This window comes from Mytilus californianus, unplaced genomic scaffold (genome assembly GCF_021869535.1).
Source record: "Mytilus californianus isolate M0D057914Y unplaced genomic scaffold, xbMytCali1.0.p SCAF_6, whole genome shotgun sequence".
NCBI lineage: Eukaryota > Metazoa > Mollusca > Bivalvia > Mytilida > Mytilidae > Mytilus > Mytilus californianus.
The window spans coordinates 76,196,453-76,268,541 of record NW_026262712.1 but is presented as its reverse complement, the minus strand read 5'-3'; the positions used below and the strand labels follow the sequence as shown (position 1 = coordinate 76,268,541).

The 72,089-nt window shown below is 32.3% G+C and overlaps 5 protein-coding genes across 5 annotated transcripts in view; all 5 read left to right on the top strand.

The window, feature by feature from the left end:
- LOC127704819 (lysozyme 3-like) overlaps nucleotides 1–8,949 on the top strand; it is a 20,547-nt gene extending 11,598 nt beyond the window's left edge. The window contains exons 3-6 of the mRNA XM_052209043.1: nucleotides 2,926–3,010; nucleotides 3,617–3,654; nucleotides 6,178–6,289; nucleotides 8,621–8,949. Coding sequence (XP_052065003.1) covers nucleotides 2,926–3,010; nucleotides 3,617–3,654; nucleotides 6,178–6,289; nucleotides 8,621–8,826 — 441 coding nt within the window. The 3' untranslated portion in view covers nucleotides 8,827–8,949. The remainder of the gene's footprint in view (nucleotides 1–2,925; nucleotides 3,011–3,616; nucleotides 3,655–6,177; nucleotides 6,290–8,620) is intronic.
- Nucleotides 8,950–21,272: 12,323 nt separating this feature from the next.
- LOC127704827 (uncharacterized) lies at nucleotides 21,273–25,704 on the top strand. The gene is made up of 4 exons (XM_052209056.1): nucleotides 21,273–21,437; nucleotides 22,195–22,370; nucleotides 23,833–23,946; nucleotides 25,442–25,704. Exons 1-4 carry the CDS (start codon nucleotides 21,362–21,364, stop codon nucleotides 25,493–25,495), a joined length of 420 nt encoding a protein of 139 aa, XP_052065016.1. The 5' UTR covers nucleotides 21,273–21,361; the 3' UTR covers nucleotides 25,496–25,704.
- A 4,632-nt stretch (nucleotides 25,705–30,336) lies between these two features.
- LOC127704828 (gastrotropin-like) lies at nucleotides 30,337–37,620 on the top strand. The gene is made up of 4 exons (XM_052209057.1): nucleotides 30,337–30,581; nucleotides 32,078–32,253; nucleotides 33,697–33,810; nucleotides 37,359–37,620. Exons 1-4 carry the CDS (start codon nucleotides 30,506–30,508, stop codon nucleotides 37,410–37,412), a joined length of 420 nt encoding a protein of 139 aa, XP_052065017.1. The 5' UTR covers nucleotides 30,337–30,505; the 3' UTR covers nucleotides 37,413–37,620.
- Nucleotides 37,621–41,580: 3,960 nt separating this feature from the next.
- Nucleotides 41,581–49,264, top strand: LOC127704829 (gastrotropin-like). Its single transcript, XM_052209058.1, has 4 exons — nucleotides 41,581–41,794; nucleotides 46,834–47,009; nucleotides 48,325–48,438; nucleotides 49,024–49,264. Exons 1-4 carry the CDS (start codon nucleotides 41,719–41,721, stop codon nucleotides 49,075–49,077), a joined length of 420 nt encoding a protein of 139 aa, XP_052065018.1. The 5' UTR covers nucleotides 41,581–41,718; the 3' UTR covers nucleotides 49,078–49,264.
- Nucleotides 49,265–65,559: 16,295 nt separating this feature from the next.
- LOC127704831 (gastrotropin-like) lies at nucleotides 65,560–71,863 on the top strand. Its single transcript, XM_052209061.1, has 4 exons — nucleotides 65,560–65,785; nucleotides 68,783–68,958; nucleotides 69,260–69,373; nucleotides 71,371–71,863. Exons 1-4 carry the CDS (start codon nucleotides 65,710–65,712, stop codon nucleotides 71,419–71,421), a joined length of 417 nt encoding a protein of 138 aa, XP_052065021.1. The 5' UTR covers nucleotides 65,560–65,709; the 3' UTR covers nucleotides 71,422–71,863.
- The last annotated feature ends 226 nt before the right edge of the window (nucleotides 71,864–72,089 follow it).

The following is a 72,089-nucleotide window of genomic DNA, read 5'->3' as shown; positions in this document are numbered from 1 at the left end:
CCCCTTTGTTGATCATAAAATGTGTCTTTAACGATTCACAAATAAAGTTGTTTGAGTAAAAATTTTTCTGTAGATGTATGTTAATTGATTGATTAGATTATTGCCAGTTTACATAATTAGTGCATGCAGTAAATGAGCTTTTAATTATGATATAAAATTTGTGAGGCTTAACCTATTCCTTTGTAATAATGTTGTGGGTTTTACGTCCATAAGACAACGACCCACAATACGTAAAATGGGTATAATTTTGTGTTTGCATTTTGTAGATGTTTTTCCCAGCGAGTACTCGAATATCGCTATGTAAATCTAACGAGTACTCGATTAGTAAATCTTCACCGAGTTGACATCCCTAAATTATTTAAGGAATGACTGTAATATTTTTTCTGTCTATGAAGAAAAAACATCAAAAATGGGGTACACACTGAATAACCCGCGCAGCGGGTTATTTTAGAGTTTGCACCACATTTTTAATGTTATTTCGAATAGACAGAAAAAATATTACAGTCATTTCTTATAATTTAATTCTAAATACCATTTTAAACCGGAGTAAACCGTAAAAAAACGTTGATGACGTCACGGTCACATGACAAAATTATGTCTATGAGCTGATAAACAAAACAACGTCAGCCAATCAGAAGACGCGTTACATCCAAAATTAAATTATACAAGGAATGAATGTAATTTTTTTTTCTGTCTATGAAGAAATAACATAAAAAATGTGGTGCACACTGAATAACTCGCGTAGCGGGTTATTTTAAAGTGTGCACCACATTTTTTATGTTATTTCGAATAGACAGAAAAATATTACAGTCATTTCTTATAATTTAATTCTAAGTTCCATTTAAACAGTAGTAAACCATGAAAAAACGTTGAAGCGGTCACGGTCACATGACAAAATTATGTCTATGAGCTGATAACAAAAAACAACGTCAGCCAATCAGAAGACGCGTTACATCCAAAATTAAATATATATATATATATATATGTAATTACTCTAAATATCCGCACAATAATGTTAAATCTGCAAATTTGCGAAATTGTTCTTCCCTCGCCGGGATTCGAATTCATGCTTTTGGGATATCGAGACAACACCGCCTGCACTGTGTCCAGCGATCTGGACCACTCGGCCAACTAAAAATTCAGCTTTCGGTAGCCTAGTGTTACCTTTCCTCGTCAATAGAATCTAGAGTTGTAACACAGTACATGATACATAGGTATGGAATTGATTGCAGATTAGCTAAATTGTCTTTCGTAAAGGATCGTACGATGCAGTCAAAGAAATAATTATATGATATATATATATATATATATATATATATATATATATATGAAAAATTTATCAACTGTATTTAAGGAATGCAAGGCCGTAACTACCATTGAGGCAAGCGAGGCAATTGCCTCACTAAAATTTCGACACTGAATTTTTTTTTTGTGTATTTGTTTATGGTATTTAAATACGAAATATAGTCATTTGTTTTTTCTGTCTCAACCTTAATTTCTTCTATAACTTGAGTCACATCGTTCCTTTTAAATTGCTCTTAAACATCTCACCGGGTTTCTCGATTACATTAACCTAGTAACGGTAATCATCATGGATCCTATCTCTGGTTAAAACAGGCTCATGCAGAAAAACGAAAAGCGATACTGAAGGTGAGGAAGGAATAGTTCTAGTGAACTAACAGATGTTGTTTGTGATTACAACAGGTGTTAAGAGTTCGAGTATTGAATATATTTTCAATGGAACTAATCCAAAAACAATAAATAGACTGACAAATCAAGTACTTGGGCACCCGCACGGTAGCAGTCCTGCGTATTCATTTCCCCAACTTTATTCGTTCTCTTTACAGATAAACAAAATATAAATAATATGAAACCTGCATGGATTAGTTTTTATCCATGTTTCTTTTACCTTAAAATTTTTAAGAACATCCCGTCATCCAATTTTGACATTATTGAGGAACGGTAGGACCTTTTAAACGGTATTTCGTGTTTTCTAATTCGGGACTACGGAATTTCGTTTCTTTTAATATGGGATTTCGGGATCGGACCCCCTCCTACCCCCTTCATTATTCGATTCTCGATCTAAAATATCAGTGACGAGTGTTTGCTGTGAACGTTTTTTTTCTGCCCTGAGACGACTGAAAACTTGGGAAAGAGCATGCATGAGTGGCGAGAGACTGTGGGGTCTTGCCATGCTCCATGTTCATCGCGATAAGGAGGTCAGCAGACCAATTATTCTGAAACGATTTGACGAAACCGGCCATAGAAAAATTGGCAAACTCCAATTTGAATAACAATTGCTACTGAGTCGATGTTTGTTCTGTGTTCTGGCGGCAGACTCAAATTGATATTTGGATGTTTATCTGACATATAAATTTAGATAAAGTTGTTAAAAATTTGGTGTTAGTACATGTCTTAAAATATGAAAAATATATAAAAAGTGTCCAAAAATAAAAACGATGTCAAGCTCTCTGTAAATGCCCAGAATGCAGGATTTTACACCATCTATCCCAGACCCCCTGCCAAAATTTTTCGCCTCGCTTCGCTCTGCTATTAGTTCTGACTCACTAAAATAATATGCCTAGTTACGGCCTTGGAATGACTGTAATATTTTTTCTGTCTATGAAGAAATAACATAAAAAATGTGGTGCACACTGAATAACCCGCGTAGCGTGTTATTTAAAAGTTTTTACCACATTTTTTAGGTTATTTCGAATAGACAGAAAACATATTACAGTCATTCCTTATAATTTAATTCTAAAAAGGTGTAAATCATGATAAAAACGTTGATGACGTCACGGTCACATGACAAAATTAAATCTATGAGCTGATAGACAAAACACTTTCAGCCAATCAGAAGGCGTGTTACATCCAAAATTAAATTATATATCTATAAAATATATATGGATTCAACTTTTCCTATAGCTAGCGTACGTAGCTGGAAGTTTACTGCAGACGTCAACCGCATCTCATTGCAGTATATCAACACATAGTGGAACTTTTGCAACAGGTATACTTTTTGATATAGAACACATTTCTTTGTTCCATGAGTTCTTATTTTGTTACGTTTTGATTGAATACTCACTAAACTAGTTTAAGCCTGCCATAATTAAAAAAATATCGTCAATTATTATAGTTGCTACTTTTCAGATTTTTGTCTAGTCGAGAAATTATTGCTGTGTTCCGATTTATTGGCCGACTGAGTAGAATTAATTATAGGGCTACACTTAAAAATATTTTGGTTTGCCCAAACCTTACCCAAAGGTAGAGACAGTGGGTAGGTAGGTAGGCGTTTTCTTTTTTTTTTCTTCGGCAAAGAGGAATTGAAGTGTCAGATATTTTTTAGTCTTCGTGCCTATCTGATTAAAAAAAAACTTTTTCACATCAGGACAATAAAAGATTTGGAGAAGGCAGATATTTTCTGGGTAGGTAGGGTTAGGGCAAACAAACATATTCTTTTTTATGGCCTAGACTTGTCCATAAATATAAATTTGACAACCATTTACATAGTAAAAATACTGCTGAAAATATATTTTCGTGGATATTGTCATTAAATTAAGCCAATTTTATTATAGATTACAGCTGCATAAATCTATTGTTTTGTTGCTAATTTCAGGAGTAGTTTCCAAGCATTGTATGCAGTGTATTTGTGATGTAAGTATGCATAAAGCAGATGACAAATCATGCAAATGGAAATAAGAGTTATTGGCCTTTTCACGTTACTCACGATGCCATGTTGCATTTATTTCATGAATTGTGTATGTTTTGAACACATGAAATCATTTTTTCCATTTCTTTTGCAAAAGTATATTTTGCTGGTTTTCTTATTTATGAAAAGCTGTGCGAATAATTTGGTTACATCTAAATGATGTTTGGTTTTATGGATTTGTGTGATACAAAATAATTCCATTGCATCTACTATTATTACAGTTGCCTCGTACTTTTAATTCTTCCATCCTCTGTGTAAATTACGCATTAAATTATTATTTTTACAGTTTGGTATAATCAAAACATATCATAACATATCATAAGATATATATATGTGTCTCATTGGCACTCATACCACATCTTCTTATATCTAGCATAATTTCCCATTCGGTTCCTTATAAAGAGATTCAACGTGTCAAAACAAAAAACAAAAAAACAAAAAAACCGTTCACATGCTTCTTTTTTATTCCAAATATTCAAAGACTTGAAGATGAATGATAAAAAATAAATGCCCAAGAAAAAAACGTTAATTAAACACAGTGATATTCATTTTGGACGCATAAGTACGCATTGAATTCTCTGTTGTAAATACTAAACTAACCTGTGTGCATGAACTTTGAAATATTCGAATTTGTGTAATTCGCGGTTCGTAAAAGCGTGGTTCGGTTTGTAATTTGTATTTATTGTTTTTTTATGAGTAAAATAATAATTGATTGATATGATTCATTTTACATCATGCTGATGAAACATATCTTTTATCCTAAATTTTAATTGATACATGTACTTGCATCTATTGTTCCCCTTTTTAATATTGGTGTTGTTTTGTTTAATTTTTAGGCTAATATATAATTTATTTATTGTGTACAGTATCGTTTTAAATAACGATCCAATTCTCAAAAGTGCAATCAGAGAAAAATGAGGGAAGGGAATTTGAAGGCGAGTTCAAGCTCAAACAAATATCCCTTAGAACTGGCATGGCTTTCTACGGGTTGATGAGAATAAAAGGGAGCTGTTTCAGTTTCTATCGAAAAAGGTTGGCAGAAGCAGCAGTTACAGTTAGAGAGAATTTGATTTCAAACCAGGCACACATAGACAAATGAAAACTGCAACCGTGCAAACACGACAAAACTGTTACGAGAGTTATGCTTCACGTTGCAGATGCATTTAGGGATGGTTTTAAAAAGATCAGCGTTAAAACTGTGGATACAGACGTAATTGTGTAAGCTAAATCTGTATTTAAGGACACAGAAGCTGATGAGATATGGATAGCAGTTGCAACCGGGAAACATTTCCGTTACAATCCTATTCATGATATTGCACAATCTTTGGGTTCTCTTAAATATAGGCTTTTACCCATATTCCACGCCTTTACAGGTTTCGACATTGTATCTTCATTTGAAAGACGAAGAAAGAAACAGCATGGGATACATGGAATACTTTCCCCGAGGTATCAGCTGCTTTTAGACAGATGCCAGACCAACCAAGTACAATATGCCGTGATTCAATTCTACCATTGCTGGAGCGATATTTTGATTTTTTGTACCATCGGATAAGTGAATCAAACAGTGTAAATGAAGCTAGAAAAGTGCTCTTTGTACATAAAGGTAGAACAATCGAGTCTGTACCACCAAAACGAGATGCACTTTTCCAACATGCCAAACGTTCTGTGTACCAAGCTGGATTGATTTGGATACAGTGTTTGCTTTTACAGTCTGATCTTCGATCCCCAGACTTGTATGGTTGGAAAAAGCAAGACAACGGCATGTAAGAACCCGTTCTGGACAATATTGGCAGAGGCAACCCCTTCACTACAGGAGCTTGTTCACTGTGGATGCAAGAAAGGTTGTCGAGGACAATGCAAGGGTTTCAAATCCGCCCTTCCGAATACAGCTTTAAGCCAGTGTGGTGGAGATTGTGCCTGATGGACTGCAGCGAGTATAGGGTTTACCGACACAAACAAGATGAATGAACGTATTATTGCATATAACAGCTACTGTATATATTACTTTCAATTGTACTCATCTGATATAATTTGTTTGTATATATTGCAACTTCCTTTTGACTTGTTTTAACATTTTTGTTATTTCAGCCGCCATCTTTGAAAAAAACGGAAGTTGATAGTTTTTCATATTGGTTTTATATTTTTATTCGTTTAGAAGGGTCTAAAGAGATAATATACAAAGTTTCATTGTTTTACCACCTTGTGTACGGTTTCTTTGATATTTAGTTTAGGATTTTTGAAATTTTGTCCGCCATCTTGGAAAAAACCGGAAGTTGATTTTTTTCAGGTTGGCTCCATATCTTATTTTGCTTAGAATGGTGCTAGGAGCTTATATACCAAGTGTGATGCTTTTACCACATTTTGCAGAATTCTGATGAAAAATTGGACTTAGCTTCTTGACTACAACGACCTCGTAAGGAAGGACGTTGACTTTAAGAAAAATGTATATTTGTCGTATCATATTTTAGTTGGAATCCGGTTGCAGACCACTGGCTTGCAAATGGGACGTGAATTCGAATTCTTGTGGATACATGCAAATAAAACAGGTTTACTGGGAAGACTGTGGAAAACCAGGGGGAAGTAAGTTATTTTCGTTGCGCCTGCGACTTTCTGCGCGACATAAAAGTTACTATCCGGCGGTGGTGGCGATGGCGTGAACAATTTGTTGAACATTTTTTATTTCTGAAGGTAGACGACCTGGATGCTCATAAACCTTGTATGCAGATGCCTTATAATACGAAGTTTCTGTCTGTAAAATGTCCATTATCCTTGACCTCATTTTCATGATTCAGCGACTGCTTGACAAAAATGTTTTTGTCATATGTGAAATACTCACTTGTTATGAGTAAAAGAATAGCTATATTTGGTATATGAGATCCTTGAAAGGTCAACATGTTCGTCAGAAAAAGTTCACCTGACATCGACTTCATTTCATGGATCATTGACCTAGGTTAAGTTTTCATGGTCAGGTCCACATCTCAGATTCTATACCCAATAGGTCAACTATATTTGGTGTATAAAATAAGTGTAAGGAGTACATGTCCGAATAGCAGGTTTCATCTGACCTTGACCTCGTTTTCATGGTTGAATGGACAATGTTACGTTTTTTTTTTCAAGTTTGGTCTATTTCCCAGATATTATATGCAATAGGACAACTATATTTGATGTTTGGAATGATTGTAAAGTGTACATGTATGTCTGGCAGGTTTCATCTGATTTTGACCTCATTTTCGTGGTTCATTGGTCAATGTTAAGTTTTCATTTCTTTGTCCGTTCATCAGACATTGTAAGCAATATATAAACTAAATTTGGTGTATTGAAAATGAAGTAAAATGAAAAAAAAATAAAAAAATAGCGAACTCCAATGAAAATTCAAAACGGAAAGTCCCTTATTAAATGGTAAAATTTAAATCTCAACCACGTCAAACGATTTGAAAACAACTGTCATATTCCTGACTTGGTACAGGCATTTCCTTATGTAGAAAATGGTGGATTAAACCTGGTTTTATAGCTAGCTAAACCTCTCACTTGTATTACAGTCACATAAAACTCCATTATATTGACAACAATGTGTGAGCAAAACTAACAGACATTGTATGTAAAAAAGAATTGGGGTACAGCAGTCAACATTGTGTTATAATCTTAAAGACTATAAAACAAACAACTATGTCAACAAAGAAGATCAAAAGGCATAAAGACACTCTATAGACAAAGCACATAAGTAAAAAGGAAAGACAAGAATACAAAAAATTACCATAACATAATAACACAATGGCGGGATGTATAAATACCGAGCCACGCCAAAAGGATATTACCAAAATGGACCAAACAATAAAGGTTAAAAATATACAAAGACAAATAAAAAAGAACACTATAACACGTAATTTAGACGATAAACAACGTCATTTGATATAATTTACATTTCAAGACCATCATGTATTATTTGTGAAGTTGATACGGAATATTTATCAACAAGGTCTTGGAATCTTCCGATGAACTTTTTATTTTAGAAAAAGAAATAGACGTTCTTTGACATACCCTTTGATCATCAATGGAATTTTTGTAAGTTGTTCATGTTTGTCTGTCAGGGTTAATCTGACCCTGACCTCATTTTCATGGTTCATTGGTCAAGGGTTTCATTGTTTTGTTTGTTTATTATATATTTTAAGCAATAGGTCAAGTGTATGGAATGATTGTAAGGTATACATGTCTGTCTGGCAGGGTTCATCTGAACTTGATATGTTTCTCAGATACTATGACCAATATGTCACTACATTTGGTTTATTGAATGTTTGCATGTTGTACATATTGTCTGACCTTGACCTCATTTTCATAGTTCCTTGGTCAATGTTCAATTTTTGTAAGTAGGTCTGTTTCTCAGATATTATTAGCAAAAGGCTAATAGGCAAACTATATTTCGTGTACAGTATGATTGTAAAGTGTACATGTCTGTTTGTCTTTCAGGATCTGACCATCACCTCATTTACATTAATTTTTGATTATGATAAGTTTGTGTGATACTTAATGTAGTAAAACCTTCATATTACATACTTTCAACATACATTTAATCATGATAAGTAAAGCAGTTGAGACATTTCTCGTGTGCACTCTATTTTTTTTTTCTAATTACAGAATAACACCTTCTTTACATTTTAGTTTCTTCTACAAATGGCCCTTGCTCTGTGTTTTATGGTAATATGCATTTTGTATAAGTGTCATAACATTTGGTTGAGACAAACTCAAGTTAGAAAACGGAAACTAAATTTGGGACGTACGTACTGACATACGGACGGACAAGCGTAACACTTAATACCCCTCCGCCGAGGTGGGGTTATAAAACGTAACAAGAAGTTGTTTATCATGAATACCAAGACGAACATGTATACTAAACTGATTTTTTATTCCAAACAGGTTTAGAAGCATGCTCCAAAGATAAACATTGTGCTTCTCAGTGTGTCCAACACTATATGTCCAGGTACATCAATCATTATGGATGCCAACATAACTGTGAGAGTTATGCACGGATGCACAATGGAGGACCAGCTGGGTGCAAACATACTAATACATTGGGTTACTGGAACCATATTCAGAGTAAGGGATGCAGCGCAAACAGTTAACTTCTTTTCAAAAAATAAAACAGATTTATTTGAATGGTGAACTAATGTCAATGACAAGTGTTTCGAGTCACATGTACCTCTATCTTTGATGTATTTTTATTTGTCAATTTTCTAGTACGAACAAACCGGGCACATTACTTTGGAGCTTATTTAATCAAGTGTAATTGCAATGCTATGCGAAGCGATTGGTTTCATACGGTATACACGATTTCGGCCCTTGAAGGACCTTCTCAGAGACAGAATGATGGATTAATAGTGGCACACTATTTATATAGTGTCTGAAGTGTATACCGAAAGCTGAGATATAATGCAGCTTAAGAAACTTTTAAGAAATAAGCCCAGTCTTTAATTCTTAGCTCACGATATAAACGGTCTTTAAATAGTAGTGTTATACAAAATTACAAAATATTAAGCTCGTCATCTACAAACACATCAAAGTCAGTTTTTATTTTTGAATTGATTCCAATTTCCTAATAGTGAATTTCCCTTCCTTAGTGGTCTCGTACCTGCGTCAAATATTCAATATTGTTAAGGTTCCAGAGTTGATTCTGAAATAAATGGCTTGCATAAATTAAATTATGACTTCTTTGTGAGAGCACGATTACTGACTGACACAGAAACTTTTCTAAAGAGTTACATCCGTTTTGCTGTGCGATATGTATAAATACAAGGTGAGTGGCATACTAGTAATTACAATTTTTTAATCGGATGTGACGTATTTTAAACTTAATTATTAAGCAAGATATGCCAACCACTAGATGCTCCCAATATCATTCCAGATCGTTATTTTTAGTTTGTACATTCTTCACAATCCTCATGTGCTGACTGAGGTATACAATATGGTCATCCCTGAAGTCGGTAGATGGCCTGTTGTAAGTCAAAATTTTGTCTCTATTCAATATAACCTCATTTTTCATTGACAGTCGAAATACACCCCCTCCTCATCCTTTATTTTTGTTTACATCTATCGGTTGTTGCTTATTCTTTATACACCTGCGCTGGCATGTTGTAACCACTTTTGTTTTCAACTTTTCGCGGGATTTTCAATTTCACAATATCTTACATAATAATCTCTGAACATTCATATGCAGGTTAACAGTGTATGTCATATAAGAGTGACTTAAAGCCTGTACCATAGAGTGTCAATATCAACTTTATATAATGAAAGTTTGTAATTGTAAATTTCCTGTTAATAAATCTTGAACTGAACTAAAAGTAGGGTTGCAAATGCCTCAGCTTTATACTCTCAGACAAAATTGATGTTGGACGGTTAGGGCTGGTCTGTATATGCTATTTGGTTTTATACTCTCAGACTGGTCTGTATGTATGCCCTCCTTGGTTATGTAGTGATGTTAGAAGATATAGTCTGGTCTGTATAGGCCATTTCGGATTATATGGTGATGTTAGAAGATTTAGTCTGGTCCGTATAGACCCTTTTGGATTATATAGTGATGTTAGAAGATTTAGTCTGGTCTGTATAAGCCCGTTAGGGTTATATAAAGATGTTAGACGATTTAGTCTGGTCTGTATAGGCCTTTTTGTGTTATATAAATAAGTTAGACGATTTAGTCTGGTCTGTATAGGCCTTTTTGTGTTATATAAAGATGTTAGACGATTTAGACAGATATAGTTAATTCTGCCTCATATCTTGACTTACATCTTAATATTGACAATGAGGGTCGGTTGAAAACAAAACTTTACAACAAAAGAAATGATTTCAGCTTCCAATTGTGAACTTTCCATTTCTATGTAGCAACATATTCCAGCAGCGCCTGCATATGAAGTAGATATCTCCCAGTTGATACAATATTCCAGGCCTTCCGTTTCCTATAATGATTTCCTTGATAGAGGGTTGCTGCTCACAAGGAAGCTATTAAACCAAGAGTTCCAAGTGGTGAAGTTGAAATCATCCCTCGAAATTTTACCGACGACATCACGAGTTCGTTGACCGTTATGGAATATCAGTATCACAGATGACGACGGATATGTTCCACAATCTTGTCCTCCTTTTCCCCAAATGTGACCTACCGCATTAGAATTATCACCGGATTTGTACTTACATGAGCAACACGACGGGTTCCACATGTGGAGCAGGATCTGCTTACCCTTTCGGAGCACCTCAGAACACACCCGGTCTTTAGGGGGGTTCGTGTTGCTCAGTCTTTAGTTTTTGATGTTGTGTTTTGAATACAGTTGTTTGTCTTTTGGTATTTGTCTTTTTTTTGCCATGGCGTTGTCAGTTAATAATTGACTTATGAGTTTGAATATCCCTTTGGAATCTTTCGCCTCTCTTTTAACAATAACGTGATTAATAACGCTGACTTGAGGAACGTACATCTTCTTACAAAATAAGTATGTTATCCATGTAATTTTTACAATACTAGGAAGTCTCATGAATAGATCAGAAACTGTTAACCATACTTTGTGTAAATAATAAAGGCTGATAATTTGGTACGCCAAATGCGCTTTTCATTTTCATCTACATAAGACTCGTCAGTAGCGCTCGAATCAAATTTTAAGGAAATCAAATAAGAGGTTTTTAGAATGAGTGTTATTAAATTTTAAAAACAAAATGTCAGGTTGTCCACGTTATATTTGGGTAATGAAAGCTATGTTTATATGGGTCGACATATTATAGTTAAAGCAAAAGTTTCCTCAACACATTGTTTATTGTCGTTGTTCAGTATAAATCGTTGATCAAGACGTTTACACGTTGGATACACAGATTATAGACACGATACAAAACAAGTCAATAGTTTGGAAGATAAGTCAATATTTAGTCAAACATAAACATATATAAACGTTGAATTATGATATGACATTTTGATTTTTAATGAAGGCACACATGTTCCCGTGTGAATTGTATTTTTTAAAAATTTTGTTTGAAAAAGAGAAAAATGTTAAAGTAATTGGAAAAATGGAAGAAAACAACATCACAGCAATACTTTATGATTGCTTAACGTTTCAGTAGAGATAAGTAGATACAAATAATTACCGACAACACCCCCCCCCCCCCAAAAAAAAAAAAAGAAAGAGAGAGAGATAGAAAGAAAAAAAAACATGCAACAGTCCACACAACTCTACAGGAAACGAAAGATTGAGAAACATAATGCCACAAAAAAAGTGTTATCGTCAAAAACCGTTGATTTAATATGGAATCTACACTTATGGGACTCGGGAGTTAATGATTGATTTTTGGGGATCTGGGAAAGAATGCTTTTTTGGGGGATATTCGGGATTCAGCGTTTATTTTCCCAGGTGACACCACCTTCTAACCCCCATCCCCTCCCCCAAGGAATACTGACTGGAATACTAACTAAAATTGAAGGAAATGCCCACAATAAACACCAAACAATTGGTGAAGCAAACAAACAAACAAATCAAGCATCTCCACGGTTCTATTTCAGTGTTGATTGTTCATTTGCCAATGCCAAAAGTAGGCATTATTTTAAACGTTGGTCATATCTTTTTTTGGTGAAACGAAATACTTTTTTTTCTAATGGCCTATACTTTTTGTGACGGTTCTCGAAGTGCAAGTCCGGCTAATAATATAGAGCTGTTACGAGATGATATATACTCGACGCTGAGGTTGACAAATTAGACTTTAAATGTGGGTTTCGTATCAAAATACAAAAGTGATAAAAAGATTTAAATTCAACTGTGTATCAATGAAGTGTCAACGTATAGTTGTTCCATATAAAAGATGTCTCTTTGGAAACATAATCATAGACAGTTTAATTACGCATATCATTATTCCTTATGGAAAGAATATCCAATAGCATTTATTTCATGAGGAATAAACATTTATACATTCCATAATATTTCTTTTTCATTTGGAACACTTATAGGGACAAGGGTTTGCAGACAGGAAATGAATCTTGAAGGCGGATAGAAGGGAAGCAGAGAAAAAGGAGCCGGGGATGATTAAAACAAATCCCTTTAACCACTCTTGTGAATTAAAGCTATTTATAAGGGATGTCAACTCATCTACAAAATGGAAACACAAAATTTAACCAATTTTACTACGTATTGTGGGTCGTTGTCTTATGGATTACAACCCTCAACATTATTACCTAGGACTAGATAATACTCACAGGAATTCTATACCATAATTGATAGCTCCTTTACTGCATGTACTAATTATGTAAACTGGCAATAATCTAATTACTAGTTAATTAATAAAACATCTATAGAAAAATAATTACTAAAAATAAACAGTATTTGAGAATAGTATTTATACCTAGTATATTTTTTTTGTGTTTTCAAAGTCAATTGCGACTCAGCTTTTAACTACAGGGGGTTAAATAGATGTCAGAACTTTTGGACGAGTTACACACAAAACAAAACGGTCTAATTTAAAAAAATGTATATATAATGAAATCGCCTTGCGGTTGGGCGGGAGTGGAAAAGAAAGTACCGGTGTCCTAGCTATAGGTTAGCGCTCACAAACATATTTAACCACGTCACATTCTTAATGTGCCTGTCCCAAGTCAGGCCTTGCGGTCATAAAAATGTTGAGCACGATTATCGTCCTCAGAATAAAAAACCAACCAATCAAAATACTGGATTTGGTGTGTCGAGCACAATCTTGTACTTCCGAGTACTGAGTAAAGCTTTATCACCGAAAGCACCCAGGAGCCTGTTATTCAGTGATTGTCGTTTGTTCATGTCTGTCATATATAATTTTTCCGTAAATTTAATTGTTGTAAGTAGGGCCGTTAGTTTTTTCGTTTCAATTGTTACACATTTTTCATGTCGGGGTCTTTTATAGCTTCTTTACGGTATGGAGTTTTCTCATTGTTGAAGACCTTGCGGTGACCTATGATTGTTTACATTTACATCATTTGAACTCTGGTGGATAGTTGTCTCATTGTCAATCATACGACATCTTATGTTTTTAATTTATCAATCTAAAAGTGCATATATATTATATATACATGCATTACCATAAAAACAAACAAACAAAAGCGTAATAATCACAAGCAATGATATTATAAAATGACTAATATGTTCGTTCAATTTTCATTAAGACGTACTAAATTAATATAATATAAATGAACCAAGACGTATGGAGGATAACTAGTCAACATCACTCATATGATTTAAATTTGACCAAGTCCCCACATTTAAGTCCAGTTTGTATACTACATTAGTAATGGACCAAAAATATACATAAACATCTAACAAACATCATAAGAAAAAGTTTAAGGTCTTGAAAGGGGAGGGAAGGAAAATTTATAAAATTCCAAATAAAAATGTTGTTTACAAATATCGATCTGTAGATCAGCAAGAATACGTAATTGTAAGATACATTGTTTATAACAGAGGAGCTGGATGGGGTCTACAGAATAGAGAATGATGGGCAAAATGTGCAGAATAAAGGCTAAAAAAATAAAGAATAGAGAAAAATAGGCACAAAAATAAAGACTACAGAATAATGGGGTGTTAAAATATAAAGAATAGAAAATAACAGGCAAAATTTATAAAGAGTAGAGAAAAATTGCATAAAAAATTAAAGAATACAGAAATGAAGGACCCCCCCCCCCCCCCTTCCCCATTCAAACCCTCATACCTTGCGGATCTGATCGCATCTGTAATTGACTTTGCTGCGAAAACAATTTAAGACTAAAGTTATTGTCATCGACTTTAATATTTTTTTATTGTTGATAATGTCAGGTCTTTCAATGAGTCAATAAGATTATATTAATCTTCTAGAGTTGGGTTCATTTATAGCCTGGCAAAAACACTTGTAGGTTATCTATTGTTCAAGATCGTTTTATTTGTCGATAATACGTTATAGATTCACAATAAATATAAAAAAACGTGCATAAATGATTTAGTTAAGTATATATGCATGCATTGGTTCAATAATTCCAATAACATTAAAATTACAAGGAACTCGTTTCATATGACTTTAACTTCTATATTTTTGTGATAAATTTCTTTGGCATGTTTACAAAATCAAGATTTTAAGGCAATTCATGTTCTAAATATCTGATCAAATATTTATCAAGCGTTGTTTGGTATCAAATATCTATCAAGCGTTGATTGGTATCAAATATCTACCAAGCGTTGTTTGATATCAAATATCTATCAAGTGTTGTTTGGTATCAAATATATAGCAAGTGTTGTTTGGTATCAAATATCTACCAAGTGTTGTTTGGTATCAAATATCTATCAAGTGTTGTTTGGTTTCAAATATCTACCAAACGTTATTTGGTATCAAATACCTATCAAGTGTTGTTTGGTATCAACTATCTACCAAACAACTATCTACCAAGCGTTGTTTGATATCAAATATCTATCAAGTGTTGTTTGGTATCAAATATATAGCAAGTGTTGTTTGGTATCAAATATCTACCAAGTGTTGTTTGGTATCAAATATCTATCAAGTGTTGTTTGGTTTCAAATATCTACCAAACGTTATTTGGTATCAAATACCTATCAAGTGTTGTTTGGTATCAACTATCTACCAAACAACTATCTATCAAGCGTTGTTTGGTATCAAATATCTATCAAGCGTTGATTTGTATCAAATATCTACCAAACGTTGTTTGATATCAAATATCTATCAAGTGTTGTTTGGTATCAAATATATATCAAGTGTTGTTTGGTAACAAATATCTACCAAGTGTTGTTTGGTATCAAATATCTATCAAGTGTTGTTTGGTTTCAAATATCTACCAAACGTTATTTGGTATCAAATAACTATCAAGTGTTGTTTGGTATCAACTATCTACCAAGTGTTGTTTGGTATCAAATATCTATCAAGTGTTGTTTGGTATCAAATATCTACCAAGCTTTGTTTGGTATCAAATATCTATCAAGTGTTATTTGGTATCAAATATCTATCAAGTGTTGTTTGGTATCAACTATCTACCAAGCGTTGTTTGGTATCAAATATCTATCAAGTGTATTTTGGTATCAACTATCTACCAAACTTTGTTTGGTTTCAAATATCTACCAAGCTTTGTTTGGTATCAAATATCTATCAAGTGTTGTTTGGTATCAAATATCTACCAAGCGTTGTTTGGTATCAAATATCTATCAAGTGTTTTTTGGTATCAAATATCTATCAAGCTTTGTTTGGTATCATATATCTATCAAGCGTTGTTTGGTAGAGTCTTTTAAAGGAAGTAATCGATAAATATAATTTTTGATTTTTTTTTTGTCGCATGCTACTAAATTTCTTTGGCATGTTTACAAAATCAAGATTTTAAGGCAATTCATGTTCTAAATATCTGATCAAATATTTATCAAGCGTTGTTTGGTATCAAATATTTATCAAGCGTTGATTGGTATCAAATATATATCAAGTGTTGTTTGGTATCAAATATCTATCAAGTGTTGTTTGGTAACAAATATCTACCAAGTGTTGTTTGATATCAAATATCTATCAAGTGTTGTTTGGTTTCAAATATCTACCAAACGTTATTTGGTATCAAATACCTATCAAGTGTTGTTTGGTATCAACTATCTACAAAGTATTGTTTGGTATCAAATATCTATCAAGTGTTGTTTGGTATCAAATATCTACCAAGCTTTGTTTGGTATCAAATATCTATCAAGTGTTTTTTGGTATCAAATATCTATCAAGTGTTGTTTGGTATCAAATATCTACCAAGCGTTGTTTGGTATCAAATATCTATCAAGTGTATTTTGGTATCAACTATCTACCAAACTTTGTTTGGTATCAAATATCTACCAAGCTTTGTTTGGTATCAAATATCTATCAAGTGTTGTTTGGTATCAAATATCTACCAAGCGTTGTTTGGTATCAAATATCTATCAAGTGTATTTTGGTATCAAATATCTATCAAGCTTTGTTTGGTATCATATATCTATCAAGCGTTGTTTGGTAGAATCTTTTAAAGGAAGTAATCGATAAATATAATTTTTGATTTTTTTTTTGTCGCATGCTTCTGAAAATATCAAATAAACTTTTTGGGGGGTTGGGGGGGAGGGTTTGTTGCTCATTTATTATATTTCTTTGTTCTGTAACTAATTCAATCGGTTGATTGGATTATTAAACTTCCTGCACCATGCTTGAAAAAAAAATTATTTACCTACCATTGCATCATGATTCTATGTATCTAATTTCTACAAATGAGTATCAACGCATCTTGATTTTTATTCTTGGACCGATAATAATGTTGTTTAAACTCTGGTAAAGTAATTAAGTGGGTAGAAAAGATGTAAGGTAGGTGTAATAAGACAGAGAAACCAGGAGATAGGAACATTTGATTTATTTACATTTTTCCAGCTGCTTGAAAGTTTGCATTATGCATTGGTTACGCTTACAAATGTATTTAATAATCTATATGAGGAGATAGTGATAATAATATCTTTCCACCTTCCGTAGAAAGACCTTTTGATTTGTTCTAATTATCATTTTTTCATCCTTCAAATTTGTTTCTGTAAATGTCGCTTTTTTTCACAATATTTCGATAAGATATTATTATAAGTCTATGATATTAAACAGTTATTACACTTATGAAACTAATCCTAAAATGAGTTTTTATATACTTAAATATAGATAAAGTAATGCTTTGTAACTAGACTGTGTTATTAAAGTATACATGTGCAATCGAAATGTCATTTTGATTTGCCTTTCACAGAACAGATAGGGAACAAGTTTAACAATGGATAATTCAGGAAGTCTACATCAGTTTCCTCCTTTCTTTCTTTTGAAATATATAAACATATTTTGGAAGATCATTGGAATGGAGAAAAACTGTAAATTTTATTTCTGGTGTTATCTACAACAGGTTTACTGGGAAATCTTTGGAAGATAAGAAGGATTTAGTATCATTCTCCAAACTGCTTTTCGTCCGTAAAAGACATGCCTACTTCCATTTTGCATACATTGATTTTTGAACATTATTTTGATATTCAGATTAAAGGTACCAATTTTACTGCACCAGATGCGCATTAATTATCTATCAATGTATCATCAGTGATGCTCAAGGCCAAAATATTATGAAACCAAAATCTAATAGAAATGTTGAAGAGAAACAAAATATGATAGATTAGGGAATCATTTCGTCTTTTACACATAAAGATAATTTTTGAATTTCATATGCATTGAAGCAATTATGCTTCAGCCCCCATAACCTACAAGAAAATAAAAACTTAAAAAAAACTATGGCAAGAATTTTTATAGTAAATCTCATTTATCTTGTTTTGTTCAATCTTCCCTGTACTAGTTGTAATTTTCAAATATGGTTCATTGACTGCAGAAGCTGCTGAATTATATTTTATTGGATTCTCCGTGCATTGAAACCAATTAAAGATGAATATAGATGCGTTTTAAACAAAATATGTACTCGCAAAAAACTAAAATTTTCATTTTATATTAGCATTTGCCTTACACGAGACAACATATTTTGCTATCGTTTACACATAGCCAGGTCTAAAAATATATTAAGCTGTACTCAGTTCATCAGGTCAATTCAATAAAAATTTCCAAAATTAAGTTTTTGAATGGAAAATTTTAATTTTTCCCTTATAAGGTTATTCTCTTGCACTATTGACCTCAAAATAACAACGAAAGTAAACAAATTTATAACATAAACAAACGACTTAACTAGAAGAGTAAATGATATCTTACAAATCAAATATAAAATAAGTGATTATTTCCTAATCTCATTGCCATAAATACTGATCAGTAAAAATTCATCCGATAAACGATTTTGTCAAGACTAGTATTTCTAGTATTTTAAAAAGACCTTCAAGTGGGAAACTCTCGAAATCAAGATAGTCTAGACGTATCCTTATGTTATTAAATAAATATCTTTATTCATTCAGATTAAAACCTCTTAATATTAACATTACGATTTTAGTGTAGATTGATTGGCTCGACGAATACAATGTAGAATGAATATGCAGATGTCCCCAGAGATTGCCATATGGGAGGGGCCTAAAGGGTTATTTTTGTTCTTCGTGATCGGCGCATTTTCGCTATCGTGATCCGTTTTTCTGCAGATTTTTTTTTTATATTTTCGTGATCCGTGATCATGGAAATTTATTTTCTGTGAATCGTGATTGACAAAAAAATCAACTCGTGAATCGTGATGAGACCCCCCACCCCATCAAGCCCCTCATATGGAAAATGCTTCAATGCACATGATACAACATGCAGTCAAACATTTCTAACAATTTGAAATGTAAAGCGGACTAAAATTCAAAACGTCTTAATTGCATGAATGAAACAAGACTATGGATTTTAGATTAGATTGTAAAAGTCGGAAAAAATTTTAGATCCGTTTTATCGCACCGGTTTTGTTCATGATATTATTGATTGATTTGATCAACAATTGTTTAAAATGAGAATTCATGAATCGAGGATAATGGATACAGAGCACGCCCAATAAAGATTAATATTCACGAAATACTTGTTTGCTTCAAAAATTCATAGCTATTATATTGTTTTCGATGTTAATCTCCTACTTCAATTGCAAAGAGAAAACGGGATAATCTTAATTAAATAATTTCGGGGAAAGCATCCACTTAAAAATTAACGTTAACCTTCAAAGAAATATTTTATTCTAAAAGTTATGTTTTTAATTGAATGGTTAGCTATGTAAAATAAAAAGAAACTTTACATTAAGAGCTTGTTTAAAAACGTGCAATGTAATTACCGTGCGAACATAACACGTGTTTTAGAAGTAACATTCACGAGGTACGCTAAAAACTAAAAGTTTAGAAAGCCATGTATGAAACAGCGTAAAGCTTAACAAACCAAAAAGGCGAACAAGAAGCCAAAATTTTCTGAGGTTGGGAACTAAACTTTACGACAAAAGATATGATTTAATCTTTCTTATTGTGAACCTTCAATTTCTTTGTATCAACATTACTACAGCGAATGTACATGAAGTAAATATCTCCCAGTTGATAAGATATTCTAGAGCTTGTTTTTTTATAACATGATTTCCATGATAGAGGGTTCCTTCTTACAAGGAAGCCATTGAACCAATTGGTTCCTTTTGGTAAAGCTGAAGTCATCCTTTTAAAAATTTGGTGGGTCTATTGTTGCTCAGGCTTTAGTTTTCATTGAAATGTTTTGTAGACTGCTGATAAAATTATCCTCATTTTTCTTTGTAACAACAGTTTTGTCAGTTTTTCATCGACGTACGATTTTTGATTATCCTTTATCATTTGAATCATGTTTACATTGTATATCGAAGCATATCGCAAACAAGAAAACATCTGTTGTATTTGATATCATTAAATAGACATATTGTTCACAATTTTTGACCTCGTTTGATCTTAATAGATAATTGTCCATTGGCAACTGTACCAATCCTTCGTATTGGTCAATTATCTTTAAACTTATATATATATCATTAATATTAACTTGATTTGTCTTGTGTACATGTCTGTTATGTTTGCATTTTTAACCCGTCAGGGTTTTACTTTTTGCAATGAAGTTAAAATATAGACCGGAACACATGTTTAGTGAAATATTTGAAAATAATGCTACGTACTGATTTTATCTTAACGTTGATAAATAGCTGTAATGTTAGACACGTTAGTTTATTATCAAGTGCATTCAATCTATTATTACATAAATAATTAATAGCAAGGCTTGATATATATAACTGAGTCGTGAGAGTAACTTACTAATATTTGATCAATGTAATTAGCTTAAAAGGAAAACCAAACTCATTAATCCCCATTAAAACCATGGATACTAATTCAGTTTTCATAGTAAAATAGAGCAAAATGACAGAACCTTTTATACGTTAAATGATAGATACGTGTGTATCTTGAGTAACCTTGAGAGAAAAAACGTGTTGGGGGGCCTTGATAATAATAGTCCGAAAAATAATCGATACAATGTCTTGTCAATAAACAGTCTTGTCGACATATGTCGTTATCTGTTTAGTCAGAAATTATCATAACAGAAAAGTTCATAAAACAAAAACACAACAATGTTGATATAACTAAAAATATGTAAATTGGTATGTGAAGCACAATCAAAGTCTGAGAATGTACTATTTTAAGAACTGTTTAAAAAATCTTTACATATTTAAAAGACACAGCTATGTAAGCTTACGATTTTTTAAACAAACATGGTTATTGCAGTGTTTTCCCCTGCCGAATAACAAATGGCTCTACACAACATCTTCGGTTGTCTTCTTCAAGCTTTTGATTATAAGACAAATTTGTTTTATTAGTCAGATATTTATCTCTGGATGAAAGTTGAAAAACTGTACATAGGAGAAGAAATATTAAAACTTGGCTAATTAAAAACTCATAAATACTGGATTTGTTGTCGTGTCAATAAATGCGACGATGATTCATTTTTGTCGACTCCTTCCGTTTTAATATAAAAAAAAAGGGAAAAAAAGGAAATTATGAAAAATTTAAACTTTAAACTTTGTCAATAATTGGGACGATGATTCACTGTTTGGTTACATTATTTGTTTAAACTGTGGGCGTTATTTTATAGAAAAACTTGAACTATTTTTACAGAGATATATTCGATTTTTGGAGTTTGATTTAAGAGCACGTTTATTTTTTCAAATTTAAGATGGCTCAATTCATTGGGAAATGGAAAGGTGACGGTAGCACATACACAAATTATGATAAGTTCGCTAAGGAATCAGGTTAGTGGATGTTATAACTAGTAGCAAATTAAATATTTTAATTCCATCTTATGTCACAAAAAATAAATCTAACATATCATTGAAGTAATATATTTGATGCTCGGAAATGATATAGTTAAATTCAAATATTCTTTATATGAAAGCGACAAATACAATTCAATATTTGGTTCAAACACTTTAAAAAGTATGCGTGTTTTTCCTGTCATATTTATATCAAAATGGTGAAAAATGTGGCTTTTTAGAAATATAAGTTTAATGTTCTCTGGGATTTTTCGAGAATGACACATCAAGTCAACGATACGAAAACAAAAGATAATCAAAGGACCCATTTACAGTTATCAACAATACATAAGTGTATCAATCATTCCAAGTCTTTATCTGAACATCTGTCTTTATTCATTTAAATCAAATCTTTCAGAAAGACAACTGTTACTAAAAGAAAAAAAAATGAAACGCAATGCCTACTCTAAAATAAGGTCTACTGATTTTCTCAATCTATGCTTTTCCTTTTTTAAAATAACATTTCTTGGTTTCTTTAAACAGGGAATTTTACAATTGCCGCAACACTAATTTGTACCTATTAAGTACCCCCCCCCCCCCCCCCCAAAAAAAAAAAACAAAACAAAAAACAATACAAACAAACAATACAAACAAACTATTTGTAGTTTATTTGCTATGTAATAACAAGAATTTGACATGCAAGTTAGATACATGTACATTTTATGAGTTTGCGGATCAGTGTTAAATAACATTTTAGGTCTTACTGATGAACTGATCGAGAAGTTTAGAAATGCAAAGAATACTGTTGAATTCAAGCATGAAGGAGAGCATTGGATTTGCGATACATGGAGCGATGTTACACCAAGCAAATGTTATAAATTTAAGCCTTTAGAGGAGGTTGTTACAACCGGTCCAATGGGAAAAGGTGTTAAGGTATAAAATTTACACACCCATCTGTACAAATATAGAAGATTTAGTCTATTTAAAATAATTCAAACCAAGAGTTCTAAGTGATGAAGTTGAAATAATGCATTCGTAAATTTTAAGGACGCAATCACGAGATAGTTGATTGTTATAATATAACCGTTTCACACATCACGACGGATATATTCCAATTGTCCGTTACCACAATTCCATCCTCTTTTCCACGAATTTGACCTACCGAATTAGACTTATCACCGGGTTTGTTCTTACATAAGCAAAACGACGGGTGTCACATGTAGTGCAGGATCTGCTTACCCTTCTGGAGTACCTGAGATCATCCCTAGTTTTGTTTTAAAAGGATTCCTGACGTTCTTGCTTTAGTTATCATGGTTACACGTGTTGTTCTTTGTGCTTTTTATTTTTTCAATGTGTGTGTTAACGTTGTTTATACCGGTAACAGTGTCATGAAAAATGTGTTTCAATTTCAAAATTTCACATTCGGTCAATTTTCAGGGTTAGAATATTTTACATGACCGAAGGCTAAGAATTTGTTAATGTCTTAGGGTTAGATATATAAGGGTCAATTACTAATTCGATATTGCGTGATGTCTAATCACTTGATATATCTTATCAACGTAATTCATAGGAGTAACACGATGGATATCACATGTGGAGCAGGATCTGCTTACCCATCTGGAGCACCTGAGACCCCACCCGACCCCAACCATCCCCCAGTTTTTTTGGAGTATGTGTTACATAGTCTTTTTTTTATGTTATGTTTTTGTGTACTGCTGTTTGTTTTGATATTTTCTTTTTTTGCCATGACCTTGTCCGTTTATTTTCGACTTATGAGTTAGAATGTCCCTTTGATATCTTTCGCCTCTCTTTAAGTTCTTTGCTGCTTGTATATATTACTCTTACAATTGTATGGTAATTTAAAAAATAATCATACTGTTTGCGTACTTTGCTCTGTTTTCGGCTGTACGTGTATAACACTAAAATAGATTGTTCTAAATGAACTAGGCTTTTAAAAAAAGTAAAAATTTCGATCATGACTGTTGTGTGTAGAAAGTAAATAATGTCCATGAATACGACAATGATTGTTGTTTATAAAAGAACATACGTTTATTTCCTAATCAGGACACTCATGGGGCAGTTCCAGCACCGAAATTATTTATTTAAGACGATACAATGACAACATGTTTTTGCTATTAAAATATACTTATAATCATTAAATATCTTGTATGTATTAAAATATTGTTTCACTCCAGTAGAAAATAACTTATTTCGCTATTATATAAAAAAATGTGTTCGACTATGACTGTGTGTGTGTATAAACAAACAGCATATACGACCAATATATAAACAAACAGGTCAAGGGAACCAGTATTTTAGTTTATTCAAACTTATTTGCATTAAATGCACAATGTGAAATTGACAAATGGATTTAAACAGATTTTTTTTCTATCAGTTTACAGTAACCATTGATTCTGACAGTAAAATGACAATGAAAGAACAGAGTGAATTGATGGGATGGAAATCAATTACAGTTGTGAGGGAAATAAAGGGAGATAAAATGATGGCTGTAAGTATATTCCAGCATGAATTATTTGAGATAGTATTGCTGTTCGCTAAAACAATATAAAACAAAATACAAATGAAAAATCACAAAATATAGTTTTGAAATATAATATCCGGAAAAAAGGTCGCTTGAAATGATTTTAATTATTTCTTGCATGAAGTTTGGATAGCCTGCTCCCAATGCAACATTCTGGCATTAGTGGCTATGAGAAGCATGTTGTTGAAATATAATAGGCATCTAGAGTACTTATTCTGCATCATAAAAAAAATAAAACGGTTTATTTAAACATATCTGTATAGATTTGTATTGTTTTCAATACGTTTCGAACATATTTGCACCAAGTGGATATTTGTAGTTCAATTCGATGAAAATCGTAATATTTTGATAAAAAATTATCAAGAGGTTCACAAAACAAGTAGGCTAACTATGTTTTATTGGATACAACCATGTCCGGTGATCCGTCAAAACGTATCTTTTACTTTTGTAAACCAGTTTCTTTGGATATTTCAACAGGGAAATGTTTATTTGGGAAAAAAAATATAACCCAAATTAACAGGTCTATCAAGTAAAATAAAATTGTGTCCATGGTAATTTGATGGCTTCTTGGAATGGAATTTAATGTGATTGCTTTTGGTGAGTAAATGACAAAACAAAAAATGGAAGGAAAATCTGATAAACGAAGAAAAATCAATGGAATTCCAAAGGGTTGACTTTCATCGAATTCATTTTTTTTGTCACTCCGAAACGGCTCTATACAAAGCTCGATTCGTTTTGTAATAAAATAAATGAAGCCATTTCCCGCTACGAACTGTTATGAAATTTCTAGGGAAGATTTTCCGGACGGGTGTATTAACAGAACCCGACAACAATGGTAAAAAGCTAAACAAAAACAGAGAAAAACTGTCTATACGCCTTTGTCAGTTATCTTAAGGGACATATTATTATCGTAGAAATTCACGAATCTGTAAACTTAATCAGCAACAATAGGGCATATTATTTAATAAATTAATGTTTTAATGTTTCACTATGCACAATACACAATTTAAAAATAAAGATACATGTCTATACAACACGTCAAGCTCTATTTCAATTCCCTTCAAAATATAACAGAGATTTTAAAGATCTGCCATCAACACACAATTAAAAGAATAATTAGAATAAACAACAGCGAGATATTGGAAGACAAAAACTTGACAAACATATATATATATAAATGTGGCGGGGTATGAAAGTTTTTTAAGATTTAATTCGCACACCCCCATTAATACTTACCCATTTGTATCAGTGAAAGTAAAAGTGTAATAGTCAAAAATTGTTTGAAGGCTTTTAGTCCAGTGTCGCATTCGAACAGTATTGCAAAAACATTTATACAGAAAAAAGTGTACAAATACCAAAATTACAAATTTCTATTAGATATGTGTTGGAGTATTATGCCAGAGTTCTGCTTTTCTGTGAAATTACTAAACATAACAAAGTATGTAATTTTCATTTTTTGCAGACAATGATTCTTGACAGTGGAACTGAAATGACAGCTGAGATGACAAGATGTTGACATAACATCAATGTCTATGCATATCTCTGATCTTCGTATAATTATAGACGTGACTGTTCCTGTGATGACTGTGTTCTTCAATCTAGTTAAATGTCTCTATATTACCAATATATAGTCGCTTACAATATTGTAATCTATGCATTTGTACTGTATGATATGCAAACATCAATAAGATAGATAGTAAATGAATAAAAAATGAACTCAAATAGCTTATGTAATTTTTTTATACATGTTAGCTTACTTTTAGAATGATTTTGTTTAATATCTAAGCGATCAACACCAATACTAATGTCCATTTTCATATCCGGCATTGTTGAAAATACAACTGACGTTGCAATTGCAATTCTGACGTCAATCACGTTCAGCCAATGTTCTATTGGAATCAAAACATGGCTTTGCTTCCAAATCGAAAAAAGAACGTCATTTTGAATATTCAAGAAATACATCGGCCTACGGTTAATCACATTATTCGTTTGTCATACCCACTGTGTCGGTACCATTGCTGGTGGATTATCTTACTATTATTTTCTATTTTTTTTTTATCTTACTTGTATCTTCTTTTTTTTCTTAATTTTGTTGACAATGATAATTTGTTAATTAGTCTAAAGTTGTTACAATTACCTGATTTACTGTTTTTGTGTTTTGTGTTTTGTTTTTTGTTTATCTTTAATGGTTTTGGCTGTTCTAAATATACATATGTGTACTGATTGATATTTTAGTCTTAGATGTATGATTTATGTTATCAGTTGTTATTGGCTTTGAACTAGCTGTCAGTAACTGCGAGTACTCTCAGATCTGTACTTAAAGTCACTTTCTTTTTGTTGTCGGGATGTGTAAATAAAGGCAACAGTAGGATACTGCTGTTGATTAGTCATTAATCGATTAAGCGAAAACAAATCCGGGTCACAACCTAAAACCGAGGGAAACACGTCAACTATAAGAGAAAAACAACAGAACAACAGAAACACTGAACTGCTACAAAAACAAACGCCAATATACACAGAAACGGACTATTTGATAACAACTGCCATATTCCTGACTTGGTACAAGACATTTTAAAAAAAACAGGTGGGTTGAACCTGGTTTATGGCTAGCCAAACATCCCGCTTATATGGCAAATAATGTTAAAAATACCGCTAAAATGACAACATTACGTGACAGGAATACAGTACAAATAAACGCAAGAATACTCAGGAGAGAGAAATACATAAATAAATAATGTAATAGTATATAACAACATGTAAACCACAGAATAACAAAGGACACCTCCCATTAATTTACGACAGTACACAAGTACACCACAATGGAATATATAAGTACCCTTATATAGAATGTATAAGTACCCGTCCATGTCCACTCTGTGTTTTTGTTAGATGTATTTCTATTTGTATCCATCTGATGAGTGAAGCCTTTTTCGACTGATGGTTAGTTCTTTTGTTGTACTGTTACACCACTGTCCCAAGTTAGGTGGAGGGTTGGGCGCCCGCTAACATGTTTAACCCCGCCATATTCTGTATGTGCCTGTCCCAAGTCAGGAGCCTGTAATTTAGTAGTTGTCGTTTGTTTCTGTGTATCATATTTGTTTTGCGTTCATTATTTTGTTCATAAATTAGACCGTTAGTTTTCTCGTTTGAATTATTTTACATTTGTCATTTCTGAGCCTTTTATAGCTGAATATGCGGTATGGGTTTTGCTCATTGTTAAAGGCCGTACGATGACCTATAGTTGTTTATTTCTGTGTCATTTGGTGTCTTGTGGAGAGTCGTCTCATTGGCAATCATACCACATCTTCTTATTTTTGCATATACAAAATTAGTTGTACTGCTTGCATAGTATATTAGTATTTACGGCGATCCTTTTATTTTGTCATCTTGACCTTTTTACCCTACATACCAAGGTTAACTGATTTCTTGTAGAAAATTGAATCTGGTGAACAAGAAAATTCAAAAGATTAACATTCTTACCTCATTTTGTTCGACTAATCGCAATTTTAAATGAAAAACATGTCTGTTTAGCGTGGCGTCCATTTCGCTGAACAAGGATAAATTATTTATTTATATATATGTAAGGAAATGTGGTATGATTGCAAATAAAAATATCCACTAAAAATCAAAGGATGAGGATGTAAACAACTATAAGTCATCATAAGACATTCAGCCATGAACAAATCACATGCCGTATGATAAGCTATAAAATGCCCGGCGTGATAAAATGTGAACCAATTTATACGAGAATATGAATTGCAAAGGCCTTGTTTATACTAAAAACCATTCAACGAAAACAAATATGACAGAAAGATAAAAAGGCACAACATTAAAACAACTGAAAACAAATCAGTTTTATAGCGCTTGACCTATCCATTGTGCACAAATCATATAAAACCTAGCAAAAAGACAAAATAAAACCAAAGGTAACGATCGTACAGTATTCATTGTAACTAAAAGCTAGTTCAAACACAATTTAGGCTTAAGGCCCCCTCGGTTTTTGGTGGGGTTGTTATTAGCTTTTAGTTTTTTATTTAGTGTTTTGGGGTTTTGTTTGTCTTTTTGTCTTTTTTCGTATTTTGCCATTGCGTTGTCAGTTTCTCTTCGACCTGAGTTTTGAATGTCCCCCTGGTAATTCTCGCCTCTTTTTAAACTAATAAATAAACTATGTTTTCCCAGACAAAAAAGTCAACCAGTATACATCCACCGGATTTAGATTAAATATTTCATAAACAATCTGAAAAAAGCATGATCTTGTATATGGCAACATATTATAAGTAAGTTTGTTCACTTTGTTATAGTTTTTATGCTGTCAAAAGTTTTATATTGTTAGCTCTCAATAATTATAATCTCGTGCATACCTGATGAAAAGTTATTTTAGAAACAATTGCGTGAGGAAGGAACTTCATATGATGCTTATTTCCTACTTAAATGCAAAATAAAAACTATAGTAATCATGATTTATTAATTACCACCCTCACAGAAAGATTTTATTCGAATTGATATTTCTAATTCAATGATTGGCAATGTGAAATAAATGAGAATTCCCATTGACCTGTTTAAAACACGTTTTATATGGTTACCAGGCGTACATTACATGTGTTTTGGGAATAACCTTAATCAGGTATGCACCAGAAAAGTTTGTAAAGCATAATTATTTTTTTTTAAAACATTCGAGAGTTTTAGAATCAAATAGAACAGCCAAAATCTAAGTCTAAAGAAAACATTGCCTTATGGAATTGCAACGTTGGCTGCCTTTGAAAACTTAACCTTACGAAAAAAGAAACGATTTCAGCTTTCCGATTTTAAATTTCCAACTTCTTTATAGCAACACTACTAAACCACCTGCATATCGAATATGTATCTTCCATTTAATACGAAATTCTAGATCTTGCTTTAGCTTTCATAATTTCCATGATATAGGGTTGCTACTACTAGGAAGCTATTAAAGCAAGGGTTTCATAGGTAAACCTGAAGTAATTCCTTCGAAAATTTAACAGACGTCATAATTATTAGCTTGACCCTAATGGAATATCAGTGTAACATATAACTACGGACATGTTTCAATTATCGTATCCTCAATCCTGTTTTTGTCTCGAGTATGACTATGAATGAGACTTATCACCGAATCTGTAATTGTAATGAGACATGCTTATCCCTCCTAGACACATGAAACCACTCCCGGATTTTTTTAAGGTTCGTGTTGCTAAGTTTTAAATTTTCTGTGTAATATTGCAGACAGCTTTTTATTTTTTCGTCATTTCCTTTTTGGCCACGACTGTGTTTGTTTTTCTTCGACTTATGAGTTTTATGAGTTATTATTGTCCCCCTATAATTTGAATCATGACAATAACGAAGCATATCGCAAACGAGATAACATTGAATTTGATATTCAAACAGACATACAACTGTAATTGTTCGTATCTTTGACATATTAAAGTGTATAATGAACAGTTAAATAATCATTGGCAATTACCACGTCTGCTTATTATTTTTCGTACAGAAAAAAACATAAGGAAAATATTTGTTAAAGTTGCTATGTTGAGGTAAAAAAACACCAACGTTTTCCTTCTTTCCGATTTAATAGTAACGTTGATAAATTACATTAATGTATTTAAAAACAGACTAGTTTTTTTCAGTAAAGTTTCAAGTAAATTAATCTATTGTTATACATACGAGTAACATATGGATGATAAAATACTAATATTTGAACAACGTTCATTGAAAAGGAGAAACAAAGAAATACGTACCCATTAAAATTATCGATATTCATTCATTTTCAGAAAGTAAAAGAAGAGAGAATGAGAAAACCGTTTATCAATTAAATGATAAATACTTTAGTGAACACTACACACGTACATCTTGGGTAACTTTGAGACAAACATTTCAACTGTAAAAATGTTCTCTCTGAAAAACACAGCCAAAGTCTTAAAATGAACTGTTTTGAAGGTCGTGTTAAAATTATTTTTACATATTAAAAAGACACACATGTTTAAGCTTACTTTTTTAAATTTATATTTTTCACCCTGTTGTATTATAAATTTTTCAACATGAACTTTTAGGTTGATCGTAAAAAAATAATTGGGAATTATTGACATATTTGTCAACTTCTTTAGCTGTGTTATTAGTCAGATATATAACACCACATGCCAGTTGAAAGACTAAACATAGAAGAAGTAAAAAATCAAATATGGTCAATTGCAAACTAAATCTTTCAAATGCTCAATACAAGCTCGTGTCAATAAACGTGACGATGATTCAATTTTGTAGACATCTGCTCTTTTTTCCGATTAGTCAGAAAAGTTCAACATGAAAAACACAAAACTATTGATCATACTAAAATGTGAAAAATTAGAGCTTTGTTAAAATTTTGTCAATAATTTGGACGATGTTTCATTGTTTGGTTACATTATTTGTTTAAACTGTAAGCGTTGTATTAGAGAAAAGCTTGAACTTTATTTGAACAGAGATACATTCGATTTTTGGAGTTTGATTTAATAACACGTTTATTTTTTTAAATTTAAAGATGGCTCAATTCATTGGGAAATGGAAAGATGACTGTAGCACATACACAAATTATGACCAGTTCGCTAAGGAATCGGGCAAGTTACTTTTATAACATTAACAGAAAAATAAATAATTTGAATTTTCAATGCACATTCAAAAATAAAAATAAATATAGCATATCATTCATAACATAATCTAACAAATATCAAAAACTGCTTAACAAGCGTTGCAAATTTGGTACAAATCACAATTTGACTGAAACTATATTAAAACAACAACACGTTGTCTTATATTTGTATACAAATGTCAATCAATGAAAGTCTATTTGTAATTGTTTGCTTCGTTGCAGTAGCACTCTGTATTTGCCTATAGTCAGGTCTTTTTTCTGTTTGATGTATCAACATGGATGTAACATTTAAGTAATATCGATCATATCCAGTATATAATTGTGTTACATATTTTCCGAAAAATAATCACTTCAAGGTATATGTAAAAATTATGAAAACAATTAAGTTTTAATATCAAAAATCTATTTATTGTAAATCACATTGGAATGTGTACCCGTAGAATTACGGGAAACTTGTCTTTCTATACAATGATTCGAGCTTTATAAATCATTCGAAGGATTTGAAAGAACATTTTCTGCCTCATATCTTGACATACATCTAGGAATTGACAATGAACATGATTAAGGTCGGTTAAAAACAAAACTTTACGACAAATGAGACAATTTCAGCTTCCCTATTGTGAACTTTCCATTTTTATATGGCATCATTCAAACAGCAAACGCATACGGTGTATATATCTCTTTTGATACGATATTCTAGGGCTTGCATTTCCTATCAAGATTTCCATGATAGAGGGTTGCTGCTCACAAGGAAGCTATCAAACCAAGAGTTCCAAGTGGTGAAGTTGAAATCATCCCTTCATAAATTTAAAGGACGCCATCAAGAGTTGGTTGACCGTTATGGAATATCTGTTTCGCAGATAATGACGGATATATTCCAATTTTTGTAACCACAATCCCGTCTTTTTTCCCCCGAATGTGACCTACCGTAATAGACTTATAACCGGGTTTGTACTTACACAAGCAACACGACGGGTGCCACATGTTGACCTAGAACTGCTTACCCTCCCGGAGCACCTGAGATCGCCCAAGATTTTAGTGGGTTTCGTGTTGCTCAGTCTTTAGTTTTCTATGTTGTTTTTTTTGTACTGTTGTTTGTCTTTTGGTCTTATTCGTTTTTGGCCATGGTGATGCCAGTTTATTTTCAACTTATGCGTTTTAATGTACCTTTTTTCATTTGATAAAATCATTTTAAGAAATGTATTAGTTCTTAAAAGAGAAATTCAATGCCTGGTTTAAAACAAGTTGTGTTGATTTCCTAAATGCTTTCGTCTTCCTTTAAGATTACACCCATTAATATTTCTATAATTAGGGATTTTTACAACTGTCTCAAAAGTTTTTTTTTTTTTAATAATTAGAACATCCCAAACGATTGGTTGTTTAATTGATATAAAATAAACATATGCCATTCAAGTCTGTTTAAAGAATTATATTAGTCTTAATGTGTGTTTAATACAATTTTAGGTATTCCTGATGAACTGATCGAAAAGTTTAGAAATGCAAAGAATACTGTTGAATTCAAGCGAGATGGAGAATATTGGATTTGCGATACAAGTAGTGATGTTATACCAAGCAAATGTTATAAATTTAAACCTTCAGAGGAAGTTGTCACGACCGGTCCTATGGGAAAAGGCCTAAAGGTATAAAGATACACATATAGCTATACAAATATAGTCGATCTAGTGCTTTGCCGCTTGAATAGATTACTCAATATTATGGGAATTTTAATAATTGTGCTGTTCGTGTATTTCGCTTTGTTAAAATTTTGATTCGGCATTATAACACTGAAATTGGCTTTCTTTTTAGCTAGGCTTTTGTTTTTAAAATATAGAACAAATGAACTATACTTTCGACGTTATCTATTGTGTGTTCAACAAAAAATGTCAATGTATACGACAATGATTGTTGTGAGTACAACATAAAACGCCAATGTATTCGACAACGACAGTTGTGTGTACAACAATGTCCATGTATACGTCAATGACTGTTGCGTGTACAACAAAAAATGTTCATGTATACGACAATGACTGTTGTGTGTACACCAAACATTGTCTATATGTATACGAAGCCTGTTGTGTGTACAACAAACAACGTCCATATATCCGACAATGACTATTGTTTGTTCATCAAACAAAGTCCATGTATACAATGACTGTTGTGTTTACAACAAACAATGCCCATGTATACAATGACTGTTCTGATTACAAAAAACAACGTCCATGTATACGACAATGACTGTTGTGTTTACAACAAACAATGTCCATGTATACGACAATGACTGTTGTGTTTACAAAAATGAAATAGTATCCTGTAATCGACCATTTCACTCTACAAATGCAGGTGTACAAATAAACCAAAGTGATATACGTTATCAGTGAACAATTATAATTATTTAAATTAATATTAATAACACAGTTTACTTTCGGTTCCTCTTCGATGTCCGCGTTTAAATCATGTCGATTTGATGAACAATCAAATTCAACGATTGGAAGGTAAAAAAATGCAAATGTAAGTTTCGAAATGCAGGATTAAGCAAGTTGCATACATTGTAGGAGAATTTGAAAAAATATGTCTAATCTCTGCGGAAACAGGAGAAAATCTCGACTAGTTTCCCTATTCTTCTTTTTCTAACGCTCGTTCAAATACATTCTTAAATTTTTAATGCAATGTACGAATATTGTATATTTTTTTTCAATCAGGGGCAGTAACAAAACATACATTAATGATTCAAAAACGAGACGATAGAATGAGACAATGGATTTGCTATTGCAATAAATCTAAATTTACTTAATACATTTCTAGAATAGATCAAAAACTGTTTTATTGTAAAAGTTGTCAAGTTGATCAGATTTAACCTTACTCAAGCAGAACACAACTAATTTTAATAAATTAAACAAACAACATATTTAACCTTGACTGTTGTATATATAAACAAAAAATGTAATCGACCATGACTGTTGTGTGAACAAAAAAAAAATATTACGACAATGACTATTTTGATATATTCAAGTTTGTTTGCATCAAATGCGCATTTAAGATTGACAAATGTTCTTCTTATTTATAAATTTTATCTTTTCTATTAGTTTACAGTAACCATTGATTCTGACAGTAAAATGACAATGAAAGAACAAAGTGAACTGATGGGATGGAAAACAGTCACAGTTGTGAGGGAAATAAAGGGAGATAAAATGATGACTGTAAGTATATTCCAGTATTACATATTTGAGAAAATAATGCCATACGATAAAACAATGTAAAACAAAGCAGTATCTATACTATTAAATGAGAAGACCCCACTTCCTTCCACAATAAATTAACCATCATGCCTCTGTGTCCTATAGGTACCATGCATAGTCGCATTTGTCATCTTCGCTTATGATCATTCCGTTTGGGTTATTTTGGGAGGAAAACCAAAATAAAGGCAATCGGATATTATTTCCGTCATCGGACGGACTATTAATCAAAGACAAGACTTCCTTTTAGGACTATTTAAAATTACACAGAATTTTGGTAAATTTACAAACAACCCTTAATTCCTATCTTGATTAAATACAATGTTTTGGGTACCTGAGCTAAAAGAACCGGTATCAAACATTCCTTCGGTCCTTGGAAGCGATAAAAATCCGATTTCATGGGACCCCTGGAACCGGTATATAATCATGTTTAAGAAATAATTCATGCAAGCCATAGGTTTGTTGAAAATTTTCACATGGCCTGGGTCGTTATATTGGAATTTTATCCCGAGCATAAAGTTTCCCACTGAAAACTCTGACGCCATTTCAGTAAAATATGGCGTTTTTTTGCACAAATCGCATTGTGACGTCGTCGATTTACAGTGGTTGTGGTTTATTGAGTATTTTATTATGGCTCTATTCATATGACGTAATAAGCTCCCCATATTATAATTAATTTGCTTTATTAAAAGTCAACACCTTATTAAGTCTGACGCCATTTCCAGATTTCAGTAAAAATATGAAAGTTTTGTGCACAAATCGCATTGTTTATTGAGTATCTTATTATTGCTCTATTCAAAATTCCAATCGTATTTGTAAATATCACATAATAATCTGATTTCATTAGTGGAATCCGTTTCGAGTGAATGAAATTGAAAAGGTTCACATATCGCTTATTCTGTCTTCTGCACAACGAAACAAAAAGCATGGTTACAAGGCAACTCGCCCCCTAAAAATTGTGCGTTCATGTTACTACAAATAGTTGACCTTTGCGTTGACATTCTTTAGATTTACATCCAATATTTTGAACTGGTGAAAAATTCAAAATGTTATATTGACATCAGTTCATGTTTAAGATAATTTTGATACCTTTCCTGAAATTCTCCAGTCATAAAATCTTTTACAAAAAATCATCCTACAACAGTTTACTTACTTTCAACCACGCTCTTAATGCCAGCGATTTCGCGGGTGTGTTCTAGTAAATGTAAGTCACTGAAGAAACAAAGTGTTTGAATATAATATTCGGAAAACAGATGACTTAAAAAAACTTTTTTACTTCTTTTTTAAATAAGGTATGGATATCTTGCTCCCTTTCAGCATCAATGCATAAGTAACTATGAGAATCACTTCGTTGAATTATAAAATGGAATTCATAGTACTTTTTCTACATCCTAAAAAACATGAGTTATGTAAAACATAGCTTTATAGATATCAATTGTGGACTTTCTACTGAACTGCGTAAATAAGTTTTTTTTTATTAACATTTCAAATCAAAGACGGTGGGTCGCCACTGTCGTCATAGTATCTATGAGCACACAAATGAGGCATATGTTCGAACTTGACTTTAAAATATTGCACGTTTTACTATAAAACAAAGACAGGAAAATCTTCGATGTATATACATGATTTTATTTGACAGCAAGATAATCTAAAAAGAAATAAGGGAATCTTAGCTAAATTTACAATATCTTAAGTATAAATTTATTCTTTGAGGTACCGAAACCATTATTTTGTTACGTCATCTATAAAATCAGATGAATGAAATAAAATGTACGCCATACGTCAATTGAACAGAAACCCGAGATCACATACATGTTTTAATGGCTCAAAAGTGAAGTTACTGTGCTGATATTTGTTAAAACTCCGTTTTTGATAGCTTTTATAGGATTAGAAGCTTACTTATCAAAATCAAACGCATTCCAACTTTAAAAAAAATTATATCGAAAGTACAGCACATGTATTTTCTTTAAGAAGCAAATGATTAATTTAGGACTTGGTATATCGTAACGCACTCTGTAACGGAAAAGGACAAAACATGTCAAGTTTGATTTTTTTTAAAATCAACAGCAACTTGGAGGGTCGAATAACATGGAATGTTAATCTTTTAAAGAGATACCCATGTTTTGGCATTGCACAAGGTCATGTTTTTCTTTGACGGTTAATGACGTCTTTACACTAAATGTACTGATATGTTATACTAAGATACATGATTGTTTATTAGTTGTTTTTGAACTATCCTTCAGTAACTGTGAGTACTATCAGATCTGTACTATGTGTCTGTTGTGTTTTTGTTAGTTGTTTTTGTCCTTTGTATCGATCTGATCAGTTAGGCCATTTTTAACTGATTAATATAGTTTGTTCTTATGTTGTACTGTTAAACCACTATCTCAGAGTAGGAGGTGGGTTGGTGCACCCATAACATGTTTAACCTGGCCATATCATATATGTGCTTGTCCCAAATCAGGAGCCTGTAATTGAGTAGTTGTCGTTTGTAACGTTACTGGTTTTCATACTTTATTTTCGTTTATTATTTTGAAGTTTATTCTGGTGTTGTTGTACCACTGTCCCAGGTTGGGCGCCCGAAAACATGTTTAACACCCTCACCATGTTCTGTATGTGCCTGTCCCAAGTCAGGAGCCTGTAATTCAGTGGAGTCGTGTGTTGCTATACCATTTTTTGTTTTTGTTTATTGATTTGTACGTAAATTAGGCCGCTAGTTTTCTCGTTTGAATTGTTTTACGTTAATTTTGTAATTTCGGGCCTTTTGTCGCTTGCTATGCGGTGTGGGTTTTGCTGATTGTTGAAGTCCGTACGGTGACCTATATTTGCTAACCTTCTACTTCATTTTATCTCTGGTGGAGAGTTGTCTCATTGGCAATCATACCACATCTTCTTATTTTCATATTGCTCAGTTATATCATGTGATATCATTTCAGTAGTAATGCACGAATCTGTAAACTTCCGCAATAATAATAATACACATTTTTTACTATAATTATAACTTTTCCACTGAGCTTTTTAATCAATGTACAGTATCTTATATTATACTTTTAATAAATGATATAATGTAAAAAAAATGAATGTGGGCACTGGCGTAAACGTCAATTAGAAAGCAACCCAACAACAGTATAAAATAATGACCATTAGAGGGGTTGAGCTATTAATAAAATTGAGAAAGGAAATGAGGAATGTGTCAAAGAGACAACAACCCGACTAAAGAGCAGAAAACAGCCGAAGGTAAGTTGATATCTCACACGCTCCTGTGAAAGGTGTAATATTTATATAAAAACAAGAAAAATTCAGTGGCCAAACATTGTTCAAAGGCATTCAGTCTATTGTCACGACCTATAACATTTTTATAATAATAGTTTATGTAGAAAAAATATGCATGTACCAACATTATAATTTTCTAACAGTTGTGTGTTGATATATTAAGCTAAATTGTGTTTTTTCGTGATATTACTAACAATAGATAAATACTTAGATAATAATTCTTTTTTTTTCTTTTTCAGACAATGGTTCTTGACAATGGAACTGAAATGACAGCTGAGATGACAAAATGTTGAGATAATAGCTATGTTTATGAGCTTATCTGATCTTCGTTGTCTGTAGTTGTGACTTTTCCTCTGATAAATGTTTATTTCAGTCCTGTTAAATGTCACTATATTTCCAATGTAGTTGTTTATAACCATCGTAATCTATGCATTTGTACGATAAGAAATGCAAACTTCGATCAAATATGTAGTAATTGAATAAACAAATGAATCTAAAAAACAGTGTTACCATTCTATTACTCGTTCAATGCTCTTCAACTTTGTACTTGTTTGGCTTTCTAACTATTTTGATCTGAGCGTCACTGATGAGTCTTACGTAGACGAAACGTGCGTCTGGCGTATTAAATTATAAGCCTGGTACCTTTGATAACTATTTGAATTGAGATTGTTTACTTCTTGCAACAATCATGTCGATAAAAACATGTGCATGCTAAAGTTGGAATTCTGTTAACGTTTGCTGTGCGGGATGTATAAGTACACAGCGGTCTGAACGGTGTTAAATTCGATGCTTCATTTATGTGTCGTACGTTAAGAACCCTTGCCCTCTCTGAAAGGTTTGTAGGAGACCTGTTGCAAAATATTTGCTCCTATCCACGTACCATGCAGTGAAATTAAACCAGAGAGCAGTGAAATTAAACCAGAGAGCAGTGAAGAAATGAGATAGAATGAAGGAATGAAAGGACTAAGGGAGCTACCATTTGAATTTTATGTAGTTGTAATCTCGGTCCTGCCTTTTTATTTTTCACTTTATTCGGCCCTGCTTTTTTTTTTTTTATTAGTTGATCCTTACTTTTTTTACATAATTTGTCATCCTGCCTTTTTTTTTGCCAAGTTGCTCATCCTGCCTTTTTTCTTTACTCAAAACTCCTGTGCTGCCTATTTTCAAATTTCATCCTAGCCCCCCCCCCCCCCCCCCCCCCCCCCCCCCCCCCCCTAAAAATCAAATGGTAGCTCCCTAATGATTGAAACTTTTAAGATATATTACATTCTTTTTGCAAAAAGAATTGTAATGAAACGATCCGCCTTTTCCATAATAGAATGAACATAAGGCCGACTGACAGCTAGAAATCCGTATGGAAACGTGAAAATATCACCGATCTATAAAACCATTTCAATACTTCAGCATTGTTGTATCAAATCAATATTACTAATAATAATATCTCATTTACTAGATAATTATAGATTTTCCAAATTAAAAAAATAATAATCCACCAATCCACCAAGAGAAAATTAATATAAGAAAATGAAAAGGGACATATTTTATTTTCTTGTTGATGTTACTAAACAAACATGTACCTGTTTGTGTTCCACGTGCGCATTCAACTGTCAATTGCTTCTGTTGGTAGGAAATAGACTTAATGGTGAATTCTTAGATCCTATAATGTAACAAATAGATAAAAATAAGACACATGCTATTTCTTAATATGAATTTGGTATAAACGACTTTCAGTTTCTGTTTAAGCATCATAAATTGAGGGAAAACAAGACAAACATGATAAAAGACATTTGTAATAATCGGAAGCGAAATGGAAGGAGTTCAGTATCATTGATAGCGGAAGCATCTCCTACCATAGACTTCTACTTATCGTTAATAAAATTGGTATACATCATCTATGTTTCTGAAGCTTCTTTACTATTAAAAAATCCTTTTAAAAGCAGTTCGAATTGAGCGGGGTTAATTGTCTGTTGAACTAGGATTACTTAGTACGTCGTCCTATTATCATTCATATACTATAACGTTACAACAGAATATTATAAAATGTCATTCGTCATCGTATATTCAAATATATCTTTCACTAATTGAAGTTATTGATCGGCTCGAAAATAGCTTTGACGTATCGTTATGATCGTTTAAATAATGCACTGGCTCACATCAATTTAAGAGATGTCTGAATACAACGTAGGAGTCTTTTATTGTTTATTCCTTCTGAAATCTATAGAAATTATGTGGTAGAAAGAGGAAACGTATTTCATCAAATATAAAATATTCGAAAATGTCAGTGTTTTTTTCCAATGTTAGTAAATTGGCAAATGCCACTCATTCTTCACTAAGAGTTTCAAATTAGTTTTTGCTGAATAAAAATTTCGTGTAGAGACATTAGAAAAAACAAAACATATTGTTTTTTACCCACTAACCCACCATAAGAACTAAATAAACCATTTATAACTCAAGATTATATGATAATCCCTAACACATTAGGTATTACGGAAGCGTATTAGGGCCATCCTTTTTTTTTTCAAATTGTCGACTTTAATATTGGAATTATCAACTTTAATCTTGGAATTATCAACTTTAATCTTGGATTTATCAACATTAATCTGGAATTATCAACTTTAATCTTGGAATTATCAACTTTAATCTTGGAATTATCAACTTTAATCTTGAAATTATCAATTTTAATCTTGGAAATTCCAACTTTAATTTTGGAATTTCCAACTTTAATTTTGGAAAATCCAACTTTAATCTTGGAATTATCAACATTGATCTTGGAATTATCAACATTAAACTTGAAAATTCCAACTTTAATCTTCCGACCCTCATTAGTGCGACACTGATTTGTTTTGACTTTCATTAACCTAGTGACACTCTGAATTGAGAACATCGTGACTTCTGGCTCGCTGGACTCTCGCCTCGGCCAAACAGTGCACTTCAGTTTGATGTGCTTTACTTTACTTTTTGTTGGTGATTGCGATTGTAAATATCGATGCACATCCGCCTATTCATCAATATGATATAATAACTGCATGTACTGCATACATAATTACAAATGGATATTTAAATTTTGACATTAACACAGGGAAAAGGGGGTGGGGGAGAGGGTAACTTCGATTTTTTTTGGTAAGGGTGTGCTTATTTTGACTTAAAAAAATGTATCCATTTTTATATAACATTCACTTATATTTGGTACATACATTTATACATAAATATACAAAGAATGACCTTTACTTATATACAATATTTTATTTTTTAAATGCATAGATTCGGGGACTTTATATTTATGTAAAGTCCCTGATTGATTCAAATAACACAATTAGCCATAAATAAGATTTCCAATAACATATTTATATAAGATATGTAGAACATACCCCAAATCTATATAAAGTTATGAAAAAACAATGCATATCAATATAGAATGTCATTAAAAAGTGACGTAATATAAAATCTCGCAAAAACATGACCCATATTTTTGGCATACCACGTATACACATTAATAAGAAGTTTCATGGATATTAGGCTACGTTGAGCTATACAAGACTTTAGATACACGTCTTTTTTTTCTTTTACATTTTACAAAAAATTTTAGCCGCGAAAATAATTATAAGTAGATTAAGTATATATTTAGAAACACAATAAACTATTGGCTAGAAGTAAAATATCAGTCATTTCCAAGATTAAAGTTGATAATTCCAAGATTAAAGTTGGAATTTCCAAGATTAAAGTTGATAATTCCAAGATTAAAGTTGGAATTTCCAAGATTAAAGTTGGAATTTTCCAAGATTAAAGTTTATAATCCCAAGATTAAAGTTGGAAATTCCAAGATTAAAGTTGATAATTCCAAGATTAAAGTCGACAATTTGAAAAAAAAAGTGAAAAAGGATGGCCCTAATACGCTTCCGTAAGGTGCTGCAAATATAACTCCGTTATTCAACCTTGTTTTTGACCTGCATTTATTCAACATTAAGTCGGTATCTCATTCGTTCATTAAGTATGTAAATTGTGATGTTTAAACGTGGGACGGTTTTTACTTTGTTTGAAACGTCTAACTTGGAAACAATAAATAATAATAAAAAACTTTTGTTACCATGCACAGTTTTAACATGAAGTTAAGCTAAAAATCTACAACAAGAAAGTAAGTAGGAGGATATGAACAGAACGAGAGAGAGAGAGAGAGAGAGAGAGAGAGAGAGAGAGAGAGAGATACTTATAACATTTTTACCTTCTTCAAAGGGATAATCACGTAAATCAAACTTTAAGATACTTAAGGCAAAAACCACTATTAAAATATTAACTTCAAGAAAGTAACAAGACAATAATAATGTGTTTGTTTAATTAAAATGTAATATTCAACCTTTTGAAAGAAAAAGAAGTTAATTAATAACAGAGAAAAGGAAGAAAATAATATAAGTAGCAGACAAGATCAATAACTATGGAATATTATAACATCCAATCAGCTATATAAATATTTACATTCAATAATGAGTTACATTTCTATTCGCTTCAAGCATATTGGTTGCAGTGCATATAACAAAGAGAATACTGGTTTTAATATCATTAATTTATAAATCGCAATCTCCTACCTTTTCGTTTGATCGAATTATGACTCAGTTCATAGGAAAATGGACCGGAGACGGAGATTCGTACACAAATTATGAGGAATTTGCCAAAGCATCAGGTAAGACTGTCATTTAGTTTTATATATTTGGTAGACTTTGCATATAGAACAATTTATATTCAATTGTATAATTTATAGGCTTATACAAGTACTATTTATGGGCCTGTCCAAGTCTCCGTGTTGAAGACCGTACTTTGACCTATAATGGTTTACTTTTATAAATTTTGACTTGGATGGAGAGTTGTCTCATTGGCACTCATACCACATCTTCTTATATCTATCATAAGTCAGGAGCATGTAATTGAATGGTTGTTGTTGATTATTTTCTGTCATTAATGTTTCGTTTTGTTGTGTTTCATAAATCAGGCCGTTGGTTTTCTCGTTTGAATTGTATCACATTGTGTCATATCGTGGCCTTTTATAGACAACTATACAGTATGGGTTATGCTCATTGTTGAAGGCCGTACATTAACCTATAGTTGCTAACATCCACATCATTTTGACTTTGATGGATAGTTGTCTCATTGGTATTCATACCACATCTCTTTATCTTTATATTATAAGGTTTTTTTATTGAATAGTAGTGTCTTCCGCATGATTGTTGAATACGGAATTATCAATCCATCTTCGACATTTTATTTCAAACTTTTCAAATGGACACTGGATATTATACAATTAAAGTCTTTAATTGAGATTAAAAACGTATATATAATAGCACATTGCTGTCATCAAATATGTCATCAAATATGTCATCAAATATGTCATCAAATATGTCATCAAATATGTCATCAAATATGTCATCAAATATCAGCCGCGGATTATAATGTGAACCTTTCTGTTATATTTTGGCTGGTAAGAAAAGTTAACGAACCAAACAGCCAAACAGTTATAAATATAACGAAAAATTGCAATCAGAGAAATGTTTCAACGTCTTGATTGAATGGAGATAATTGCATTTTAATGCTTTACGTATCTCAAATCAAAATTCCACAAAACATTGTTGACTGTTTTAATTTGAATCGGAATGTATAACGTCATTTGAAATTAACAGCGTACAACCGGGCGCTCTTTTTTTTCGTTGATCCCATGTATACATCAAGATTTAAAAAAAACCAAAGCATTGTTTAATTAACCCCTTTGTTTGTCCGCGCTAAGGACATATATGTCCAGTGTCGGAATGCCACGCTAATGACAAGTGTGTCCATCGTCAGGCAACGAATGGTAGGATGAAACTTTCATGGGTCCGTTTATAGTACTATGCGGTATGGGTTTTGCTCATTGTTGAAGGCCACACGGTAACCTATAGTTGTTAACTTCTACGTCATTTGGTCTCTGTTGGAGAGTTGTCTCATTGGCAATCATACCATATCTTCTTATTTTAGCATATACAAAATTATTTGTACTGCTTGCATAGTATATTAGTATTCACGGCGATCCTTTTATTTTGTCATCGTGACCTTTTTACCGTACATACCAAAGTTAACTGATTTCTTGTAGAAAAATGAATCTGGTGAACAAGAAATTTCAAATGATTAACATTTTGACCTCATGTTTCTGGACTAATCGCAATTTTAAATGAAAAACATGTCTGTTTAGCGTGGCGTCCATTTCGCTGAACAAGTATTCATTATTGTTAAGGGGGCATCTGAAGCCCGCCTCCGGGTGCTGGATTTTCTCGCTGCGTTGAAGACCCATTGGTGGCTTTGGGCTATTTTTTTTGGCCTTTGGTCGGGTTGTTGTCTCTTTGACACATTCCCCGTTTTCATTCTCTATCCTACTGTAAGTATGTGTTATTTATATATATATATTTTTTCAAAATAGAGGCGAAAGATACCAAGGGATAATCAAAATCATAAGTCGAAAAAAGAACGACAATGTAATGGCAAAAATGAAAAACAGCATACAAAACACAACATAGAAAACTAAAGACTAAGCAACACGAACCCACCAAAAACCGGGGATGATCTGAGGTGCTCCGGAAGGGTAAGCAGATCCGAAATGTATAATTGATCATTGCTCTGGAAGTAAAAGTTCTACATCATGATCACGAGTTTCATATTAAAACATGTAAAAGGATTATGAAACAGTCTTATGTTTTATTGAACAATTTATTTTCGAGTTTTCCAGACGGTATGTGTTTTGCGCATTTTTGAAGGTCTTACTGTGATCTGTATTTGTTTATATCCTGGTCATTAGGTATTTAGTAAATAGTTTGCAATCATACCACATATCTTTATATGTATATCAATAGGACTGGATAGCTTACATTTTCAAACTTTAGGCTGTCGGCATCACAAAAATTGATTATTCAAGATGTTTGCGGTTTAGATAGAGTAGTAATATTTTTATTAAAGAATCGAAGCGGAAATCACTTTTTTTTTTTTGCTTTTCACAATATTGTTACAACTGTTACAGGTGCTTTTCAGACTTATACTAATGACGCAGAAAAACTTTATATTTTCCAGCTTACATTTATTTAATGACACGGTAGATCCGGAATGAGTTTATTGTCGGCTTATTATCAGAGTTGATTTGCAGTGTTAGATGAACTGTCGTTTGACTGCTATGATTGGACTTAACCAAATTTAAAGCCCACCTTGCGGACAAAGGGGGATGAGCAAGGGCCTGAAACAGTTATAACAAACACAGTGAAATGGTTTTTACGATCTTCTTTCTTCAAAAGCGCATAATTATGAAAGTCATATACAATTAATAACAATATAAAAGTATATAAGGGAAATAATAGAAACAAACGGAAGCGTATTAGCGCCACACGTTTTTTTTTATTTATATTTCTTCCTATGTTTGGGTTATAACGCAAACATTTGCGTTGTAACGCAAACCTTTTGCGTTATAACGCAAACCTTTGCGAAATAACGCAAACATTCTGATTTTAATTATTCATTAAGTTTTGAATATTTAATAATAAAAAACTATATATAATATTAAATTTACATTTTATGTTTATTATATAATTTGAAAGCAGTGTTTTGTAAATGTCGGCATTTGCATATCCGTCTATCATCAAATTTAGGTTGTGATTTAGTTAAGAGAAGAACCATGAACACAAGGCCAAATCATTATAATAAATATGCATAGAAATAAAGGAATACTTGAAGTGCAATTATACACAAATTAATAAATGGTTTATGCATCAGAAGATTATATAAATTTAACAAGTAAATAGATATTGTATAGGCAAATTTTAATTGAAAGGCCAAGATTTTGAAAATTTTGAATAACGGAAAGTGGTAAACTAGATAAGAGCAAACATAATGTCATACAATTGTGAAACTATAAGTCAAATAGACAAAATGATCTTTCTGCTTTAAAATTTATTATTCAGAAAAAAACATTCTTTTTAAATTTTGATGTAAGAAATCGTTTGTTGAAATCTCAGAATATGATAAAGATTCTTTAAAAAAAGTCATTGAATTTTAATTTCAATCTAGTGAGGTAGCTTATTAAGATGCTTGGGTAGCAATTTGAATGTAGAGAACATAATTATAATAAAATAACCTCTTCATCTTAAACATTTATGGAAAAAGGGTAGCTTGTTTGAATCTAACCAACCTTTTCTTCGGTATAACTTCAATTTACTCAATTTTCTTTGTAATATATATACATGTATTATCCGGCTCATCATTATCCCATGATGTGTGCTAAACACTCAAGCATTTTACATTGCAATGAGTACAAAGGGTGATAAATTTTAATATATGCAGCCTCCTCCATTTACTGCTTCCTTTGAAACTTAAATAAGAAATAAAATAAAACAAATGTTTGCGTTATTTCGCAAAGGTTTGCGTTATATCGCAAAGGTTTGCGTTATTTCGCAAAGGTTTGCGTTATAACGCAAAAGGTTTGCGTTAAACGCAAACATAGGAAGAAATATAAAAAAAAAAAACACGTGTGGCGCTAATACGAAACATATAATTCATATAATTTTCCAGCATAAATGATCAATTAATATTTTGAGTATTGAACTAAACAAACTTTACGTAAATGCATGAACATATGCATATTAAATGACGAACACGTATGCTTATGATATTTCTAATAAATAAAAGCTTAATTAGCATTCAAATATATGAGCAAGATGCGGACTAAACCTTAAACGTTTGACCTTAATGCGTGACCTAGTATTTGAACCTATGAGAGCATAAAGCATGTGCTGAACAGCATAAAGTATTGAATACATTATATCAGAACAATGAACATGTATAAACATGTTGAATTCTTTTATCTTTTGAATGATAAACATGAAACATGGTAGAGCAAATGTTGCGCTTGTAAAAACTTAAAACTATATAAAACCTATTAACCCAAAAATAATCAATGTGGAGAGTTGTCTCAGTGGCAATCATACCACATGCTTGCTTTTATCAAAAATTCATGACTCGTTATGATGATATAGGGCTAAACGACAAGACTAGTCTACGATAAATAAGTACTTCTTAAATTAACCTGCACATATGGAAATTACACATAAAGCGTTTCTTAAAATAATTTACATCTTACCCTTGCGGAACTGACCTTAATTCTTATTAAGTATGAACAAGCGATAAGTTAAATTATCATTTCCACATGCGAGCGTAAAACAAAATTCTATTACGCGTTTAAAAATACCCTTGAGTACAGAAAATTTGTGAAGAATAAACGAACCTTTTTTAAAACACATATTTACATCTATTTACACTTTTAGAGAAACATCAATTTGATCTGAAATTCTTTACGTGCAGAACTCATATATATTTAAATCCAACTTTACTGAATAAAAGTTAAACGAAATTTTATGAAGTTTTCACGATTCATTTGAATAAATAATGAAAGAAACACTAAAAGACAAATAAATATCTGCTTAAAATGTACTTCTTATTTTAAATTGATCGGGAATATTAAAATGATTTTCTTCAACAATAATGAACGAATATAAATCAAAAATACTAATAACCACAATTTCAGCTTCGAAATAGACTTTAAATAAAGAAAATGAATTAAACTTATTTTGTGCTGAAAACTAAATTATATCACAAAAATATTATATAAGGTATAAAGTGATTCTATGACATTATAACCATTTTACATCATCATTGTAGGTGTCTCTGAAGACCTGATTGAGAAATTCAGAAATGCAAAGAGTACACTGGAGTTTAAACAAGATGGAGAGTATTGGATGTGTGATGCATCTAGTGATGTAACACCAAGCAAATGTTATAAATTTAAGTCTGGTGAAGAAGTAACTACTACAGGACCTTTTGGGAAAGGCCTTAAGGTAAATTATACTCATAAATTCATGATATGGATGTATCGTCGTCGTGAGATTGTGGGTAATGTTTTATTTTTAAAACCTGTTGCATAAATTGGAACAATATATTCTTGTTATTCAAAATACCTATTAAATGCGACTTGTCTATTGTATACCTGTGAAAAAAAAAAATATTCCAAAGATGTGTAGTATCCCCTTCTATATCAAAGATATTAGAAGTTTTAAAATTGAATAACGGTCTATATTAAAAGGTTGTGTATCAGTAGTCCAACACTCTAGTGTTTGTTCCCCTATATGTTGTTTTATGAAATGCACTACCTGTATGGTCAAACATATTCTACATTGAGTAAAAATAATCTTAAGGAAACGGGTGTTAGCGTGTGTTTGTACAGTACACGCTTTGTCATTGAATAATTAACCTTGATATACTCTGCCACTTTTTTCATGTGCATGTCCCAAGTCAACAACCTTGTCAATGTGCATGTCCCAAATCAGCAACCTTGTCAATGTGCTTGTCCCAAATCAGTAACCTTGTCAATGTGCATGTCCCAAGTCAGCAACCTTATCAATGTGCATGTCTCAAGTTAGCAACCTTGTCAATGTGCATGTCCCAAATCAGTAACCTCGTCAATATGCATGTCCCAAATCAGTAACCTTGTCAATGTGCATGTCCCAAGTTAGCAACCTTGTCAATGTGCATGTCCCAAGTTAGCAACCTTGTCAATGTGCATGTCCCAAGTTAGCAACCTTGTCAATGTGCATGTCCCAAATCAGTAACCTTGTCAATGTTCATGTCTCGATTGTCAATGTGCATGTCCCAAATCAGTAACCTTGTCAGTGTGCATGTCTCGAGTCAGCAACCGTGTCAGTAGATGTCGTATTTAATTTAGTTTTTATTATTTGGAGAATTGGGTGTTGATGGCAGATATCTGAATGTTTCTTTTAAATGCATTTCCGACTTTTATAGACTCCGAACGATTTAAAGATGAAAAACAAAGTTTACCTACACTCTATACAAATCTATATGTATTTTAAGATTCTTTTAATTAAGTATAAGCAAAATTTTATGAAATAGCTAAATAAATTATATTTGTATTATTTTTAATTCTAAAAAATCCACATGACGCATGCAAAATCTATCAAAACTTTAACCTTTAAATATGTTAACAAAATCCATGCATATGTAAATTGTACGAGAAGCAAAACCAAAAGCTACTTGTCAGCATCCAACAAACTGTTACGTTGTTTAATAGTGATCATATAAACCTTACAAACTGAGAACTAAAATTTTTAAAATGTTTATATTGTTTATATTGTTTAGTTTACAATAACCATTGATTCGGACAGTAAAATGACAATGAAAGAACAAAGTGAACTGATGGGATGGAAAACAGTCAAAGTTATGAGGGAAATAAAGGGAGATAAACTGATTACTGTAAGTATTATTTTTTATTATACAGTGTATTCAAGGTTAATATTTCTGTCACTTAAAGGTGTGTTGCACTCTGTTTTATTAAGTATTTTATATATAACCAGGTAAATATGACGATATGGTATGATTGCCTATGAGACAACTCTCCGCCAGAGACCAAATGTAGAAGTTAACAAGTATTAGGTCATAATATGGCCTTCAATGATGAGCAAAATCCATACGGCATAGAAAGCTATTAAAGACACCAATATGACAAATGTAAAAAATTCAAACGAGAAAACTAACGGCTTGATGTATGTGCAAAATAATCTTTAAAACAGTTTTCTTAAAATGAATTGAATTAAGAGTGAACCATTATTCTATTCATAGATCTGATTAGAATAAGGGATCTGCCTTTTTCTTATTTTTAACTCTTTAATCTTGGAAAATGTTAGTGAACTCAAAAACGTTATACTAAAAATGTGCCAGTATCATTTCTTGAATATATAAAGAAAGTAGTCATTATCCTTAAGGGGAATGATGATTTTTTGGTATTCATTGACAAATACACGTAATTGATTTTTATATTCAAGTGTTTATTTCTTATAGACTATGGAACTTGAGAATGGTATACAGATGACAGCTGAGATGACGAGATGTTAAGATGACATTTTTGTGTGTGAATAATTCCTCTTTGTTTGGATTACATTTATTTAAAGTGTTATGTTACATCATTAGAAAAATCAAACAATTGAAAAAAACTGAGCCCAGCAGGTTTTCGTTGTTTTGAAAAAAGTTCCATGTTACGGTACATCCTGATATTAATCTTAAGTAAAATCCTTAAGTTACATGTCTTGAGATAGTGTTAAAATGCTCAGAAAATTATTTATGTTATAATCAAAATCAAAAAATTTGTATTTTGCTACAGTTATGAATTAAAGGTTTTGTGGAGTAAACGTCAACGAGACGGCAAGACAATGACAAAAATAATAAAAGACACTTAGATGGCAATGTTCCGGACCATATGAGTATTTAGACCATACACGTATGGCCATGACCATATGCGTATACTCATATGTGACCATATGCGTATAATCATAATGATCCGATCATACTAGGTAGACCATAGGCGGACAATATGAATATATACAGGTTTGATTACTAATACACCGGACCATATGATTATTTATACCATAATATATTGATTTTTAAAACACTCGCAAGAACTCTAACTAAACTTGGCACAAATTACTAACTGAAATTCTTTATATATGACATATTGTCTGAATATTGGTGTATATGTTATCTTGCAATCCCTAGATTCAATTTAAAGTGCCTACATCCTGTCGAATTTTTCGTCCGCAAGTGAAACCACAGGCGTTTGGGGCATGCACATGTTTTTCTTTTTTTTTCCAACGATGTTTGGATTTTTTTTTAATTCTTCTTGTTTTCCCTTAATTGATGTATTCGTGTTTCTATTCATACGATCTTACAATAACAGTAGTTTATACGTGCTGTTCCTCTATTCTTATTTTCCACAAAAGAATAGACAGCTCTAAATTACTTCGTACTGTATTTGGCCTTTTTAACTTTTTTATCGAGCGTCACTGATGAGTATTTTGTAGACGAAACGCGCGTCTGGCGTACACAATTGTAATCCTGATATATAGACGAGTGACATTAACCATAAAATTTTATTTTTAATGCACCCACCTAATATACGGCTAAATCATATACCATTCGAAAGCACATCATCTGCACTACCTATTTTGCCCGGTCGTCAAAAATTCGTATGGTGCAGTTTCTGTCAAATCACAACGAAAGGTCAAGGACGTACAACTTCTAATTTTACAAGAAGTCAGCAAGTTTTGCATATTCTGTCTTCTGAATAATGATATTTTGTATGGACATATGGAAATCTGTTAGAACAGATGTTAATAGTAACTTATCAAAAGCACTTTGAAATATTAATGTCGGATTTTTAATATATAGCGCTGTTTTCTAGAAATTCCATTGAAAATGACAAAAATGCATGAAAATCAAATTTTATGTCTGTGATTCAACTGTTATTTACCATAAAACTAAATAACATATTTTATTTAGTGCTAAGGATGTTTTTGACATCATTAAATTACTGCAATTACGCTTCTTGTTAATTAAACAGCCAATTATAACAACCATGCAGTTGCCCAAAATATCGCCATCTGCAAGAAAATAGCTTTTTTAGCTGTTCTTTGTTAAAACAATTTGTATGTAGTCGATATTATGTTGAAAAACACAAATTTTAAAAGTGCAAAAATGTTAAAAGATAGAATACACAGAAAGTTCGTGCATTAAGGGAAAAGTTTGGGAGCGAAACTTTGATAATTCAATATTTCAATATTTGTATGTTTTCTTAGTTGCTTATACTGCATCTTGCATTGAATGAGGAAGTGAAAACTATTATAAGCTAGCCACTGAAATGTTCTTCATGCCTGGCCAATATATTTAATCCTATCCAACTACGTAATTTCTTGTAAATAGATTGGGACCCTCGCAATTATATTTACTTACATTAATTTTTGAATTGGGAAATCTAGCAATTCGCAATAACAATACATACATTTCCATTTATCAAATTTACTCCCTGAATAGATTACATATAAATACATTTTAATATAAAGATGATTGATTGATTGTTGGTGTTAAACGCAGTTTTCGGTTTAGAACTTTTGGCTTCTAAAGTATTTTGCGGCGATCAGTTTTAAATGGTTTAGGCCCATGGAATGCCCAAGGAACCACCGACCTTCGAAAGGAAAACTGGCAATCCCCATCAACAACAGTATCAAGGACATAGTTACTGTGTAGGTGTCACAACAAAAATACACCAATCAGCATTGATCACCTTTTGTAAAAGTAGGCAACCTCTAACCAAACGCAGCAGTGTTAATGTTGATGTTTACTTCAGCTAAATGTTACAAATAAAGTTTCCAAATAGAAACAAAAATATAAATGCATTTGAACCACTTTTATTTCAAATTTAATTGGCCATGATTTTGCATTAAAATTTCAATGTAGGTTTGCCACATAATATTTTCATTTTAGGCATTTAAAAAAAAAAGAGCACGATCTACTATTTTAGTAGATCATCTATTAAGCATTGGTTGATCATTGGCATATTAAAGATAGTACGTGTATATTAAGAATACATATGATTAAAATGAAGTTATTTTATTCTAAAATATCTATACAATTGTGAGAAATGAAAAAATTGTGGTTGAATTTATCCAGATTTTTTAATCGGTTTATGTAATCTGATCTTAAATTATGTTCGTGGATATTTATTGTGCACTGAGCCCTCTGTTATTGATCTGACAGCGACTTTTTGCGATTTTCTCACTTTATTTTCATATTTATCGGTTCAAGTTTCTAATGGTGCGAAGATCTCACAACAATAATAAGTGATATAAGTTGACATGAAAAAAAAAAACCGTACAAAATGTTATGTATAAGTATTAAAAACATGGGTTAAAACAATCTGACTAAAATTTAGATAAAAAACGACTCGCCTGCTCATATATCGCATGATAATAACGAAATTAAAGAACTAAATTTTAATAAGATTAGGGTTAACTTAATGAGATAGCTTGAAAGCAGGTATGTTCTGGTAAATTTAAAGCGATTACTGTTTTTAGCGCTATTTGAATATGTCTATAATGAAACAAATCCCTTCACGTATAACCTCCATATGTGCACTTTGAACTTCCATAATTCTGCCAAGCAATGTCGAAGGAATATTGCTCATTACATCTTTGAGAATAACATATGGATATGTGAATGGAAAGAACAAAAGAAAAAAGGACGTAAGGACAAGATGATTCCTACATTTCCGCTATATCATATAAAGATAGATAGAGATGGAGAGAGAACTATCACAACTGTTTTCCAATCGTTTGATGTGTTTCAGCTTTTGGTTTTGATATGTGATAAGAGACTTTCTGTTTTGAAATTTCACTTGGAGTTCGGTAATTTATGTTGTTTTACTAACTAATTTTTTGCATCAATATCTGAGTTTTAAATTCTGTTGTCTTTTTTCGCTCAGCTTTGAAATTTATGGTTTTCTTTTCTTTGATTGAAAGAAGGGATACAATAATATGGAGGCAGTCTCAAACCATGGTCGAAGAAAAACAGACGACAACGTGACCATGGCGAAAAAGTAGACAGACAAACAAATCTTCTTAAAACACTATACCGAATTGTGTGAACAATACATAAACCAGTATGGTGATTACAGTTGTTCATGAAGGTTATTCAATCTTAATTAATCTGAATTATTAATTTTCAGTCATATTTAATAAAACAACTAACAAAGTATATTATAATGGGTTAACATTAAAAGGAATTCGCCGGATTTGACATTGAAAATCGCATGGTACAGACAGTTTTCTTTCGAACATTGAACGAGCATAATCTTCGTAACATGTCTTTCCACATCGGGAAACTAATTTTTACCAAATATACTTCTTTTGTTCCTTAAAGTTCTTCCATAACCTTTTTTAAATATGGTTGATCATTACCTGCCGATATTAGCAATATTATCTAGCAAAAAAAGCTAAAATAAATGATCCCCATTTGCAGATGGTGTTTTTTGGGGCAACTACAAAAGCTTCATTAGAAGGCTGCATCTGGACCTACATCATATTAATTGCAGTTTAAAATGATAAAAAAAATTCCCTCGGTCCATAAACAATAAATCTATTCTATTTTTGACATACACATATTCAAATTTCAGAAAACATTTAGATTTTATTGCAATTTTATAATTTTTGGAAGTTTTTTCAAGAAATGCAATTTTTTGTTACTATAGCGCAATCAACATTTAAGTTTGCACTTGATTTGAAATCATGGTAATTTGTTTTATAAGGATTAGATCAATTTTAGGGAATAAAATGCCATAGAATTACCTGAAAATGGCATTTTGTGTAATTATAGCAAACATTTGGAATGCTCAGTTTGGACCTTTGACCTTGATTTAACGAAAATTGCACCGTACGAATTATTGACGACCGGGAAAAAATGAAAGTACAGATAATAAGCTTTCGAATGATGTATGATATAGCCTATGTTAGGTGGGTGCATTAAAGTCGTTAACTAAGCGTCTTTTTGAAAATTGTCACTCGCCTATTATTTTAGTAAAGAGTTTATTTACTAATGATATTGTTAGAATCGTATAAATAAGATTAAGATCACATTAAATCTCCCAAAGCACGGATTTCGATGTAAAATCTTCACCACGACCAGATGCGACTGCGAATTCAAAAAATCAAAAAATCCGTGGATCTAAAGCTAAACAGGCATCTCATCATAACATTTTGCGAGTCAAACAAAAGACCAAAAGTTGCTAGTTCTCTGATAAGCATGCGGAATTTGGGAGTAAGAACAGACTGGTCGTCTCGGAGTCAGAATTATGTGTCTGGATATGAGGACATGGCTTCCTGCGAACTGTGACCTTGTAACCAAGTACGGTGAAAATCTGACTCAGTGTGTAATTCTACTACAAAGAAGGGTCTTTATATCACATTAACAAGTTCTCGTTCTGAATATGCATTTAATTTGCCACTATACATTAAACAGCCATCTGTCCGTCCACCATCGTAATCCGTTAGATAAATTCAGTCGTACAGGTACGTATATGTCCTACATACATGATAACTTACTGGGATACATTAGACGAAACATAAAAGGTTTATAAATGACAATTGACAGATATTATAATTTTTCAACACAATATCTTAACTCAATAACACTTCAAAAACATGCAAAGGCTCAGGAATTTCGTCAGTGGTTGTTGTATGTTAAATTTGAATGTTTTTGTTATTTGGAACCTTTGACGTTGATGGCAGATCTTTGATTGTTCCCAACTATTATAGACTCAGACCGATTTGATCTTGCCATGTTGTTGGTATAGACACTTGTGTATTGAAACAAAGACGATAAAAATTATGTTTATGTTCCGGACCATACGAGTATTTGGACCATACGCGTATTACCATGACCATATGCGTATATACTCATATATATATTTATTAAGAAACTACCTCTTTACAACGGGGGCACTTACAGGCAAGGTAGTCCTGTGAATATCTTTAATAATCCAATACTACCATATCTACTATGGCATTTGTAATAACTTTAGATTGAGAAGATTAAAATCTTCTTTATCTCGGTGAATTGACAATGTCTATAACCGGTGATTGTTTCAATTTCTCTGGTGACTCAATAAATTCTGTGGAGTGTTTCAATTTGAGATGATTAAGCGTGTCACTCATACCACACAGTATTATACACTAATTCCATTCACATTATTTGAATTTACCATTTTTTGAGTAGGCATTATTTAAAGTAGAACAAAGCCTTAGAAGATGGAGGTGGCATATATACATGCAGGTAAAATAATGATGCAACTCGTAAAATGTAAGTTAAAACAACACTTATGTCTTTTTCGGCCGTAAAAAGTTCGCATTTATTCTTTGGATTTATAATCTGCTGGAGGACAGTACTTATTTTTTTCCTTTTAAAAATTCCCAGAAGCCTTAAACTTTATTGGAGTAATTAACACATTTATCATGAAATCGTTTCAATTCTGAGCTGATGAGTATTAAACAAAATCTTGCCCGTCTCGCTATTACACTCACGGGTTTGGCGTGAATATTTTTTGGACGGTTATTTTCTCTTCTGCGTTTAACTAAAATGTCAAGCTCTTTGTCCTAAAACTTACAATAGCGCTTTTATTTGCATGTTTTCCGATAGAATATTCAGCAGCATCAATAACGGACTTTTCCTCTGTCATTAGTTTTTTTAAAAATGTTTCAACCATGCCAAAAATATTTACATTATCCTTAGTAAGATTGGAATTTTGCTAGTTACACCTCGGATGTTGGAAAGTCTAGTTTAGAAACTGGCGTAGGTTTGGACTTACCTTTACAATCACGTTTATGCTTACGGTTTCTTTTCTTACCGACCTTTGCTTCGCACGAGTTATCGCCAGTTACGGCACCCACTCCTTAGCCGAGGCCCTAATACATCTGACATGATGTGGCTTTGTAGCCGTCGCCTTTACACTTGGGGTAAATGGCAGGAGCCCCATGACGACACACAGATAAGGTATGATTTTGCTCACCACAATACCAACATAATTTTACATTGTTTAACACATTTGAGTGGTTTCTATATCTTTGGGACATTGATGGTTTGCTGACAACGAGATGGGGATGCACCCTACAACGAATTTCACAAGCTTGCTATCGGGTACGATGGGAACGAACATAGCCCCTTGTCTGAAGTTGTTTTCTAATGTCATTGACTTTAGATTAATTATTTGTTAGATAAATGTCAGTTTATTAATTATATGTATGTGCATAATACTTATTTGATAAACATCCAACAATAAATCCTGAATCAGGTAGATAAATGTAGTCTAAAATGAATGAAAGTAAAGTTTGTTTTATTTACATGTAAAACAAAATAAGTGCAATATGAGGCGAAGCAAATTGATGATTAAAACATGATAACAATCAGAGAAGAAAGATAAATCTACACACATTGAACGCGTCAGCAATCAATATTTACATTAAATAATACGTTTTATTATCGAGTACTGTAAATCAGCGTGTGTAAGAGTGTATCTAGGGTAGTTATATCAAATAATCATTATTCTGGTTCAACGTATTAAGTATATCAAATAATGACCCAATTTATAGGAAATGGATTGAAGATAAAAAATCGTACACTAATTATGAAGAATTTTGTAAAGGATGGGGTGAGAATTCATTCCTTTGTACCATAGGTACTTGCGGACAGGACAATTGTTTTAGCCCCCCCCCCCCCCCCCCCCCCCCCCCCCCCCCAAACCCCCACCCCCCCTTTTTTTTTCTAAAATCCGTTATTTTTTGTTTTCTATTAATTTCAATTATTTTCGTGTTTTTATGTATCATATGAACATAAATATACTACAAATAACTTGTATTTGCTATTTACTATCAATTCCAAGTTAACTATCCACAGAGGTCACTCATATATTATATAGATAAAAAGGGGGAGGGCTAAAAAAATTGTCCTGTCCCCAAGTTCATATGCTTTGTACAGATACATCAAAAACATGTTAATACTGTCGTAGACATTTTCAATTGTATACTCGTCTGTGGTAACATGTTGTAGAATGATAGGAGTTATATTGCAATGTATGGTGTGGTGTTAATTTCATTACTTTTTGAATGCATCTTCCGTACGAAAAACTACAATACAACTGCATACCAAATATCATTGAACTACCACTAGTGGTTCCCCATAAGCTGACCTAATCACAAACTAATACATTGTTAACGCCGCCGGAAACAGCACGCCTAAGTCTCGCCTTTTTTTACTTTGTCGAGACGAGATAAAAACTACAAAATTTAACACTAAAAGCTAGAAAAATAACACTTGCAACTACTTATCTATTGTCGAAAACCAATTGGTTTGCGACTAAAGACCCAACTTCTCCTTGCATTCATATGAGATAAAAAAAAAAAAAAAAAAAAAAGAAAGAAAAAGAAACCGTTGTTAAACTTCATATTCATGCATTTCTTGGTATTAAGTGTAAACAATATTTTATTGTGAAAATAATAACCTTAACATTACAATAGGACAGTTTCATTAGGATTGGAAAACAGGTGAATTTTCACTTTTACAAATTCCTCTCCTAAAAATGATGATTCTAGAAGGGTAAAATTGTTCTGCCTCGAGTAAATTATAAGTTTTTTTTTTCTCCACTATAGTCAAAACCAATCATCTGTTATAGTCAGATGATAATCCATTCCGTTGAAATGTAATGAAATAATAAGGACGGTATGCATTCAAAGTATATATTTAAACATATATACTTGTCTACGACTATAATGACATAGGTTCGCCTGAATATATAATCTAATGCATATTATGAGGGTAGGAATGCCCTTTACCGTCAAGCGTCAAACGGTCATTTTCGGCTACAGCTAGCGTCAAATTGGTTAAAATTTTACCGTGATTCGTCAAAATATCCTTATCGTGATTCGTCAGAGGTCTCAAACAGTTATTGTTACCGTTATATTTGGAAAAAAATTAACGTGATTCGTCAAAATCAGTCGATTTTTTATCGTCTTAAAGAAAATGAACATTTTATCGTCATGCACCAAAAATTACCGTAAACCGTCATTTGGCAATATTTTTTACCGTGATTCGTCATGAAGGTACCCCCATTACGACCCTCTATTATTATATTTGTTCATCAATTCAACAAATACATACAATCTTCTTAATGAGAGAAATTCTCTATTTTGGCATTTTCAATAACTTTAATGGCACTACATTACAATGCATTTCTGTAGTAGAAAATAAAGTACTTTTAAAAATGCCGCATAAGGGACAGGATCTGCTTACCCTTTCGGAGCACATGTGCTTGAGATTACCCCCTGAATTTGGTGGGGTTCGTTTGGTTCAAGCTTTATTTTTCTGTGTTGTGTTTTGTAAACTGTTGTTTGTCTTTTGGTCGTTTTTCGTGTTTTGTCATGGCGTTCTCAGTTTGTTTTCGACTTATGAGTTGAATGTCCCTTTCGTATCTTTCGCTTCCCTTTTATCATTTAATTTAGAAATAGTATTGTCATTATGTGCCGAAAAGGAGGACAATTGACTCTGTGTGCATTTTAAAGTTTAGATTTGGGAAATTAAAGTAAATTGAATGAAGGAAAATAACCAAGAACAGTCAAACTAAATACAGGAGGATTTGACGGAAAAATATAAAGACGCAACAACAGTTTCTGAATTACAAACAGGATGGGGATAGCTAGATCACGCAGATATCCACCACTGGTTTACCAAAAGAGTCTTTTAAATTACAGCCTGGAATAGAACTAGAGACAACAGGCTTATTTGATGATAAGATCAAGATATCAAAATGAAAAAGTACATGTTTCAATTGTTATCTCAGATGGTGCCATTAAAACAAAATACATATATGGTTTGGCGATATCTGGCCACAGCTTTTATTCATAATATAGATTCATATGATATATATATATATATATATAGACAGATAGATGTATATGTATATGTAGATAGATATATGGTTGGTTACCCGAAGATAATATGGCAACCTTGCAGATAGATAGATAGATATATATGAAAATGTAACCTTATAATTAAGAATTGTTTCTTATTTCTAACGAATGATGCGGCATCCCATATAAAAATAACACATTCAGCAATATTTTGTGGATTTAAGTTTAGAAACTGAGAAATAATCATTACACAAATCTACATCTAAACCATAAGATTGGAAAAAAGTTGCCTTATATCTTTATACATATGTTTGTTATTTGTTAGAATCACATGTACACGTAGGGGTTTAACTTAAAAGTAATATACTGTTTTTGTAAATCTGACGATTACCTGGTAAATTATCAAATGGAACATACTGATGCAGAGCTCTGGGGGTTTGCATAAATGACGTCTGATGATGATCCGATGTACAAATGTATATGTGACCTAAAGGAGTTGAGTTAGTGGCGTGATGAGTCGTGAATCCAGTCCAGTCTGGTGACCCATCTGTAAAAACTGTGCACGTCATTGTCTGATTGTTGTCTATGTCTCTGGTCCAATTGTTATAAACCTTGTGGTGTTCTGTAGCCAAGCAAGGTCGCACTTTTCGCTTTATAACTGATCTTCCCAACATGTGCTACAACTCAACAAAAGGTAAATATTAGTTCCACCATGCTACATAGCATTGACATAACAAAATCAAATGACTGTACAAAGAAACAATAACAATAAAAATATTATGTATACTCATAGTTGTGTCTTATGATAGTTACAATAATTTAAAAAAAAATAATTTAAAATTAGTATCACCCCCAGTTTTTTGTGGGGTTCGTGTTGCTTAGTCTTTGGTTTTCTATGTTGTGTCATCTGTACTATTATTTGTCTGTTTGTCTTTTTATTTTTGGCCATGGCGTTGTCAGTTTGTTTTCGATCTATGAGTTTGACTGTCCCTCTGGTATCTTTCGTCCCTCTTTTATTTATTAATTCTTAAATCCACAGTCAGTTGATAGTGACATAGTGTAATATTTGTATATAATTATGTTATTACAATAATTCAAGCTGTGGCCTGTTGATGACATTATGTCTAAATTTGTGATTTATCTGAACTACTCATACCATATCGACCTAGTCTAGGCTAGAGAGTAGTAGCAACTATACATGTCACTGTGATGACTGATGTTGACAGACTCGACACTGACAGTTTTCAGTAACAAGTGTGTAGGTACATGCAAAATTTATAGCAGGATTATACAGTGTTCCAGCTAGGATTTCAAAAGGGCAGGGTGCCAATCCTGAAAAAGGGCATTTAACGCGTGATATGATAATATGAAAAGGGCGTGTTTTAATAAAGATTATAATCAAACATTGTTTGTTCATTGAATCACTGGTTATATATATACAAGAACAACATCATTAGCCCAGAGAAAAACTATCTTTCTACTTTTTAGGCTGAAAACTTGTCAAGCAGCTTGTCACACAAGTTTTAAATCATTGCTTGGCACAGTTAAGCTTTATATGCAGTATTTTTTGAAAAATGTCCTGCTTCATTCTGTTTCTATGGTCTGACACACTTTACAAGTTTCACCTTTCTACCTTTTCTGTGCTTAATGGCAATACAACACAAACCAGCTGTAAATGCACAATGTTAGTAGTGAACAGTGAAAATTTGGATTGAAATAAAAAATACAGAAAAAGATGACCAAGGCACCCTACCAACCCTGCTACTAAAACCCTCTTTAACTTTTCCCATAACTCAAAACACCTAAACATATAAATTCTAAAGCCAGAAGTATGAAGACATATTTTATAATATCTTAGTAGGTTACTCAATGCTAGGAAAAAATAAGATTGAGTAATCTTTCTTTATTTGGGTGTGCTCCTTCTTTGGAGGATAATAAACAGTACGTAGAAGATGTAAATACGATCAACAATATGGCGGCCGATTTTGTTATTTTCGTATAAAAAAATGAAGGCAGTCAATAAAAAATACGTCTTAATTTGCTATTTATTTCACGGAAAACTCGGATATATACATATAATGATATATGTATGCTAAACTCCACCAGCAAGCTAACATTTAGACATGACGATTGTTGGCTTCTGCTTGTAACTCCGTGCAGGGTCTCTGTGCAAGATTTCCAAGATTTTTGTTTATTTGTATCGAAAGTTGAACTTCCGGTTACGAACCTTGGACCTTTCGCCCCAAAGGGTACGTCCCTTTGCACCTTTGTACGTTCATATCCTTTCATGGAATATTTGCTGTATATCAATATGTGCTATGAAAGATCTAGGTACACATTCCCGATGTATACCCTTATAAGGAAAATTTAATTATAATTCGGGATATATTAACCTGGATGATCTGTTAGTGTTACAGCATAAATACAATTTGTTAAGCTAAACCATAGGCACTAGACGATCTGTCAATACTCAATTTCAATAGTAATAATATATGGACAAAAAGTAATATTAAAAAAAAAATAATAATTAAACTCGTCGTCATATATATATATATATGAGTACCTATCGGTATCAGGCAGACTATACATGCATCTAATTTGATCTAGAATACAATGACGAAATCATTATTATAATCTGCAAATCTTAGGACAATATTGCATCTAATTACTCATATTTGTAAAAATTAAATATTTATTTTAAAAATGAAAACGAATAATGGGACCAATCTCTTTCAGTCTTTGCATGTGCTCTCCACGTGGCGATGAAATTCCTGATGGAATGGTTAAAAAATGACGATCGATAAAATGAATTCTTTCTATGATTACTTCTAATAAACATTAGAAGCATGAGACAGGTTATAACCATACAATACTAACACTACTTTACCATTACAAGATATTACTTTTCAATTTTTTCAATTTTACCGCTAACGAAATTTAAACAGCTTGCTTGATGCGATGAAATTCTGTAAAGGACTAAATTACGTCACAGAATATAACGTCACTCATGTTAGGTAAATCTAAAACATGAAACACAATCCGTCAGTGGCCCCAGCGATAACTGAATTTAAGTCTTATTTACTTAAATTCCATTAATGACGTCAAAACCTTTCGAATTTTGGGTCCTCAATGCTCTTCAACTTCATTGGCCTTTTTAACTTTTTTTATTCGAGCGTCACTGATGAGTCTTTTGTAGACGAAACGCGCGTCTGGCGTACAAAATTTTAATCCTGGTATCTATGATGAGTTTATGATACAATGTAACAGTCGAAACAGGAAATGAAGGCATGGAGAAACATCATTTCAATTATTATAAAAAGAGACTTTTTTAAAAGTCATTTATCAGTTATTAATATATTACTTGAGGGTTTACCCCCCGCCCCAAAAAAATATAAATAAATAAAAACAAATTATCAAAACAAAAAATAACAAAAAATCCTAGCTCAGATTGGCTTATTTCTTCGATAAAGATGCGCCCACATGATCAATTTTGACAGGAATTGCATTCATTGATGTTAAATTCACCAAAATTTATACGCTTTGTAAGTTCAGAACCACAAATCATAGACTACCTAAAGAAACAGGACGGTGGAATGGTATAGAAAGGGAAAATAAAATATGTTTGAAATGTAATAATAACGGTATTGGTGATGAATATCATTATATTCTGGAATGTAAAACATTTGAAATTGACAGGAAAAACCTAATAGATGAAAATGTGTGGCAAAGACCAAATATTTTGAAATTCAAAGAAATTATGAATTTTACAAACAAGTTTAAATTATAAAAACTGTTACAGTAGATTTATACGCAAACTAAATAACTTATGTCTTCTCTAGGCAATAACACAACCCCCATTTTGTATTTATTGTACCTAATGATATATGTGTATGTTGATAATTGTTGTATGCTTGTGTGTATGTTCGTGTGTATGGTGTTATTGTAAATAAGTTTGTTTTCATCGCTATATGTATGTATATCTCTGTAATAAAGATTTTTATTATCATTCATGCTTCGACTTACAAAATTTAATCTCTCCTCGTTACTTTCGTTTACGGAACACTAAGTCTTCATTGATTAAAATATCAATGCCAGAGAGGAATTAAATGACAAAAAACGGTTTTCTTCTTGTTTGATAGACATTTTAATTTTAATTTATAGCAACATAATAGCAGCCAACAAAAGACAACACAACAAATGAAAAATAATATCTTTAAACAAACCCATGGGTTCCAACTATCACAAAGAAGGACAAACTCTGAAATACTCATTAAAAATGTAATCAGTTGAACGGCTAGTACAAATAGTAATCAATCATTGAACTACATAGTAATGCCTTTGAAAGCACAATGGATGTGGAGAAAACCAATCCGGACTACAAGACTTAGTGATTACCCATAATAAACATTTTCGAAATATAAAAATAGTTGAAATAGTACTTTCAAAATTGGTAAAATAATTATTAGATTTTTATCGATCTTTCCTGCACCTGTATAACCTGGCTCATATGCTTAAGTCCCATATCACGACTTGTAAGCGTGATATTGATTTGACTCAGCCTTAAGAACTTCAACCAATTCTAAAATCATGCATAAACATGCTGTTACTCAAGGTTAACTTAATCTTCACGTCATTGTGCTGTTATAGCTTTAAACAAAGGAAAACCTTTCATTCGAACATGAAAACAACATAAAAAGTAATACACACCGATAAATCGATGATACAATTTTCAAAAAATAGAAGATACAAACAGCTGGATGCAATATAAAGGGTTTTGGGCTACTCGCTTAATTAAGATTCAATTTATAACTCGTAGCTGATATTGTATGAATATTGCTTTTTGATAGGAACTGTCTAGACAGGTACAAAGTGTTGATATCTCAAAAACTATAAAACACATGTTTAAAACATCAAAGCATATTTTTAAATACACATCCATATAAATAAACCAAATCATCCATAATTTTGTATTAATTTTTTAAAAGATAAAATGGAGATGTTTACTTTTTAGTCGACGTTACTAGTATAGGAATATGTTTATATTATATTGACGAACATCTCAGCTGAGTTTGTTTTTTTGTAGAGCTGGTAAAACTAGATGTTACTTTATGTAAAGAGCATTGTTAGAGATGTTATTGTGACGTCTGTATTTTTTTGTAGACTGTTGAACTTGAAGGTGGTGGTGTGAAAATGACTCTAGAGTTTAAAAGAGGTTGAAATGGCAGTGGAATTTTAGTTTTATTGTATTGGAAAAAATTTCTTTTTTGGAGTTAGGTGATTACGTGAGGATTTTTTTTTTGTCATAAAACTAACACCTTTATCTTTAATTCCTTTTCTAGGTGTATGTCCCGGTTGTTGGAGTTGTCCCGATTGTTGGAGTATGGATATAGATATAACGATATAGATTTGCAAATTCAAAAATGTTTTGTTGAATTCAAAAAGATATAAAAGTATCTTTGTGATTCTTTTCTATATATAAGAATTAAGGTATGCGATGTCTCTATTTGTCTTTTCGATCTTTTATCAGTAATTGTGTTGGCTGTCTTTCTAACTTTTTTTTAAAATGAATAAAAGGATATTATATTAAGTATTAGATAGCAACCGAAAGAAACGACAAACTCCCCACACAAGACATAGAAAGCCAAGAAGGTCAACAAACGGTCTTTTACAATTAAAAAATATCTGTGCAATATGTCAAGCTCTAAATCGTTAGAAATACAGTGTGTAAACCATTTAAGATATACAATGAACACCTAAAAGACATTTAATATATTACTACAGACAGGTAAAAAGCTAGGTTTGAAATAATACTTTTTAGAACAATCTTTTGGTCAAAATCATACTTGTTCACTTGTTATCTTCGAAATTTATATATTTTAAGATTATTAAATGTATTGTATAAAGGTAAACTTGGTGCCACATATGGAACAGGATATGCGTACCTATCCGGAGCACAAGAGATCATCCCTGTTTTTGTGGGGTTCTTGTTACCCAGTCTACTGTTCTTCGTGAAGTGTTTTGTTGACTGATTTTGTCTTTTCATCGTTTTCGACTTTTTTCCTTAGTGGTGTCGGTTTCTCTTTGACTTATGGATTTTGATCGTCGCTTTAGTAACTTTGAACTCTTTGTTTCAGTAAAATTATTGCTGTTACCCTTTTGCTCACGTTAAATAATATCAATTTCCGGCAATCAGGACAGGTTGATGATTTTAGTCTTTCGTCACGTAGTCTAAAATGAATTCCTAATTTGACTGTTCTAAAAAACCGAACTAGACACGCGCTTCCATTTTTTTGTAACTTCGCCACATTCTGTATGTGGCAGTGCCTGTCACAAGTCAGTTGTTGTCGTTTGTTGTTGTATATCATATCTGCTTTTCGTTTAGTTTATTGTTTTGTACATAAATCCGGTCATTAGTTTTCTTGCTTGAATTGTTTTACATTTTTTTTCATTTCGGGGCCTTTTATAGCTTACAATGCGGCATGGGTTTTGCTCGTTGTTGAAGGTTGTACGGTGACCTATAATTTTTCTACGTCATTTGATGTCTGATGCAGAGTTGTCTCAATGGCAATCATACCACATCTTCTTAATATGCGGATCTTTTATAGACACGCGCTTAACGTCACTTTTGAATTAGCGAAGTCAGTTGAAATTTGAGTTCAAAACGGACAATTTCTGTGGGTGATGAAATGATTATAACTTTAAATCAGGATATACTTGTTTATTTTTCGAAAATTTTGATTTCATAACATAAGAATAGCTGTATTTTAGATGTGTCTCCGGTCAGCTTCGATCAAGAATGACTGCTTATTTGTTTTCTGCCATCGAAATTGTTTCATGTCATCCGAAATGCTCCATTTATTCGATGTGTCTCAGGTCAGCTTCGATCAAGAATGACTGCGTATTTGTCTTCTGTCATCGAAATTTTTTCATGTCATCCGAAATGCTTCGTTTAAAATAGCAGACATACTATTTGTCAGTATTTTACACATCTTTAGATATTTCTCAGATATATATTAACAAGTAAAATTCTTAATCATTTAAAGGTTTACATATAACAACTGCATGACTGTGTGTACTGAAATCGAGGCAATAGGTAATTTTAACCAGACAAGATAGGTAGATTTATATACACATAGAGTTCGTTAACACTCGATATTTACATTAAATAATACGTTTTATTGCTGACTGTTGTAGAATTTGCAGTGTTAGTGTGTATTTAGGACAGTAAAAAAAAAATTCAAATATGGCTCAATTTTTAGGAAAATGGATAGAAGATGGAAATTCAATAAAAAATTATGATGAATTTTGTAGAGCAGCGGGTAAGAATTTCATATATATTGATCAGCTAGATTATTTGCACCTATTGTTCGGCCGTTAACATCTTCTATTGTTTACGCTAGTCAGTGAATCTGGTAGTCTTCCAATCTGTACTACTGAACAGAATGACTTTATATTTGGCAACAGGTTGTATAACGCGTGAGTGTTTTTGGATCTGTCAGACACCTACCTTTCCGATACGTTGAATTACGAATAAGGATTATGCTTAGCACAAAGTAGCGTGCGTTTTGGTTTTTAATTGTTTTTGTAAGTTAATATGTTCGAGGAAGAACTGTCTTATATTTTGAATGGGAAATTATATCATTTATGACATAGATGTACACCGTAAGTCGGTGTGTTGAATAGACCACAATGATCATCTGAAGTCCTTATTCGTTAATCTAGAGGTAACCTAGCTTGTATGAACCAGAGTCCTTTTTACTTTAATTTGACAAAGATTTTTTGTTATTTAATTGGTATATAATAACTTACGCCTTAGCGTAGTTTGTTATTGTTTCTGATATATGACCTCACATGTTATTATTATTGTCTGTAAGTAATTATACATCGATATCTTACGTGAAGATTTTTTATTCTGATTTATTTATCAAAAAAAGTTATAGAAAACCGCTTACTAAAAATATAGTTCCAACTTCAAGCGTCAAGTCAAATTCAAAAGTGTTCTTCCTAACTACTGGCTAAGATACACACAACACCATATGCATCCCATTTTTTATCAGCTTCTAGCAGGTGAATTAATGTTAATTTGTATTAGTTTCTGACAAGTGTACACACGACCATTACAAATCTTATCTTTGTTGGGTTCGTGTTGCTCATTATTTAGTTTTCTATGTAATGTTTTAAGGACTTGTTATTTATATTATTTGTCTTTCGTTTTATGCCATATGGTGATGTCAGTTTATCTTCGACTTATAATAAATGCAATAAAATCAAGTAAAACACAGTCGTCATTTATTTTTGAAGTTAGAATTTCCGTTGCAGTCTTTGATAGACTAAATTCTATGGATCGTGTAGTTCGTTCTTTTGAAAGCTATGATTTTATACACACTTGTCTTCGGAATTAATCCACATAATCTGATTAAAATAAACTTGGTTAAATAATTGAAAAGGGTTTTGATCAATCAGGTCTTTAATTCATCTTTTGTACTAATTAACGGTCTTTCCTTAGCTATAGAAGATACTGTATAAAAAGCATTTTCCTGGACAAACGCAGGCAGGATTAAGTCTCAAAATGTCTTACTAATAATATTTTCTTTATGGCAAGAGTTTATATCCAGTCGAATTAATGGAATTCCTATTGGTACTTCCTGCACATCTATTAATGCACCTCTTGTTGTTGACGTTTATTCTTTTAATATTATGATTCTTCTTTCAAGAAAAACTTCAGGCAGGGAAAATTAAAAACTATGACAAAGTAATTTAGGACATTGGTTTTCTCTTTAGAATTTTTAACATTTTGTCATGCATGGACCTTTTATAGCTTACTATATGGTATGGGTTTTGCTCATTGTTGAAGGCCAAACAGTATCAAATAGTAGTTTACATTATCGATATATGGCCTCTGGTCGATAGTTGTCTCGTTAGCAATCACACCACACCTCCTTATTTTATATAATCGACATTTAACAATGATAGCAGATATCTAAATGCAACTTCCAAGCAAGGACCGGAGCTCATAAATTCATAAAAACGCAGGACTTCAGGTAGGTTTGGAGAGCCGACGACTTTGCTTCGGCAGTTTATCTTGATGATGTTCTTATATCGCTGATACTCTGAAGTTTATTCAACATGCTGAATGTTAATGCATGTATCCAAAAGAACTCTTAGACTAATCTAGCTTGATACAGCCAAAATAATTATAACAGTCAATATTTTCAATTTTCAGATATATATATTTTTACAAAGAGGAAAAATTGAAACTAAAATATACGACCAAAGGGATAATTTGAACTTTGCCATCTGTAACTTCCTTTTTTTTTGGACCCGGATATTCATCTTCTTGCACCCTATGGCGTGTACATTTCGAAATGTTTTAAGAAAGCGGACGTTAATGAACGTAACCTTGCATTAACACAAAAGTTACTTTTACAGGAAACCCATTTTAGTTTGAAAAAAACTTTGACGTCTTTAACAGCATAGTAATATCTTTAAATAAAATGTTTCTCGTAAAAAAATAAAACATATATATGACAGTATTTCTCACTCCAAGTTTATAAATATCACTCGAGGAAAATTCTGACATATTCAAAAAGCAAGTGTCAAAGGCGAGATATGTAACAATGGTCTTTTCTTCCGATGATCTGACGATTTGGAATAATTACTTGCCTCTCACAAATGCTGCCGATTTCAATTAAACTCTGTCATGAGAATTCATGAAACCTGTTATAGGAATGCTGTTTTTGAGTTCTTTGCGTGGCAGTATCCATTGCAAACAGTTAACATTTCATTCCACAATATGATATATATTTATTTCCCGTTCAAGTTAGTGCCCATCCTGTTGGTAGCTGTACTGTTATTTTTTTTCTTATTGTGTGTTATAGGTATAGTTTTACAACATACGCTAAAGATAGGGGAAGCGGGAGGTTTGTTCGGACGAAAAACTGGTTTAAATTAACCACAGTTTGTGCCTGTACTAAGTCAGTCTTCCTGGACCAAGTTCAGTACGTTCCTGTTTGTCTTGTTTGCTCGTCTGGTTTTTTTCTGTAGTGGATGTTTTCTGTTGTACTGTCTTTTGGGGATTTCTATTATCCTTTAAGGTATTACTATATTACACCAGTGTAGCGAGCGGAATATCAAAGTGCCTTGTTTTAAATGACTACTTTTATTATCATTTGAATACACGGAAAATGACGTATTAAAGTTAAAAAAAATATGTAAGTTGAAACGTTTTAAGTTCTACACGTACTCTGTACACCCATTAAGATGACATGCAGAACATGAAATAAATAACGAAATAAAAAAAAATCTTCTACATATAGGTATACCTGATGATATGAAAGACAAACACAGGGACGCAACATCAGTTTTGGAATATGAACAAGACGGAGATTACTGGATCTTAAAGATGTCATACAGTGGTTTACCAACGAAAACATTCAAATTCCAACCTGGGAAAGAACTGGAGACGACAGGTTACTTTGACGATGTGCTGAAGGTATGAAAAGAAAATGACATGTTTAAATGTTGAATGACTTTATGATGAGAGGGAAAAATTTAGTGATAGAGAAAATGCATATCTCTCTTTACATGTTTAAGGATAAACAATATTTAATAGCCAGTTAAATAAGAACAACGTACTATAAATTATACGCATAATAAAAGAAACAAGTTATAATAATTAAGTCGAAATACTTTAAGATACTTTTAATCAAATTTCTTGTTCGTCCTGGCCTGCATGAACTATTTGACACTGGACATTAAGCAACCAACAATCAATTAAAAATATTGTCTTGAAGCTTATGGTAACATTTGAATCAGACAGCAAATGTGTGGTCGTTGAGAAAAATGAAATGATGGGTTATAAGCCATTCACAGTTACTCGGGAAGTTAAAGGCGATATGATGTTTACAGTGAGTACATATTTTTATTCTTTTATCAAACTATTGTCATATATATATATATATAGTTGAATAACCATTTGATGGTGTACAATAATAAACAAAAATCTTTTTATATTCAGCATTGCATACAACAATGTAAATAAATGTCAACCATTTAGTTCTAAAATAAAAAGTAGATAAAGGAAACAACTAGTCTGAAAGAAGACGATTTATTTGTTAATGGTAATTGGTTTGTTCTAGCTTTCAGTAACAGTGCTTACTCTTAGCTTAGATCTGTACTCTATGGTTTTCTTTTGCTAGTTGTTTTTTATGCTTCGTGCCAATATGATGACTCAAGCCTTTTCCAACCGATGTTTACGGGTTGTTTTAATTGTGCTGTTACACCACTGTCCCAGGTTAAGGGAGGGTTTACTTAACCCTGTCACATCTTTTGTGTCCGTTCCAAGTCAAGAGACTGTAATTTAATGGTTGGTGATTGTTGCTGTCTGTATGACTTGGTTTTATTTTTATTAATATACCCCGCTAGCTATCGCTCCGAAAGGAAAGGTGTATACTGGTTTTCGTATGTCCGTTATTCGTTTGTCCGTCCGGTCGTCATACTACAAATCAAAGCTTTATTGAATTTTGTATCAAGTTTCATGTGAGCATTGCTATACTGTGTGATGTTTTCTTCAGATTCAACGCACGTCAACTTTCTGTTTACCGAATACTTATATGTCCTTACACAAAATGGCCGTGTATAAGATTTTGGTCGCATTTTTCTCAGGAACTACAAATCAAGGCTTAGGGTTTTCTCATTGTTGAAGGCCGTACGGTGTCATATAATTGCTTACTTCTACGTCATATGGTCTCTAGTATATAGTTGTCAATCATACACAATCTTCTTTTTTTATATATCAAAATTTGAGCAATTGGTTTTCTTCATCTTAAAAAAGGAAAAATAAAGCTATTAAAAAAATGTAATTTGAATAAAAATTTTAACTATTTGAAAATTCAGTGGTCTCCAGTGGAAATATCTCGTTGATCTCTCGGTACAGGGGTCAAACATGTATCTGTGATATACAAGTACAAGTGCGAATAAAGTACAAGTGCGAATAAAGAATATAGAAATATGATGAAGATTATGTTTGCCAGTTCAATACAGATGAAGGTTAAAATCTACTTGTCAGCTTATGACCTTCAACATCAACTCCTTTTCCTTCGCCAGAAAAGATTATTGCACTGTGTTCTTGTCATGATGCTGACTGATGTGTTGTGAAAATGTTTTCTTAGTCTATGTGGCCCGTCTATGTCAGTGTATAAATATGTTTATCTTATGACTGACGTTCATCTGTGTTTTGTTACTTTATAGATATGATAAGTATTAGATACACCTTGAGGGCGTTCACACCAAGATATTATTGTCAATGCAGAATGATAGTTTTCAATAAATTAGGAGGATGGTCTTTCAGCGATTTTACCATTATGTTATTGAAAAACATGATAAATGCAGGGTATCCAATTTCATTAAACGACATCTTGATGTAAGTCCAGATATTACTGTATGTTTAGATGAAATTGAGAATGGAAACGGGGATTGTGTCAAAGAGACAACAGCCTAAGGCCACAATGGGTCTTCAACACAGCTGGAAAATCCCGCACCCGGAGGCGGGTTTCAGCTGGTCCCTAAACAATAATGTATACTAGTTCAGCGAAAATGGACGTCATACTAAACTCCGAAACATATAAATGAACCAAAATTAAAAAGCATACAAGGCTAACAAAGACCACAGGTTCCTGACTTGGGACAGGCGCAAAAATGCATGTTTTGTGAGATCTCAACCCTTCCCCTCAACCTCTAGCCAATGTGGAATAAGCAAACACACAGTAATACGCAGAGTAACACTCAGTTTAAAAGAAGTTCGAGTCCGATAGAACACATTATATATATGATGTTGTATATTATATGTTATATGATTTTATAACCCTTAACTGAATTTTCTCTACCATTATTTGCATTTTTGTAGACTGTTGAAATTAGTGATGTAAAAATGACTTCAGAGTTTAAAAGAGGTTGAAATGGCAGTGGAATGTTATTTTACAGTATTCGGATAGAGACAAACACCAACGGTTATATATACCTACGATCTGGACTGGAAATTATTTTTGTTCGAAGCACAGAAGAGAAATGTTTACCGTTTTAGGAAGTTTTTCATTCAAATAATATTTAACTATTTTTAGAAGATTATTACATAATTTATTTTTTTGCCGATTTCCGTTGATGTGAAACAAAAAATGGTTTACTTCTGAATGTAATAGAACATAACTGTGTGTACTGACATTCAAGTGTACTTTCTTAATTAGTTACATGTTTTGCACTAGCTGATACTATTAAGTTTAATGCGTCAGTTATCATTTCTCTGATGTTTATATACTGTCAAGCTTGAAAGAATTCTATGTTAACACATGATATTAAGCATATGATTGTCTGCTTTTTTTAATAAATTTTGATAATTTGAGATAAAAATCTTTGAATTTCGGACCCGGTGGGCTTCCTTTCTAGTCCATTGTAGCCAGATAGGACTTTTTATTCAGGGCCAAATTAGCAACATTTGGTAAGTACTTTCTAAGGAACATTTCTTCATGTTTTGTTTTCATTTCACTTCATCTGTTGAAAAGAAAAGAAATATGTACTTTCCATTGGATTTCAATGTCGATGTAAAATTTTACCGTAGCTAGCGCCCAT

Coding starts and splice junctions, on each gene's coding strand:
- LOC127704831 (XM_052209061.1), top strand. CDS start 65,710: ATGGCTCAATTTTTAGGAAAATGGATAGAAGATGGAAATTCAATAAAA. Junction 65,786..68,782: donor TGAATTTTGTAGAGCAGCGG/GTAAGAATTTCA, acceptor TTCTACATATAG/GTATACCTGATGATATGAAA. Junction 68,959..69,259: donor ACTTTGACGATGTGCTGAAG/GTATGAAAAGAA, acceptor ATTGTCTTGAAG/CTTATGGTAACATTTGAATC.
- LOC127704827 (XM_052209056.1), top strand. CDS start 21,362: ATGGCTCAATTCATTGGGAAATGGAAAGGTGACGGTAGCACATACACA. Junction 22,371..23,832: donor CAATGGGAAAAGGTGTTAAG/GTATAAAATTTA, acceptor TTTTTCTATCAG/TTTACAGTAACCATTGATTC. Junction 23,947..25,441: donor AGGGAGATAAAATGATGGCT/GTAAGTATATTC, acceptor CATTTTTTGCAG/ACAATGATTCTTGACAGTGG.
- LOC127704828 (XM_052209057.1), top strand. CDS start 30,506: ATGGCTCAATTCATTGGGAAATGGAAAGATGACTGTAGCACATACACA. Junction 32,254..33,696: donor CTATGGGAAAAGGCCTAAAG/GTATAAAGATAC, acceptor CTTTTCTATTAG/TTTACAGTAACCATTGATTC. Junction 33,811..37,358: donor AGGGAGATAAAATGATGACT/GTAAGTATATTC, acceptor TTTCTTTTTCAG/ACAATGGTTCTTGACAATGG.
- LOC127704829 (XM_052209058.1), top strand. CDS start 41,719: ATGACTCAGTTCATAGGAAAATGGACCGGAGACGGAGATTCGTACACA. Junction 41,795..46,833: donor GGAATTTGCCAAAGCATCAG/GTAAGACTGTCA, acceptor TCATCATTGTAG/GTGTCTCTGAAGACCTGATT. Junction 47,010..48,324: donor CTTTTGGGAAAGGCCTTAAG/GTAAATTATACT, acceptor TATATTGTTTAG/TTTACAATAACCATTGATTC.